The sequence below is a fragment of the Magnolia sinica genome, chromosome 19 (assembly GCF_029962835.1).
Source record: "Magnolia sinica isolate HGM2019 chromosome 19, MsV1, whole genome shotgun sequence".
Classification (NCBI taxonomy): Eukaryota; Viridiplantae; Streptophyta; class Magnoliopsida; order Magnoliales; family Magnoliaceae; genus Magnolia; species Magnolia sinica.
The window spans coordinates 38,515,194-38,587,282 of NC_080591.1; the positions used below are offsets into that span (position 1 = coordinate 38,515,194).

Sequence of the window (72,089 nt, forward strand, 5' to 3'; positions counted from 1 at the left end):
GATAGGTTTAAACTGAATCAGAGTTTACATGACTGGTTCCAGTCACTTGTTAAAGAAGTGGATTACTTGGAAATCCTTTGATGATTCCACAATGAATTAATGTGGACTATTAATTGGGTAGAGAGATGGTTATTTTCCTAAAACCCTCTATCTTGATGTGTGTGGACTATTAATTGGGTAAACTTGATATTTTGACTATAAAAGATAATGAAAATATAGAATGATTGTGGAGTACTGTAAAGAATGATTTTAATGTATGATATTCAACTCCACAAATCAATTGTCATAATTATCCTTTCAAGCCAACTTAGAAGTTAGGACGGTAGGCAATTTAAAATAGTGCTAAGAATATTGATGATCCTAATTATTAGACAAGATTTAATTGTAGTAGGGTGTTATGATTTTCATAGACCATAAAGATTGTAGTTGGTTGGCCTAGATATTAAATGTTTACTTTTCTTAGTATAATCTTTACTTTTCGGCCTGCTCTGTTGTTTGCCCAGATATTACATGTTTTATTGTTGTAGTTGTAATATAAGATAATTAGTTGCCCATTTAAGAATTTTTATGTTACCAGATATAGATTCAGTGTGTTTTAAGTTCTCAAATTGTCCCTTTTTGGATAGGTCAATGTTGAATAAATAATAATGTTTTCATTTATTCAAATTTAAATGCATATGTTTGATTCATTTCGTCTCTCCTAATTCTCTCTGGATATATTTCTTGCATTTATTTCATCATCAAATATCCACACTTTGTGTGGATAATTCACGTGTGAATCAAATACAATATTAATATATTCTTGAGAGATAAGGGAAGATGCTGCCGAAATTTGGCGTGACATTTAAATTGAATAATAAAAGCATTATAATTTATTCAACATTGAATAGGTGACTGATTTAAACACTTAGAAAATTGTTAAAATTTTAGAGGACATTTATACACATATGACACACCACTTAGGAAAATTTTGAAATATTAGAGGAAATTGTTTCATATCTTTATGTTTAATCATTTAGAGATGACTAATGATGATGAAGTCCCAACTACCCCTGGTGTCGGTGCGTTAGCCAAATCTCCTCTTATTGTTGAGGGAGAAGGGTCTTTAGCTGCAAGTAAATGAAAAAAGCGATCAATTGTCTAAGATGATTTTGAAGAAATAGTAATTAATAATGTTGTTGAGATTAGATGTCTGCACCGCAAAACTCTGTACAGCAAAAATACTGAGGGGTCGACTACTCATTTAAATAGACACAGCAAAGTTGTTCAAGGAGACCTAAATTCTACCTTTTGGCCAATAATTGTTATCGTTTATAAACTCTGAAGGATATGCTTCTGAAGGTAAACTTATCACTCATAAGTTTGAAAAAGAGAAGCTAAATGAGTGGTATGTGAGGCTTATGATCGTTGATGAGTAACCATTTAAAATGATAGAGAGTAAAGTGTTCATGGAATACAATAAATTTCTTAATCCTCATGTTGAGAAGGTCTCTCGTATTACTTGAAGAGGGAATGCATAAAGATGTACGCAAGTGAGAAAATGAAGTTGAAAGTAGTTTTAACATCGGTTTCAATGATAAGTTTGACTTTTGATATGTGGACGGTGCAAAATCAAAGAAATGGATATATTTCATTGATTGCATACTATGTTGATAAAAATTAGAAACTTTGTAGGAAAATATTAAACTTTCGCCACCTTCCACCTCCTCATTCTGGTTTAGTTATTTCATATTGTATTTACAACTGTTTACGAGATTGGGGCATTGAAAATAAAGACTCTTCATTAACTTTAGATAATGCTTCAACAAATGACAATGTAATATTGTTCTTATGTAACCAGTTAAAAGCAACTGACAATTTATTTTTTGAGGGAAAAATATTTCAAGTTCGGTGTTGTACATACATAATTTATTTTTTGAGGAAAAAATATTTCAAGTTCGGTGTTGTACATACATTCTGAACTTAATTGAATAAGAATTGTTGAAAATAATTAACCAAACTATAGAGAATGTGAGGGAGAGTGTAAAGTACATAAGAGACTTACCCTCAAGATTAAGTATATGGAATGACATAGCCCAATGTTTGAATATAAAATCTCCAAAAATGTTGAAGCTAAATATATGCACACGTTGGAATTTAACTTTTAAGATATTAGATTCGGTCGTCGAATTGGAATTCGCATTTCCAGAATATGTAGCGCGTGATAGAACATATACTTAGTTGCCTATTGAAGAAGATTGGAGTAAAGCAAAAGAAGTTCACAAGTTTTTAAAAGTTTTTTATGACTGTACGAAGATATTTTCTGGCAATAAGTTTCCTACAGCAAATATGTTTCTTCCAGCCATGTGGAAAATCAAGGAAGACCTAAGGAAATATGTCAGTGAAGGTCCAAATTTTCTACAACTTATAATAGATGGTATGCAAATGAAGTTCAATAAGTATTGGGATTAATGTCATTTGTTAATGTCCTTAGTTGTTATTTTTGATCCTAGGTGCAAGACGAGCTATGTTTAATTCATCTTTATGAAGATTTATTTTGATGAAAATGCAGTAACTGAAGCCTCGAAGATTCATAACGCAATCGAAGCATCGTACAATACGTACACAATCACAGGATATACACTAAGTATTAACAAAGTTAGATCGCATGCTACTACAAGCTTTGACACTATGCTCGATGATGAATACATGTCTTTCTTAGCAAAAGAAAATACAAACACTGAAACGAAAGAATCAGAGTTAGACTTGTATCTCAAAGAGGCAGTCGTAATGCTGCAGGATTCAGATTTCGGCGTTTTGGAGTGGTGAAAAATGAAAGTTAGTGAAGGAAAATAATTTATACTATGGGCAGTGGCACAAGATATATTGTCAATTCTTATTTCAACGGTGGCATCAGAAACTGCTTTTAGCACAGGGAGTAGGGTCGTGAGCAAGACTCAAAGCTCCCTTACACCAGATACAGTGGAAGCATTAATTTGTACACAAGATTGGTTGCGTCCGAGTTGGGGAGGTTCTGATATTGATAAGGAAGGGGAAGAGAATGTGTTTCAAGCCACAGCATATGAAACAACAGCAACATGAATGGAGTTAGGTTAACATTTCTTGTTAATTTATTAGAACTTGAAAATTATGTAATGAGTACTCTTTTATTTTTACTTTTATGTTATGTTAATGGATGTTATACGTGCAATGCATTAATAGCTTCTTTTTTTCCATCCATAAATTATTTTTATTTTATATCATATTTCATTATTGTTAAAATATTAATTTTTTCAACACAATATGTAGATATGTCTTCAAGTGAATCATCGACCGACGTTGGGACTATGGTTCCTTAATCCATTCTCCAAAGTCTGGAAAGTTGAAGATTTTGTGTCATTTGTGTGGGCCGAGTTTGTTAACAAAACTAATCGGCTCATGTTACACTTATCCTATTAGGGTGGAGATGTAAAACCGTGTCCCAAAGCCCAAAAGAAAGTCCAACTTCTTTTCCAAGCACTTATTGATTCAAACAAAAAACCTTCTACTCCTCCATCCAAACTTTCTAATGCAGAGGAGGAAGTAGAATTATTAGCATTAGAAGAAGAACAATTCCAACTCGCCTTAAAGCGCAGTATGAAAGAAGTTTCTACACAATAGCGATATCCTCTAAGACAACATGATGTCGAAGTAAGTTCAAGCTTTACAACTAAAAAGAAGAAGAGAAAGAATTCATCTAAGTTTTTCTCCTGTCTTGGTGGGTTTTATAGGCGTTGGGAATTACATATAAATCTTTTCGCAAAGAAAGTTTGAAAAATCTAATTCAAACTATACAAGAGGACAATAAAAAGTTATCTCTACCTTTTGATTCGGGAGAGGTGAACGAGTACGTATATGAAGATTTAGATAGCAGCTCGAACTCGACAAACGAACCTCCTCTACAGTAGTAATTGGTCTTCAATTGGTATTTAATATTTTATTTTTTTGCTTTATTGTATTATTAAATGTATATGGTAAAATTATAATTTTAACTTGATACTTCCGGCATCATATACTTGATCTCATCTCGAAAACTAAACTCGAACTCAAATTCGAAAACTAAACTAAAAAATTAAACTCGAACTTGAACTCAGCTTGAAAAACAAACTTAAACTCGGCTCGAAAGCTCGAGCTCGAACTGGTCCGATTATTGATCGAGCCGAGTCGAGCTGGAGATGCTGGTTCAGTCACTGAGCTGAGCCAAGTTCGAGCTGGGTGTCCTTGGTGATCAAGCTGAGCCAAGCTGAGGCCAGCTCGACTCAGTTTGACTCGATGTACACCCCCACCGGTAACACCAAATCCGCGTGCCCTGTTTCATTGCAAGGGTTATAGTAAGGCCCACAGCATAGATGGATCAATGTTACCTTGACCATGGGGTCCACTTGGATGTATTTGTTATATATCTATACCATTCATCAGTTTTTTCAGCTCATTTTAACTCATGGTCCTAAAAATGAAGCATATCCAAATATTAAGTGGACCACACTACAAGAAAAAGTGGTCATTGCACGCACACCATTAAAAACCTCATGCAGCCTAAAGTAATGCTTATTTGCCATCCAACTTATTGATTAGGTCAAACAGACATGTACGCAGGGAAAACACAAATATCAGCTTGATCTATAACTTTCGTGGCCTTGAGAAGTTTTCATTGATAAGCATTTAATTTTTATTGTGCGGTCTACTTGAGTTTTTGATCTACTTCATCTTTGGGACCACGTGCGAGCTGAAAAAACTGATGGACAGTATGGATATACAGCATATACAGTAAGGTGGGCTACCTAATCCGCTACCATCGAGGAAGATGTAAATGCCTGCCAGTTTCCGCCTGAGGTTGTGTGCACCAGTCGACCTTCGTGCCCCTCCATGGTATCGTAGTGAACATATGGAAATACTTTGATACTCCGACAGAGTGTGATGGATCATACGCAGCCACTTAGATTTCCACAAATTACGTAAAATTAGTCAAATTAAACCGTCCAAATTAGGTTAACCCATTTAGATTTTATATACATAAAAAAGAAAGCTTTGTTTAGAGTCGGATTGTTTGACATTTATTGGATGGTTAAAATGAAAAAAATCCAACGGTCCTTTTTTGAAAAGGAACTGTCCATGAATCAAAGGTTAGGATTATTCGACCAACATAATCTTGGGTTTTGTGGCTTTACGGCATTGGATTGACTATCTAGTCGTATTATTTGAATTAGTATATGCCACGTGTATAATGTATGAGTGCCTGAGTATCAAGCGTCATGCGAAGCCTGAGTATCATATAACTCATCAGGGACAAAAGCTGCAACTTTTATAATGAAGGCGAAACAAAAAGAAAAAGACTAGTTAGATGATGCTCTGGCAGGGCATGACGCTTGATACTCAGAAAGTCAGAAATTGGATACGTGGATTATATTAATTTAAAGAAAGCCGACTAAATTGCCTAAGTTCACTGTCGTCTAGTTAAAGCCTAATTTCAGTTTAGTTGCACAAATTCTAACCTCTTGATTCGTGGACACTAGTTTGTAGAAATTGGACCATTGGATATTTTCATTTTAACTGTCGAATAAATGTCCTCCACTCTGGTAATTAAATAATCAAATAAGTTTAATTTTTAATTCATTTTCCATCTCTATTTACCAACATAATTTGGACGGTTGAATTTAAGTTATTTTATGCCATGTATGCAATTTTTAAGTAATTTTTAACTGCATGTGTATCATCCATCATCCATCACACTCTTCCAGAGCATCAATGTTTTTTCTTCAATTAAAAATAATAATAATTTTAAAGGAACTTAATAGGTTCTTTTGCTTTTTTCACTTCAAACCTTTTTTTTTTTACAAGTGAGGACCACTTTTCAATGATCCGTACAACTGATATGTTGGGCCCAAGACAGATGCATGCATTCCCCAAAAAACCAATTCAAATTAGATGATCTCATCCATTACATCTGTTGATGTTATTTCGGACCGATGATTGTTTTAAACTCACCGTTCATATGTTGGCCATCCATCCAATGGTTGGAATAGTCTTATCTGGGAGTTTCTTTAAGATGAACGTCCTGGATCTTCCAAATATGGGCACTACATGCACAAACATGTGCATCGGGACAGTATTCCCTTTACGATGAATCAGGTCCGTACAATTCCTGAGGAGTCAAAAAGCCTGCAGAACATCGTTCCAATTTTACGTATCATCATTTCTTCATTAATCGATCCCTTGATTAATAAGAATGGTCAACATGTAGTATTTTTTTTAATGGAGGTGGGTCATCTGTATGCTCTCATGCTATGAGCCCCACCCATACTCTTGTACTCAATCATAGTGAACTTTGCCTATATTTAACAAAATCCAAACCGTCCAAATAAAGGGACCCACTTTTGATAGCCTATGTCAAACTTATATATGAAATTAAAACTTACCAATTTCGGTATGTTTAAGTCTCATTTATTTTTTTAGAATTTCACATGTGCATTAATATACTCAAAAATATTTCTTATGGATTTAAAGACTATTTTTAATAAGAAAATAATCATCATTTCTCTTATATCCACCCACCTCTATGTTATTAGCCTTGTTAAGAGAATCACCTAGCGCATAAAAGTAGTCATATCCACTCATCAAAATATAAGTATAGTCCACCCAACGAGTGGATAAAGATGATTTTCTCACAAGGCAACTCTTGTGATGGGGCCAACCTTGGTAGATTGAATGTGGCACATATATAAAATGGTTGAAACCGACAAAGTAAAATTGCATTATGAGAAGGATTGTGCGGTGTATCAAAGATGGGATTTGATAAATTTTAATTAAAATCTGTACTTGGTTGATTGAGAAATTTTAATTGAAATTCGTTCTTTTTTTTTTTTTAACACATGCATACACACTCACAACGCAGTGGGATTTCACCACCTATGGGTACTCGGAACCCTCAACCAGGTGTTGAAACTCCTGAGAGTCTACCACCGGAGTAAGAGCAAGGACCCAATTGAAATTTGTACTTGGTTGAGATACTATCAATTTAAGTATGATATTACACCCTTCCACGCATTACATTCTTTAGAGAAGGGGTTGAGACAGAAAAACTACTTAAGATATGTACTAGAACATTATGTGTGTAACATAATTGTAGTGTACCACCCCTATGTTATCCTAGATTAATCACAACTTTAATAGGGTCTGCTGGTATGCACAATCATATTATCTAACCTTTAAGAGATCCAGATCATTAATCAATTAAGCCCACCTAATAAAAAGTTCTCAACTGGACAGAAATATTGTCCAACTGGTCACACATGGTAAAAAGAAATTAATATACCTAATATACTAGAGTAATCATTCGGTTGATACGCTGTGAAAATGTCATGGGATTTTCGTAATGGCAGCAATATTTGTTACAATGATAGATAGATCATCATACAAAATTCATATACATTGTACAATTTTAACCTTTTATTAGTGAGCATTTTAGATAAGAAAGAGGCATCATGACCATCCATCCCACAATTTGTTTGTTGAATTCCAACAACTAGCAAGTTAGGAAATCGGATCATTGCAACTTGTAATTTATGATCCATTCCACAATTTGGACAGTTTAACGTAAGGTGCACATATTACACGTGTAATTTCTTAGTGCTTGCGTATCAACCACCATACCCAACTAGAGTAATAAAGTATTCCTCTTCCAAAAAAAATTATAATAATGAGGAGATTGTTGCATTGCATGTAAGGGTGGCAGTTGTATTGCATACTTTCTTTTCTACATGGTCAAAAGTCTATAATCATATTCTCCCATGGACAGAATTACACATCACCACCGTCCAGTCAAAGCACCACAAACCTTTTCTACTCTAGTTGACTTTTTGGGGTGGTGGGTCGTGCAATGGCCTACTTCCCCTATTTTCTCACGCGTTTGTGAGATTACAACGGCTCATCTGTATATAGATATTCTAGACATGTTCCTACTCATGATTACAATGCAAGCTTGCAATTTGCAATATTATTCATATGTAACATTTTATCTCAGGAAAAGGTACTATGAGGTCAAGCTCTGTGGACCCCACCGTGATGTGTGATGGACATTCACTCCATCAGTTAGATGCATCCTTTCGTGGTAGGCTATGGGCCTAAAAATCAGGCTAATCCATGGCTTAGGTAGGCCACATCACAGACAACAATTGAGAGTAGATATTCACCCATTGAAAGTTTCATGATTGTTTATAAGGCCCAAAGAGATGTGGTTCAGACATCCAAACCATCCATTGTGTGTGTGTGTGTCCCACTTGGATGAGGGGTCACACCAAATTCTATCTATATCTAAAATTCAGGTGGGACCCACCAAAATTTTAGACATGGTTTCAGATTGTAGGGCCATTGTGTTTTCGTATACGGCTGATTTTTTTAGTATCTATTAACCTCGAGGGGACCCACCAAATGCCACAGTGGATGTCTGACACAAATCACAGTGGGACCCAAAGAGTCCCACCTCATGGGAAGCTCCCATGAGGTCGACCTCAATAATACCATTTTCCTTTTAACTCATCTCCAAAAGACCCCCATATATTCATATCAAAGTTACATTTACATCAAGGTCATAGCCCAAAACCAGTAAGTACATTTCACCCCATACATACTGATATGGTCTATAAATTTTAAACGGCGGGATCAGCCCAAAATAGCCCAATACAAGGTGATATGGAGCTGCTTTGGTAGTGAACGATGTGCTATCTGTACATCCATTTTAAACCTTAGTTGGGATAGAATATTTTAGACACATCTGTCTAACTAAAACATATAATTATAGACGACTTACATGGATAGATAATGCTAATATATTGACTGTTATTTGTCAAACATCTAAGATAAAAATAGATGGATGAGAATATTGGATCTTAAGGGCCTGTTTGGATGCAAATCAAATTCATGAATTATGTAATCAGTAGTCAAATATTTATCTATTATAATCAATATTGACCATCTATTGACACTTGATGGATGGTTGATCCATTATTAGACCATTTTATGTTACATTTGATTTCAACCATATTAATTTTAGTGATGACTCATTGGATGGTTTGAATGGTCCAATCATGTTTCAAAAGATCTGTAACCTCTCCTAAAATGTAAATTTAATTAACCCAACCAAATGACAAATCTAGAAAATCATGAATAATGAACTTCCAACTTCACAAATATACCAATTAATGAACTTTCAAATTTATGAATTGACTAATTACATGCATCCAAACAGGCCTTTATAAACATTTGCCACATTGACGAATGTAGACATGGCGGTGCGTATGTATTCAATCTATGGCCCCAAAAACCCATTTAATCATTTTTCAGAAAAATGGCTCCACCTATTAGATGCAGATGTGCAACCCAAACAAACATTATATACCATCATCCGTTCAAAATTTTCTGCCTATCCTCCAACTAGTGTAGGAGAACAGCTCAAGTAGGTTCGGTCATGCAATAGTTAATCCAAGACCAAACCAACCTGAAGAGGACCCAACCTCCAAAAACACCAATTTTCTTAATTGTTTTCATATATCCAAGTAGTGCCATGTGATAAAACTAAATTTCAGCCCTTACCACTGAAATACGGTTTTTTTTTTGTGTACGCGAACCCTGGACCTCATGTTGAAACTCCTCAGATTCTACCACCGAAGCAAGGACAAGGACCCAGCTTCCTCCCTTTACACATTTGATCCAGCCCGTCCAACTTGTAGGACCCACATAGTCGAAATGGAACCGAGCGAAAAGTTCTGACTCTGTGGACGACTTGCTCATTCAACTTTTTGTTTTTTTCCTTGGACCGTTTAGTTGGATGGCCTGTTGGCCACCAATGGAGATGGTTAGGATCATCCTATGAGTAGGAGTTTCTGGCCATGACATCCACCACAAGTCGGACAGATGCATGCATGAGTATGAAGTGCAGTAGTAGGGCAGAGTAGAGTGTGATCCCTGGAAAAGAAATAGGCCATCAAGAACACGCGGATGAGAAAAAGGGAGAGGGTGTTTGAGTTATAATAGCAGAGGAAGAGTAGTGGAGAAACAATCATTCTATTCAATTCAAAGCAAATGCAATTTCATTCCCCACTCCTTTCACTTTAATCATCTCTCATAATAATACATGCTTCTTAGGTTTCCTTTTGCTACTACTAAGAACTACCCCAAAATGTAATCCTCAACTCCCCTCATCCACACATCAGCCAATCCACCCATTCATATACTATGCCCCCATTGATCATGGCCCACTATGTAAATGTCAAGGTGGGCCCATGGGTCCGTAACTGAAATTTATTTATTTTTATATTAAGGGGCTTTAAATCCAGCGGACCAACAAATCCACCAGACTGGAAGATCCTAGCCGTTGCCTTTTTTTTTTCTCTTTTCTTATCTAAACCGTCAATTTAGAAGGGACCCTAATATCAATTTGTTTGTATCAACTGAAGGGTGGGGACCCACTTTCCCATATGCTACAGTGGGACCCACACTATCATCCGGTCAGTGGTACCTTTGGCATCTCCCTGTTGGGGCTCAGTAGGAAAACGCTTCTGCATTCCATCTAGGGAGGTACCCAAAAGGATGAACTGATCCGATCACACAAGGTGGGCCCCACATAAAAAGAGTAGTGTCCCACTTGTTATGATTTCTTGGGTAGTCCCTCAGACTATCTCATCTTATAGGAAAGGAGAAGCAATAAAGGAGAAGATAAAGAAGACCTCTCACCCTTATTTCTCTCTCTCTCATTTCAAATACACCCCCAACGTCCCTTCTTCCCGCTTCACCTCCTCTCTACACCTGAAGCCCAAACAAGCATAATGAAGCCAATGCCTCTATTCTTCCCATTCTTCTTCTTCTTCTTCTTCTCATTCATTCTCCTCTTACTCTCCCCTTCTCATTCCCTACAACAACAACTCCTACAACGAAACACTAATGCCGACACCGACAGCCAAGCCCTAACCCTTTTCCGCACCCAGACCGACGCCCATGGCGTCCTCCACTCCAACTGGACCACCTCCACCCATCCCTGCACCGCTCACTGGCGTGGGGTCCTCTGTTCCCCTGACGGCTCTGGGCGCATCATCGCCCTCTATCTCCCATCCCTTGATCTCCGTGGCCCACTTGACGCCCTCGCATCCCTCGATCAGCTCCGCGTCCTCGACCTCCATTCCAATCGCCTCAACGCCTCCCTCCATCCAATCTCCTCCCTTCCCAACCTCAAACTCCTCTACCTCTCCCACAACGATCTCTCTGGCCACATTCCTGACACCTTCTCCCTCCTCCGTCGACTCCTCCGCTTAGACCTCTCTGACAACAATCTCTCTGGACCCGTCCCCGCCGCCCTTTCCAACCTCACTCGCCTCGTCACTCTCCGACTACAGAACAATGCTCTGTCTGGGCAGCTTCCCAATCTCTCCTCTCTCCTGCCTGGCCTCAAAGAATTCAACGTCTCCGACAACGAGCTTTACGGGAAGGTGCCCGACGGGCTGCGGAACAAGTTCGGAGAGGGGAGTTTTGCAGGGAATGCAGGGCTCTGCGGATCGAGCCCGTTCCCTGTCTGCTCGTTCACCAATTCCCTCCCCTCAGTGGGGCCGTCGACTTCGGGCCAGACTAATGTGGTGCCGTCGAACCCAAGCTCGAAGCCTGGCTCCGCAATGTCAGTCCGGCGTGGGGAGGGTGAGAAGAGGAAGGGGTTGAGCACTACCGCAATTGTTGGGATTGTGGTCGGCGATGCTGTGGTGCTCCTCGTGATCACGTCATTTCTCGTGGCCTACTACTGTGGGCGGTACTCGGGCGATGGTGGGAAGACGGAAACAGGCAGCGGTGGTGATGACTATGACGTGAAGAAGAGGAGCAGCAGCTATTCGTCAAGTGAGAAGAAGGAGAGCGACGACACGGGAGCAGCAGAGCACCGGAGCAAGCTGGTGTTCTTCGACAGGAGGAAGCAATTTGAACTGGAGGACCTGCTAAAGGCATCGGCAGAGATGCTTGGGAAAGGGAGCTTGGGGACGGTATACAGAGCGATACTTGAGGATGGATGTATGGTCGCTGTGAAGCGGCTTAAGGACACCAATCCCTGCGCAAGGAAGGAATTCGAGCAGTATATGGATGTCATCGGGAAGCTGCGGCACCCCAACATCGTACGGCTGAGGGCGTATTACTACGCAAAGGAGGAGAAGCTGCTCGTCTACGACTACCTTCCCAATGGCAGCTTGTATTCTCTGCTACATGGTGTGATGAATTAAAAATAAAAATAAAAGTTCCATCTAATGGTTTGGACTATTTGCGGCCCAATTGGGTATTGTTGCAATTGATGATTTCATTTTTCTTCTGTTGATCAGGGAATCGTGGGCCAGGAAGAACCCCTCTGGATTGGACGACGAGGATCAGCTTGGTGTTGGGAGCAGCTCGTGGTCTTGCTCGGATTCATGAAGAATACAGTGCCACTAAGATCCCCCATGGGAATATCAAGTCCTCTAATGTGCTTCTGGACAAGAACGGCATCGCTTGCATTGCTGATTTCGGGCTGGCACTGCTTCTGAATCCAGTGCATTTCACGGCGAGGTTGGGAGGGTACAGAGCACCAGAGCAGGCAGAGAACAAGAGGCTCTCTCAGAAAGCTGATGTCTATGGCTTTGGTGTCCTGCTCTTGGAAGTACTGACTGGGAAGGCTCCATCCCAGTACCCGACTCGTCCACATCAGCAGCATGATGAAGCTGGGATTGATCTCCCAAAATGGGTCCGGTCGACTGTCAGGGAGGAGTGGACAGCTGAGATTTTTGATGCAGAGCTGCTGCGGTACAAGAACATTGAGGAGGAACTGGTGGCAATGCTTCAGGTGGCACTTGCATGTGTGGTCCCACAGGCTGAGGAGAGACCTACCATGTTGCAAGTGGTGAAAATGATTGAGGAGATTCGGGTGGAGCAGTCACCGCTAGGGGAGGACTTGGATGAGTCTCGCAACTCCCTTTCTCCTTCACTCGCAACAACTGAAGATGCTCGCCTCAGCTACTGACCAGCAGCACCAGCCGATCATTGAGCATGTAGCTTGTTTGTGACATCTTTTTCATTGTTCAGCTCTTTTCTTCACATTTCATTGTTGCTTTCAGGTTGATTCCTTATCATTTAATGGTTGTTTATGCTTAAGCCCATTTTCTGAACAATTCATCCTCTTTTTTTCCCACTGCAACTTCCAACACCAGAAATGATTCAACGACACATTCCAAACTCTAATCTGCATACACATGCCAATGTCACACAGAGACCGTCTGATGCTGTCTTTTGGTCATCAAGCACACAAATGATATGCCACAAAAACAGTGGATGCCTACTAAAATGACCAACACCACTTTACCATATGACCAGACACAACTGATGTTGGAGACATGGGCTCACATCAAATCTCCCAACACATGCCACATTGGCCCATATGGGTGGGAGTATTCATCTCTCATTTCTCATCAGGACATGCACGAGTGCAGCCATCCAGACAGTCTCCGAGTAGCTGTGTTTTTTTCTTCTTTATTTTTTTTAATTCAGACTAAAAAAAGGGTGACATGGGTTCTTCATCATCTTAATTTTGGCAACGGTTGATTATTTCAGCTGTGTGTTACACGAATGAATCTCTGTTGTTGGCCTAACCAGGACGAACTTTCTTCTTCGCTGCTGCTCTGTAAAGTATAGCAAATAAAACTGTAATCCCTACTAGGGTTAATTGCCATGAAAATGATAGGGTGCAGCCATTGCAAAATGGAAAATGCAAAGTGCAGTTACGGAATCTGTTGCAACCTCGGCTAATTTCAGCAAAGTCCTACCTATATGATTCACAGGTAAATAAATACACCTGCATTGAATTGCAGTTCTTGTAACTTTTTCTCCGAACGAAAAATCTCTTCATCAACAAGGGTCTGTCACTTAATTTACAGGTTTAAAAATAGGAGGACAGTTGAATAGTAAATAGCTGTAGCAGTCACCAAGCTTCCGAAAAATTATCTGCCCTCCTTGCTGTGCCATAGACCCAGTGATTGCACAAATCTCTGATGATTCTCCACCTCGGTCTAAAATGCCGAGTCAAGTTGTGTATGTGGTGGATTATATGAGCCCATAAACACAGGCAGCCAACAACAAGTTTTGACGACAAGCCTTGAAGAAAAATCATTGCACCAGAGCTTCTAAGCTTTGTGGCCATTCAGCATAATAGCATCGGTAAGAAATGGATGCAGCAACATCAGCTAATCCTCCCCGACTGATCAATCAAGGTACCAACTTGGTCGCCGCACAATGCCCTTGAAATGTTGCCTGGCTCAAGTAAATTAAAGATTACAACTGCAAAAAAAAGGGGGGGAATAAATTTTCAAGGCATAAAGAAGAATTATGCTGTGGCGATAAAATGGCATTGAATCTAAACTGACCAGGAATCCCGTTCTCCTCGCAGCATGATATCGCAGTCATGTCCATGGCTGTAAAGCCTCTCGAAACAAACTCCCTGAACGAGATGTGCTCAAATGTCATGCCATTGCTGTTTCTCGAGTGGCAATCATAAACACCATCTACATTGGTGCCTTTGAGTACCGCGTCAGCATTAACTGCCAGGCAAGGAGATAGACTATCAACTAAGATTCTGCTTTTTATACTGAGGGTGAGACTTGAAGGCAGAGGTGCAAGGCGTTTTACTTTATCAAACATCGATAGGCAAATATATGAGGGTTTTTTCTGAGGGAAGAAACATACTCTCAGATGCTCTGAGAGCAGCAGCTGTATCTGTGGTGAAGAGCGGATTTCCCAATCCAGCACCAATGCCGCCAAAAATAACTACCCTTCCTTTCTCAAGATGCCTAATAGCCCGTTGCCTGTTGTATGGCTCAGCAATCTCTTGCATTGTAAATGTAGTTTGTAAGCGAGTCTGAACACCCATCTTCTCTAAAGATGCCTGAAGCAATATCGAATTCATTACAGTTGCCATCATCCTGATATCATTTACATGTGCAACGATGTTAGCTCAACCAACTAATTATGTCATTCTCTTCATTTGTAGTGGAAAAAGTAGGAGCTACAAGGAAGAACAAAACCTCCAAGAGAGCAGTCAATTACAGCATATTCTACAAAGAACATTTTAGTACTCATTTGTTTCACTATTGTGAATGGCTAATCTAAAGTAGGGCTGTTCACGAGTCGAGTCAGCTCGAAAAACTTGCTCGACTCGGCTCGAGTCAGCTCGGATTGACTCGGCTTGAATGGCCGATTCTGGCCGAGTCAAGCTGATTTTTGGAAGCTCGAGTTGAGTTCGAGCCAAGTTCGACCAGGGGCCATTTCAACTCGACTCAAAGCTTGACTCGCCTCGTTTAATGATTATATTAATAAATATTTTATATATATATATATATATATATATATATATATATATAAATAATATAAATATAACTATATTAGTTTTAAAAAAAAACAAAAAAACAAAACGCCCTAACGCTGCCCGTCACCCTACCCCAACCCTGGCCTCTCTTTCCCCTTTATTCTCTTTCTTCTCTTCGCTCTACCCAACTGCTGCCCGGCGCTCGACTAGCGATCCATCGCCCTAACGCTGCTCGAACGGCCATCCCTCCACCGAACCACCACCACCTATCTCGCAGGTACGAAAGCTGATGCAATGTATTTTCACTACCCACCATGGCTGCAAAACTCATTTATGGTCAATCTCCACATATGAAGTTCTGTATAGATCGACTATTTTTTCCCCCCTCAAAGCATCCGGTGATATTTCTATGCATGATTTTAGATAGACGGCCTATAAAGTAACCATCCAAAATCATTTGCCAGAAGTCCCTCCACAGTGCCAACATGTTGCATGTTGCAATTGCCTTATCCGAAATATTTACGCCTTTTGCACACATGATCTGTTGGGGAATATGATCACGATATGCCCGGGCATTTGGCAATTACCATACTTTTGAGCTGTGGGGCCACCAAGATTAGGGAGTGGCCATCCAACTGTTCATTAGATGTTAGTTAGGTCTAGATCCCAAATTCCAGCTTAGTCCATTGGTTAGGTGGGCCATACCTAAAGGAACAATGGGGGACATGGGGGAGGGGGACAGCTCGCCTAGCGGACTAACAAGTGGAATGCGGGTTCTAAAATTTTAATAACTTAACATATGATGATATGAACAAGCTCGAGCTCGACTCGACAGCTTTGGCAAACAAGCCAAGCTTCAATGTTGAGCTCGAGGCCGAGCTCAAGCTCAAGCTCGAACTCGAGTACACCATGGACAAGCCGAGCCGAGCTTGGCCCACCTCGACTTGACTTGGCTCGATGCCCACCTCTAATCTAAAGCAATAAATCACTTCCTGAGATCTATTTTCTCTAAGGTCTAATCTACAGATAATATATGGTTGATAGGTAACATACAAGAGGCCAGCTTTAGCATGTGTGCAGATCCAGTATGAGCAAGGCGGATTTATTTGGATCGGATTGGTGTATAGAAGGTTCAAAATATCAGAATGTATAGTGGCGGGATGCATTGGGATAAATTTATCTAGTCATGCCATGAAAATGTCGGTATTGCTATACAGGGATGAATCTGAAAGTATCATGTATACCAGTTTGTATCATCAATAAATCAATATAAATGCATAGCATCTGATAAAGACACCTAGCACTGGAGTGTATCATCAACACATTCCAAGGTCAAGACAGACAATCTAAGAGGCAAATGGAGAGGAGAGGGAGTAAACTGGAAGGATCTGTTGCATGTTATCTAGGTTCCACTCTCAGTGGTAGAGCTGGACATGAACCGAGCTAGCTCGGTTAACTCGCTCGACTCAGCTCGGATCAGCTCGGCTCGAAAGCTGGGTTCAGGCTGAGCCGAGCTGTTTAAGAGCTTGAAAAAACTTCAGGCCGAGCTTGACTCGGCTTAACTCGAAGATCGGCCCCAACTCGACTTGGTTCAGCTCAACTTGATTTATATACCTTAGCTAATTATATTTATATTATTATTATTATTATTATATACATTTTTGTTAAAAAAAAATGCCCCGAACTCGGCTCAAGCTCAGCCCAAGCTGCTGACAAAACTGAGCCGAGCTGGCCAGTACAGCTCAAGGACCAACCTGAGCCAAATTCGAGCCGAGGTAAGCTGCTGGCTGAACCAAGTCGAGCTTGGCACAGCTCAGCTCGGATCGGCTCAGTGTCCAGCTCTACCCAATGGGCTCCACAAAGCTTATCGAGGGTGGCAGCTAGGCCTAGCAATGGGTTGGGGCCAGCTTGGATTTTGAACTGGTCAGGCCACGCCTCTGGGCAGGCCCTTTTCAAAAGTTTTGATGTTACTAAGCCCAGGCCCAGCCCATTGCCAGCCTTGGTGGCAGCACCATTGGATATCTGTACCAGGTGGAGATGTTGGACTTGCTCAATTTCAGTAGTCTCAACCAATGGGGAAAGGTACTTAAGAGTACTCTTTTGGCCCAGCTTGGAATTATGATTTGAATGAACCAATGATTCAGGATTTGGGGAAACATGTAAATGAGTTCTAGACTATTTGCACAGGCTACGATGGTGGAAGGGTATTTTATCGATGCCATGAGATGGGCAGGCTAAGACTGACATGTGTCCATGGGAGTTTGCCAACTGGATGGCCATGAAGCAGAACCCTAAACACATTTCTTTCACACTTTCCAAATAGACCATAGAATGGGCAAGGACGAGCTCCTAAAGAATATGAATGTTTGGTATACTAGACTGAACCTCCACCACACACACACACAAACGCGCGCACACACACACACATTTAAAACGGTGGTAGGCCTGTTTGTTTCACCAATTACCATGGAAATGTATAGGACGTGTGCAATGACTACAAATCACTTTACCCATCTCCTGACAATATCGGTATTTGACCACCGATTCTCGTGTTTGGTTTATCGGCCGTAAAATTGTAATGATGACATTTTTACATTAATGTCCAATTGTCACCAAACTACAGAAAACAGTCATTGTATGAGTTATTTTTATCGATTACAAATCACTTTACCCGTCTCCTGACAATATCGGCATTTGACCACCAATTCTCGTGTTTGGTTTATCAGCGGTAAAATTGTAATGATGACATTTTTACATTAATGTCTAATCATCACCAAACTACAGAAAACAATCATTGTATAAGTTATTTTTATCGATTAAATATAAATATTTGCCTTAAATTTGTTAGCAATAAAGAATACAAACACTTATAAGGAACTCTAGCTTCATAACAACTCAGTGTGATTGAAATCTCTTGCCCTCAAGACTCGTGTGCTCTCCTCTTACAAGTAGGCCGACTCATCCCCAAAGGAGTTGTGAGCCAAGCACCGCACAGTCTTTACTTGGGAAAGCACATAGGCCATGGCAAGTAGTGTCATAGCATAGTGGAGGAATCATCACAACACTTGTCGGCCAGAGACATGTGTAGTCTAAGGCGACCAACGAGTAGGCACATGAGAGTGATGGGGTTAATCCAAGCAAGCCTAGGAGGAAGAAGTCCAGGAAGGTGTTGGGAGCAATGGGAAGCACGACTCACACGGTTGGATATTGCCGTGCCAGCATGATCTGTTCGAGTCACAATGGGCAATATCATAGAGGGCCTCAAGGGTGAGATGTTGGGTGCTCTAAACACATTAGCCGACACTCGAAATTCGGATGTCTTACATGCTACGGTGCCGGAACCTGCACCATGCTAAAGGAACAGGTTAAGGTTGAAGGGAGATTAGGCCTTATGGAAAAGGGCTATGGTCAATGAGAGTATAGCCATTGGGGTAGCATCCAAGGTGCGGACATCGGACCCTAAGAACATAGTATTAAAAGGCAGTTACATCATTACATAAAGGAAAGAGTCAACCCCATTACCGGGGGGTGGGGGTAGCTGTCAGCCCATACTGGCCGATATCGGCACCATTACGAGTCCAATATGCTGTTACGTGCTGATACAACCATCAAGGGCCCACTTTGAAAGGTTTTATTACCAAACTTTCTATCATTTTTCCACTTATTTATAATTTCAACCATGAAGTAAGCTTAGAACTATGTTTAAACTAGATGAGGACTAGGACTATTTTGAGGATCAAAACACAAAACTCAAGTAGGATTCAATAAACTGAAGCAAAGTGGACCATTGTGGGAAATATCAAAAGGGGTAAACTATCACTTTTTCTTCACTTTTCATCTTCTTTTTGTTGTACTTATATGTAACGGTCCCCAATCCACCGAATCAAGCTCAACTTGTGTTCAATTAGGGCCTATTTGGTTGAATTTCAGTAGGTCAAGTTGGCACTTCCCAACATACGCCATTCTTGCCAAAAAACAGCCCATTACACCATCAAATATGTGTCCAAAACCAAAACTAATTAACATTTTGGGGTTTAGACCACTAATTTTTTAGATTTCTTCCCAAAGAAATAAGTTCCAACCATTACACGACCATATCGACCAAAATGGGAGCGATGCCAGCCAAAACAGCCCGTATCATATCAGCAATCAATTTGGTCATTACCGTTACATAATACCTTGCCTAAGACCTTCAATGAATCGAAGGGCAGTAGGGAGCGAAACAAATTGCTTTGGCAATTAGAACAATACTTCAAGGTCATCAAGCTGGAAGATGCCAAGGCCAAAGTGCAGAGTACAAAATGTACCTCACAAGCATGAATACTTCAAGGTTGTCTTACCGGAGGATGAGGGCCAAGGTGTAGAGTGCAAAATGTACCTCACCAGCACGGTGGCCCTATGGTAGTGCAAGCGTCATGTGGACTAAGAGCGACGTACATGCATTACTAACACTTGAGATGACTTTATGAGGAAGATTTAAAAAGCAATTCTATCTTAAGAATGTCGCGTGCTTAGCGCAGGGAAATAACAAGTGGTCAAAGCAAACGAGGTTTACTCGTGAGTATGTCAAGGAGTTCTCAAGGCTTATGCTAGAGATTCCTAACATGCCTAACGAAGAAACTCCTCTTCAACTCCATGGATGGACAACAGCTACGAATGGCAATAGGCCGGGTTTCGGTCGGGTAACCCATACCCATACTAGCCATTAGGTATTGCACCTATACCTATGTCAAACCTAAAATGGGCACTCAAACCCCTACCCATTAGGGTGCTGAGTACACCCACTAGGGTGTTGAGTACACATAAATTTTAAAATTTTCAGCAAATATCTCTCCCACGCCTATTAGGGCTTCAAAGGTTTTCACTTTGGAAAGTTATTTGATAAGTTGGCAGAGAATCATGGTTTATATACGAATACTTGGAATTGTATTTTTGGCATGCATTAACACAAATTAAACTATGCATGTTGGGGATCCTCTGCAACTATGTCAACACCAAAAAAATTGAATTGTTTTAACAATCCTAACCTCTGAACTTTTACTTTATGTATTTAGATCATTGGATACTTTTCCTTTCAACCGTCCATTACATGTCCGCCAATCTAATGTTAAGGTGCTTAAACTACTATAATTTTGGTTCATAGTCCATCTGAAATTGTCCCCCACAATTTTGACAATAATTTGCAATATTTGCGTGTCACTTGTACCACCACCATTGTGAACAAGTGATGTGTATCAATCATCAATCCAAATTAACGTTGTGCCCCACATAATGGTTAGATTGGCCTGGAGTTTGAGGTATCCCGATTTCATGATGGGGTGACCCTATTTGATGGGTTGGACTATATATGCATCAAAGATACCACAAAAAGCCCAAATGTGAAAGTGTTGTTGAATAAGCTAACCGATCATGCCCTAACGAACTAGCCTCTTGTTTTAAAGTTGATTATTTTATTGATTAAAACGAGGACAAGGCAATCCTGAAAACAATACAAAATAGCCCGCTAAATACAGCAGCATCCCCAGGAGTGCAATAATGGCCTACAAAACAAAATTACCCCCTAATTACAACAATGCCCAAGATTCATCCAAAAAATAACAATTTTTTATGGCTCGCACATTCGAGACCCACTCCATTACAAACAATTTAGCTGTCTAGAAGACTTTTTGCACCATTGCACTTCCATCATGAAAGCACAAACTATTACTCTTCCCACAATAACCAAAATCTTGCTTGCTAGCACTGATAATCTCGAAAGTAAAATTCCTTTCTTCCCCATACCTCCCCCATGCCATGATCTAAGGAATCTCGCGATTGTCTCTGGCATCACCCATTGTGTGCTAAACAGGCCCAGGCATTGATATCGTAGCTCCCCAGCATAAGGGCAATGAAGGAATAGGTGGTTACCCGACTCCTTTCAAAGACACAACAAACCTGCATTAACAACCACCATTCTCCTCTTTCACAACTTGTCCACCATTTGCACCTTGTTACTACCCACTTACCAAGCAAGAATCATGACTTTAGGCAAAGCCCCATAGGGCCATATGAAAGCCATATGCCCCTTTTCCCCTCTAGGGTAAAACCCTCAATGCATCTTGTAAAATGAGCGGACCATGAATCTCCCAGATTTATCTTTTGACCATGACATTACATCATGAATTGCCAATGAAGAAGATACTCCACTTAGCTTCCTTGACAAGGATAAGAATTCGAATTCTTCCTCTACCTGCAAGTTTACTTGACATATACGGGTCCACACCGCTCTCGAGCCTAACGCCTCGTAACATGCACTAACTCTAACATTTGCATGTGGCTAAGGCTAGCAACCTTGGATATTCCTCCCTTAGGGATCCCCTGCCTTTCCAAGCATACTCCCAAAACTCGATCCTCTTTCCATCTCCTAGGGAGAAGCTAACACCTTGCGTAAATTTCTTCCTCAAATACACGATTGACCTCCACATCAACATAGCCTTGGAATCGTCCAACATCCACCTTCCTTCACGCCATACTTTCTTACAACTAACTCCTTCCATGACACATCCTCCTCAATACCAAATCTCCAAATCCATTTTCCCAAAAGCGCCTCATTCATCGTTATCAACTTTCTAATACATGCTCCCCCTTCCTCATACAACTTGCAAACTTTCTCCCATTTCATCGGATAGAACTTGCTCCTTATCGGCCCCTTGCAATAAAAAGTCCCATATTAGCCAATTTAGTTTCACCATAACGTCACTCGGGCACTTAAATAGGGTCATGAAATAAGCGGGAGATAACACCGATTTCATTATCGTCAACCTTGCACTTGTGGGCACATGACAACATTTCCACGCTTATATTTTCTTTCCATTCTTTCAATCACCCTATTCCACAAATGCTTGGTCGATTTATCGATACATAAAGGTAAGACCAAATAAGAGGGGAATGAGCATGCCTTGCATCCGAGTGTCTCAGCTAATGAGCTAATCTCTTCCTTTGAAGTTCCAATGCCCGACATCTCGCTCTTATAGATATTGACCTTTAGACCCGACACCACCTCAAAACATCTAATTATCTTACTTAGGTTGTCCACCTTTGTCATATATGAATTGTAGAAGACGATCGTATCATCAGCAAATTGACCTCTTTCATTTGGCAATTTTTAAAAAGTGCTAATTACTATTGTAATTAGTTATTAATTACTAATTATACATAAACTGGAGTATTAGGCACGTGCGCGCACACACACATACAAATATGCATATGCAATACAATATGGGTCAGAGCCAAATTCAAGTATGTGCACCAATACAACCAAACTCGCCCAATTATTGATCGGGCTAAAATTAATACCCACACGACCACACCCACACCAAGCCCATTTCAGGCTGGGTTTATGTACCCATTAGGCCAACCCAACCCATTGTCACCCTTAACTACAACATTGGGACCGGTAAGAACAACGTCAGAGTCTCCAAGACCTCATAACAACCATGGCAATAACGGAGTCATCAATGGAGCTAACTCTTCTAAGCAAGATATTCAATGGGAGGTCAAGGTAACAGTGGAGAGAATGGAGGACTCCAATTACAAGGGATCTAGCAAGCCACAAGTGGGTGACATGGTTGCAGTAAAAACAAAAGGTGGCAAGGACAAATGGGACATGTCCAAGAGAACAAAGGCCAAAGTTTTAGATAATAGTCTAAGTCATTGTATCAGCCAAGCCCAAAAATGATACCATATGGGGCGTATAGAACATTACAAGCCTATATTGGCTAAAAAATTTTCTTTGCCCCAAAGGTTTTCAAATTATCAGGAAAATTGGAAATACATAAAACACCAAAATCTATCATTTTTAAATGTTTTTAACACATAATGCAATGGTGTGTCCAACCATTCTTTGATTAGAACGTTATTTGTCATCTTGACCCGCTAAAAGCCAACCAAATAAGCCTAACTGAACACAAACTAAGCATGTTTTTTAGAATACGATAAATTAAGGGGAATTCATTTGAAATTGCAGTTTTCTGTCAATTTGTTGTCTTTCTAATCTTTGTTTTTTTTTTGGATGCTCTCGTTCCCTTTCTATTAATAATATTTCAATGTTAAAAAAAAATTAAAAAAAAAAAAAAACTTATTTGAAATACAACAAAAAAAGAAAAAAAAAAAATTTATAGTTTTCTTGTTCTTCTAATTTTTCCTAAGATTTTTCATTCCACTACAATTCATCAAATATCACTCAATCTTGTGTTTTGATCCCCAAATAAGCCAAGATCTAGCCTAAAATGAGTTATTAAGCTTCATACATGGTTGAAATGAAAACAAGTGAAAAAAAACTAGAGAAAAGATGAAAAAAAAAAAGGAATTTGCCCTTTATGCCATTGCATATTGTGTACACAATGGCGTAACTATATAAGTATGGCTTATGCGATCGCATACTTCTCTATGCGTCCACATAAGCCCCAATGGCACAATAACCACATATGACACCATGGCATATGCAATCCACTGGTCCAAAATGGCATATACGATGGCATGAGCGCTTATGTAATCACCTATTACAACACTGCTTCAAACCCTAAAACACTTTTAAAAAATACAAAAACACTTTAAAAAAGGCAATCTAAAAATAGAAAAACCATAACTTGCTAAAAATAGAAAATTTGGACTTAAAACTCATATTTGACCCCAAAATGTCATATGCAATTGCAAATGCACCTTTCAGAGGATGAGACATATACACCATAGTGGATGTACAGTTTTCGTACCGTTGGGCTTTACGCAGTCACATAGAGAAGTAGGAAACCACATAAGCATGAATGAGAGTTTGACCATTGGGACTTTTCTTTTTCCTTCCATTTCTCTCCTCTCTTTTTTTTTTACTTCCATTTCTCTCCCTTTAACAATTTCAGGAACTAACTTGAAAGATCATCAATGAAAGGTAGCAAGAAGAGCGTCAACACAATAGGCAGTGGAGGATGTTATGGACCAGATATTCATAGAAGAACAAATCAAAGACTGAACCAATTTGTAATCTTATTGTACATTAGAGACTGCATATAGTATGTAGAGAATTCTAGAGAATAGTGGAAGAATGTTTTAGTGTAGAGATCTATGAAATATTACAAAATTCTCTAGTTGAATCTTGTAGAGATAGCATAGAATAATCTAAAAAGTTCCTAGGATAACTGCTACATGCCAACATTCTAACCATTCATGTATGGTAGCTTGAAAGTTCTTAGGTATACATAAGGAGAAGGGTCCTCATTTGTAACCAGCTTCGAAAAGCTGTAAGCTCTTTTCTTACTGCAATACAAGTCTCTTACCTTCAAGACTCATGTTCTCTCTTCTATTCCAAGTAGCTTGGCTACACTTGGGTGGTTGGCTAACTCGTTCACAAAGAGTGAGTTGAGTACCGCACTTTCTACTCTTGGGGGAGCACTTGCAGCTGGCTTGAATAGTGTTTGTGTGGTTTTGCTCCTATTGTCCTTTAGAGATTATATATAGTGTGTAGAGAATTCTAGAGAACGGAAGAAGAAATGTGCAGTGTAGAGATCTTTAGAATGCTATATAATGATCCTGGCCATAGGATGATTGCTACAAGGCAAAACTATAGCCATCCATGTAAAGTATCTAGAAAGTTCCTAGGTATACATAAGAAAATGGGATCCTCATTTGTAACCGACCTTGTAAAGGTGCAAGCTCTTGAGTTCTGAGTGCAATACAAGGGATCCTCATTTGTAAACGGCCTTAGGAAGTTGTAAGCTCTTGAGTTCTTGGTACGGCTGTCAAAGGGTCGGGCTTGGGGTTGGGTTGGGCCCGGATTTTGAACTGATCAGGCCGGCCCTGAAAGGCCCCATTCAAAATTTTGATTTTACTTGGCCTGAGCCCGGGCCCATTGACAGCCCTAGTTCTTAGTGCAATACAAGTCCCGTGAGAGCACTTAGCCTATGACACTAGGCTGGCTTGAGTGGCATTTGCGAGCTTTCTAGGGTGGTTTGTTGTCCTTTCCTATTTTCGTTCATAATAAGTTTGAAGCTATTCATAAAAATTAAAATTAAAAAGTGGCCTAAATTATTATATTCACAAGGAAGCTTTGAATAAGAGTTATATGCTTGAAATATCAACAATGTCTAGAATACTTTAATGGTACTAAAGATGAATTTGAGCAATATCCACATCAGAGAATTACACGAACAGAATAATATATAATATAAGAAGAAAAATGGCATTGAAGGCATGGTAAAATAAATCTAAGAACTCGCACGCAATAGCTTACCAATGGGTTCTCAAGGCACAATTAGAGGCAACTAAAAAACTCACAGGAAATGGATGACACAAGGATCTTGAACTGAAAAGCTGCAATGCCACAAGAAATTCAGCAGTAACCACATTACCCTAGTTGGTATGTCGTAGCTCTATCAATGCCAGTCGTAGCTACCCATGTGTCTCCACAAAAGAAATTACGACCGCCAGCAACAATAGCCACCTAATAAATACACAACAAGAATCCTGAATACCACGTGTAAATCCAATAATCGAAAGCAAAGGCTAGGTTGTACCAAAAAAAAAAAAATTTGACATATATGTTATCCACCAATTGGTATTTGTCTATCATATATTTTAGTTAACCTTAGTGAATCGATACAAAGAAGATCAATCTTAAGAAGATTGACTAGCATACCTCCACACCAAGGCGGTTAGCTGTTGCAATTTCCCTGGCAATCAGCATCATCACCTGACAATATGACTCAGTTCGAATTATGTGCAGTCCATATTAAAGCATATTGGAAAACACATTACCAGGTTAGCAGAGATAATACTGTGACACTTAAAGATGGAACAAAAAGTGAACCTTTGGATCAACATTCTGAGGGCCATTTCCAGCTAATACAGCACCGCTAATTTTGAAAACAACTCTCCGCCACCTTGGATTTGACATCGGCTTTGTCTTCATGTTATTTGTCACCCCAACAGAGGTCGGTGTCACGACCGGATATCTGCCAGTACTGTAACACTTAATCACGATTCTGCTATAGACAAAACTACACTTTTTTACCAGAAAATGGATCATTAAAATGAGAACTGAAAGGAACAACCAAACTCATAACTAAATATAAGCAAGAGATGATAACGATAAACAGAACAATTTGTGCTTTTTAATGACAAAAGCTCTGCCATTAAAAGAAACTGGACGATGATAGGATCAAAAGCCAAAAACTTTAGCAACCATCACCTCCTTCCAAATTCTCAGTCTGCCACAAACTCCTTGAAGATCTTTCTTAACAAAGATCAGCTTATACACTCTTACACATGATTTAACCCGATAAGTGCAAGATGAAGTCTATAAACCTCGGGCATGTTTGTTTTACCAATTACCACAATGATGTAAAGAAAATGTGCAATGATTACAATTTACTGTAGCTCTCCTGACAACATCTACATTTGACCGTCGATTCCCGTGTTTGGTTTATCAACGGTAAAATCATAACGATAGCATTTTTACATTAACGTCAAATCTTTATCAAAACACATTGACGCTATTGTTTGGATTCAATATTTTCACGGCAATGCCATAAAAAAGTATAATGATTACAAAATTCATTTACCTGTCTCCTTAGTACATTTGCATTTGATTGATGATTCCTATGTTTGGTTTGGTGGTGGTAAAATAATAATGATAACAGTTTTACTTTACATCACCAGGGTAATTGGCAAAACAAACGAGTCCTCACTGAAATACATCTTATTACACATCGATGTTCAACATGGGAGACAACGTAAACAATGGGAACATATGAAGGCTTCTAAGGAGAAGTCCTAAAAGCTGGTCTACATGAATATTTAAGAGGGACTATACCAATAGCCCGTTGGTTATTTTCTATAAAAATCCCAACAGATTTCCAATGGTGTCACCCAAATCACAATTAATCCCATGTGGAACACGTTCACCATCCAATTGGATGTTTTCAAAGGTCTCTAGCAAAAGTGTTGGAGTCTTACCATCAAGGTTCTCGGATTGGATGGTTACACCAGATCTTTTTCCCAAGTTCTAGGATGTGCTGAAAGAAGATTTGGTCCTAATATACGAGGAATTCTATGCAAGGTGTCGAATTAATAGGGACGACATGGGTCAAAATTCATTAACCTCATACTCAAAAAGTATAAAGCAGACTTTAGACCAATAAGCCTAGTATGGAATGCCTACCAGATCATTGCAAATTTTCCCACTGACAGGCTTAAGCAGGTGATAGGATTGATGGTGTCCCCTTCTCCATGGGCCTTTGTCCAAGGTCACCAGATTTTGGATCAATCCTTTGACTCCTCGCCGATTAGCGTGTCAACTGTAGGAAAAGATGTGGAGTTGCAATTTTGTAAGGGCAATGCTGAAAAAGGTTATGACCATTTGGAGTGGCCTTTCATTTTGTGTAAGGTGAAATGTTGAGCTTTGGGACCATGTGGATTAAGTGAATCAAGGTTTGTATATCATTTGACTGTTTTAAATCAGTCTTCAAAAGCCTTTTGTTAGACAACAATGGCAAATAGAATTTTTTTTTTTTCCTGAAAAACCTCCAAAAAATAAAGAAAGAGAGAAGAAATATGCCATCCTAAACAATTGTTTCCTATGCTAGGAAGATGAAGGATCCGTCATCTCTTCATCCATTGCAAGACAGCTTAAAAAATCTGGTGTTTCTACTTCAATCTCTTCGAGAGTTTGCTGAGTGATCCTGAAATCTGTCATGAATCTTTTGAAGGTTGGGAGCCGACCCCTTTCGAAATTCAAAGTAGATTTCTTTGGAGAATGCTCGCTCATGCCATCTGATGGTGTATATGGAATGAGCTAAATAAGAAATTTCAAGGACACAGAACAGTGATTGATCGCATAATCAAGAAAAAGTAAAATCCTTCCAGGTAGGGCAACAAACAAACTCAAAGAAATATCGATGACTGAAATAGATAGAAATTAGGATGAGGTCGTTAATGTTGTGAGTATTCCACAACCTGTTCCCGAGTCTGTCCCCTATACAAAGGATGGTGGAAACTGAATGTGGATGGTTCCTCTCTTAGATATCTAGGGTGCCTGGGCATTGGAGGTGTACTCAAAGGCCATCAATAAATCCTCAACTGTCTTTTCTAGGCCATGTGGTTTTGGGGACAATCACAAAGCGTTGGAAACGGTTAAAATACGATTGTCCATGACCAAAGATGTTATTGGTTCCCCTTAGACTCTCTCATTGTAGAAGGAGATCAACAGCTTTATGTCATGAGCAAATGGATCTTCTCTGGTTCCTTGGAAAAGCTTCTTTCCTATAGACGAAATTAGAGAGCTAGTAGCTCCTCTCCCTATTACTTTTGATGTAGTTCCTATAGAGGCTAATGCTATAGCAAATAACGCATTCTGTGCTTGTATCCGATTCTCATCCATTGCCTCCACAAATAGAATCATTTTCCCCCTTTAAAAAAAAATAATCCATTGTTGCCTGTTTAATCTCCCTCTCTAGTTTATCTCTTAAAAAAAAACCAACCACTAAGTACCCCAAGACACCCAAGGCTTTGCATACAAGGAAACTGTTAGAAAAGCTACCAAAAGGAATCCTAATAATAAAACCCCACTTGTAAACCAACACAAGATCTAGCAGATCTGGAATTTTATTAAAAGAAAAACTCAATAATTATTAGGATATGCTCTACCCACTACTCCACCAGCCCGGATCGGCATACATGCATGACACATGTTTGGTGCATACATGTGTAACCAAAGCTCAATCTTCGAAAAAAAAAAAAGTTTGGTGTATAAGGGCCTGTTTGGATGCCTGTAACTTTTCTAAAATGTAACAAAGTTACAAGTGACTTTGTTACAGTTGGTGTTTAGGGGAGGAAAGTTACAGGTAACTTTCTCTCAACCTATAACTTTCTTACAGGAGAAATAGGCAAAAATGATACAGGCACTTGAGTTGTTTTTCAAGTTAAAGATATAGGTAACAGTTGGAAATTTTGAAATGAAAATTTTTGGAAAGAATCGCAGCTTCCCTCTCCAATGTCTCCATCTCCCTCTCTCAGCCTCCGTTTCCCTCTCTCAGCCTCCGTTTCCCTCTCCGATCCAGCTTCAGCAGGGTTAGAAAACCCTTTTCTTTCTTTCCTTTTTTTTTTTTGGTTTTCCTTTTCCTTTCCTTTCCTTTCTTTCTTTCTTTCTTTTATTTTTTCCGTCACGCAGTTTGGCTAGAGGCGTGGGTAATGTCCAACGGTCTGTGGGGTCCGCCATCTTGTATTTTTTTTATCCATGCCGTTCATTCATTATTTTGGATTGTTTTAGGGCTTTGATTCCAAAAATGAGGCATATCTAAATCTCAGGTGGACCACACCACACAAAATAGTAATGATTGAAAGTCCACCGTCAAAAAACTCCTTGGGCCACTATAATGTTTGTTTCACTCCTTGGACTGATGACTTAAAATGATTTAGAATAATGGATAGATGGTGTGGATAAAACAAATACATCATAGTGGGGCCCAAATCTATTTTACATCATAGTGGGACCACACCACGTGAAACAGTGGTGACATAATGTATAGAATTTATATCAATGTCATTCCATTGTTCATTTTGTATAAGTGGGGCTTGTTGGTCAGTGCAACTTATCCCCAAGTAGGTCCCAAATATGTTTGAACATATGGTTTTTTAAACACTCCCAATTTCTATTTGCTTTGAGATTCCTGCACGTCCTCGGGTGTTTTGAAATTGAGTGCCCACTACATTGTTAACATATCCAATTTCAAACAGTCCCGAGTTCCATTTGCATCTGGATTCTTGCCTGTTGTCAAATGGCAAGAAATTGAGGGTACATTGAAGTGTTAAGATATCTGGTTTTAAACAGTCCCTTGATATTGGTCCATTTTAATAATGTCCCACTTTGAGATTTTAACTGCTAATGCAGAATTTGGTAGAAGCAGCTACCTATGCTTGTGATTTCTCTTTAACCTATCCTTGCCAACAAGAGTCACTCCTGTGGGAAATTTTGGCCTGGATATCTTACTTAAAGTTTTTTTTTCCTACATTACAAGCATTTCGAAAACGTGAGCCCACTTTTATGGCCCACCGGTTGATTTGTTTAGCCTAAGAATCAGCCAAACTATTCATTTACATGGGCTTAATAAAACGAAATTATTTTATCCAATCTTTTTTACGTGTTAATCTGATTTTTCAACGATTCCCTATTTCAAGATCTACTTAGCGTGAATATGCAACTTATTACCTGTAATAAAGTTACAAGTTATCCAAACACAAAAAGTAAGTTACCTATAAGTAAGTTACAACTTACATCCAAACAAGATTACCTGTAACTTTCTTTCACCTGTAAGTAAGTTACATGTAACCTTCTTACAACTTTAAAAAGTTACAGGCATCCAAACAGGCCCTAAATCACTGCAATGCAAGGAATGGCAATGAACAGTAACATTGTCTAGCCACAAAATGGGTAGCATGCGAAACTCCCATGAGATTCACCAGATCGTAACAAGAATAGCCAAACAACCAAAACACAAAGCGAAATCAACTTCCAAAAATGAAGGATTCATTTAACTCAGAACTCAGGTCACTTCAATTCAGTTGCCAGAGTTCATGAGCTAATAATCTAATGTAGAAATGTGTGGCATATGAAAAAAGAAGAAGAAAGAATAGAGCTTGACAAAAGGAATGCATACCTCTTGGTCCGAGGCACGAGAGCGGACCCTGTGACTGACTTATCCTCGTCGGAAACAGCAGACTTGGAGGGGACAGAGCTTCCGACGATCTGCTCCATCTTCTTGAACCAGGTCCAGTGACTGACAGACGTGCCACTGCTGTTCATTCTCTGCAGCTCCACCTTGTACCGCTTCTTCAGGTTATCCATCTTGTTCTTACACTGCTCCACGCTCTTCGACATCTTCTGCTTGTCACAGCACATCTTCTGCCTATCAGCCCGCTCACTGACGATAGCAGCCACGTCGACCCAGTCACGGCCCCGCAGGTTGCCGCGATTGAGCTGCACGAACTTGTCCATGTAAGCGTCGAGCAGACACCCGATGGCAGAGTCACTCCACTCCTCACGGTCCTTGCGGTAGTCACTGCAATTAGCAGATGACGATGCGGCCTTGGATTTCTTGAAGCAATAGGCGGAAGAGGTATTGGCGGTGCCGCCATCGCTGAGATCGTCGCGATCCTTGCGCTTGTCACAGCGGGCCCCACGGCCAGCCGACTTGCGGTCGGGATCATCGTCTGCGAAGAGATTGGAAGGGCCGTTGGGGTTGCTGACGTTGACAGGGGCGTCGTTGGCGTTGACAGGGGCATCAACGACGTCGTCTTCATCGTTGTCGCCGAAGCAGTCGTGGGGATGGTAGGAAGGGTTAGGAGGAGGGCATTTGGGGTCGTCGGGCTGAGAGCAGAAGGGGGAATCACCGTAATCGTCTTCTGTAGCGGTGGGGGTGGGCCCCACCTGCTTCTTTGGGGGGCTTGTGGCCGGGATGGCGTGATGGAGGGTGGAGGATGAAGGGGAGGGTTTGGTGGGGACGAACCTGTTGTGGTGGGCCCCGTAGGTTTGATGGTGGTGATGGTGGTGTGGGTGGTGGTGGTGTGGCTGTGTAGTCTCGTCTCCGAGAAGGGCGAAATCGTCGTCGCAGGATGCCATGGCCCCTTTTTCTAGGGTTAGGGTTTTTTTTTTTTTTCTTTTTTGGCGGGGAGTAAACGACGTTAGGGATGGAGATGGAGATCGTTTGCGGGAAGAGCCGGAATCGTATTTAAAACGGTAACGGAGTGCGGAAGGCGTGAGTTATTGCTCGAGGTACCGTTACGGCCGGTCACGGCTCCGTTAATTAATGCCGCGTCTTTATTTACACGCTAGTCGGGCCCGCATGTAAGATTGGGGACGACTGAAATATGGTAGAGCCATCTCCCTACCGTACACTTGGCAGGATTATATGCTAATCGGATCCGTCCACATGTCGGGTCCTAGCATGGATTGTTCATTTGTCAAAAATTACAGCTATGATGAAATCCTATCTATCTGTTCTGTGTCCATTTAAGCAACGGTTGAAGTAAAAAATATTTAGAGGTTTGACAAAATGTTGAAAAAGCAATGGAGTAGATTCTCTCGTGGGTTTTATTTTTAAAACGTAATCCCTCGTCCTGATGCCACTAAATGGGTGGACCCGGTCACCTGCCACGTGCCATGTGGAGAGATGGTGCAACCGCATTCCGGTTCTCACACGCTATATGGCTGGAAAGTTACGATTCTGGTTTTGGTGGGTTTGGTTAGCTGCGGCTACACACGTTGCGCACGTGCCAACCCGGGAGTACAGCTGATGGGTGAAGATGAATGTACGCGGAACTGGATTGGTCCACCCATGTCCGGAAGGAACGAACGGTTGATATGAACATATAAAAAGGTCCGCATACAGAGTCTACAGGCACGTGTGACCAGCTTGATTAGTAGACCGCTGTGATCTTCAGCTGGACCATTTTCCGTTGATAACAGGCTTGCCAAGTTGGCACGTACATCGCGTGCCTTCGTTTTGGTAATGCTTTTGCCATGTTAAAAAGGGTTGGGCTTCGGAACGAGTCGGATCGGATTGGGTCTAATTTGAATTGATCTGAATTCTGCATTACCTAACTCGAACTTGATCCGATTCGGGACTAAGTCCAGTTCACCTAACTCGAACCAATCCGAAATCTGCATGGCCTGATCTGATCTGAGTTCAACTCAGTCAGTAAACTGAGTCAAATTGGATTGGGCATGGTTCGGATCGGTCCAAATTTAAATATATTTTTTTTGAAAAAAAAAAAAACAAAAAAGTACAAATGAACAAGGTGGATTTCCCACGAACATTACGGTTGGCCCCATCTAACTTCTCACAAGAGGGAATCCGCCTCCTTCCATCTAGAATCCATAAATAAATAAATAAAAAACTATAAACTTACCGGATCGACCTTGGAGTGCCAAACGAGCAAGTGGGTGGTTTCGGAGTTCGGATTGGGTGCGATCGGGCTGTTAGAGAAGAGGGTTAGGGTTTAGAGAAGATGGTTAAGGTTCGAAGTTCAACATTACTTACTCCATTCGAGTTGGGCAGGCAGGGACGGCCGGACGAGAAGGATACCGTCAGGCAAGCAACAACTGGTGGGCTTCGGATCGACCTTTGAAGAAGAAGAGTAGAGGATTCTGGGCAAGCAGCAGCGCTCACTGGTTCATTTGTGTGTGAGAGGATAAGTTAAGAAAAGGGTAAAAACAATCGGGTGGGGTAATTTTTTAGGGTAAAAAACTAAAAATTACACACACACACACACACACACACACACACACACACACACACACTACCCGACTCCGGATCGGTCCGGATCCATTCGGATCAGGTTTCGATCAGATCAATTTGGATCCACCACGATCCGAACTCGATCCGAAAATCATTCGGATCTGAATTACCCAACTCAATCCGCACCAATCCAGGGCGTCAGTTCTGTTTGGATCGGGTTAGATCCACCAAATCGGATCAGGCTTGCCCAACTCTAGTTAAAAGCGATGATGGGGCCTGATTTGGAACCACATATCACTTAGCTCGTAGGGGTGGACTCCGATTGGATGCTGCCCCCACCGGACATAGCCAGAGATGGACGATCCTGTCAAGGATATGTGAGGCCTACCATGATGTATATGTTTTATCAACACTTACTATTTATTTTGAAAGATCATTTTATGAAATGAGTTTCAAAAGTAAATAGATTTAAGAATAAATGAATCACAGCATGAGAAGCAGTTGTGATTGAATGTTTACCGTTAAAAACTTCTTTGAAGGTAGATAAGTTTCGGATAAAGCTGATACTTATATTCATCCTTCATACGTGTCCTATGTGGCCTTATGAACAGTTACAATGGCAAATAAATATCTTAGTGGACCTTAGGAAGTTTTTAATGGTAGAGATTTAAACCTCAGTGCTTCCTGTGGTTCACTTGGGCCTACAATCCGCATCAGATTGGGTACTACTTCCACTTATATCAATGCCGCCCATCTATTTTGATATATCATTTTAGGGCATGAGTCCAAAAATTAGGCAAATTTAAGGCCGAAGTAAACTACACCATGGAAGTAGTGGGAATTGAAAGTCTATTGATGAAAACCTCTTAAGGTCCACCTTGATGTTTATTTTTCATTCAATCTGTTCACAAGGTCACGTAGACCTGTATGAAAGGAAAACATAAATATCCGCTTCATCCAAAACTTTTGTACCCTAAATAAGTTTTTAATACTAAGCTTTTAATCCCATTGTTTCTTATGGTGTGGTCCACTTAAGTCTCCAATTTACCTAATTTTTTGTCACATACCCTCAAATAATCTTTCAAAATTGATGAATAATGTGGATAAAACATATATATCCGTTGAGTGTGAAATATAGCATATTTTCCCCTATTTATACATTGGTTTTATAAACATGATAATAGTTAATCGATTTAATGATACATGTTTTCATGTGCGAGGTGATTTTGAAAGTTTAAAGGTAAAATTGATGTCAAAAGGAAGATTTATACTCAAAAGATTACTGAATGAAGATTTGGAGATTTAAAAGTCATTAATAAAGAATTCATATGCCAGAGAACTAAGAAAACCAATTGAGGAATGAAGAGAATCAAATATTTGAAGTGCAAAAAAAGAATCCTAAATTTGTCCTGAAAATAAACATATTCTTGAAATTGTCCTCAAAAAGTATATTCTGAAACTCTGAATCTATTTTCAGAAACTGCGTAGAGTGCGTAAATTTAAGACAGTTTAAACTCCGAGCATATTTTAGGAAACTACATAGAGTGCATAAATTTGAGGCGGTTTCTAGATTTTTTCAACTTTGTACGAAAGTTGGAGTTCCACAACTATAAATAGGACTCCCTATGATGCTCTAAAGCATCTTCTAGAGTTTGGAAATATCTTAAGGAGCATATCACAAGGGTGGAGCAGCCGCCTGTAAACAACCCACCCAGGCTAACATCTTAAAGAGGCAAGGACAATCCGGACCACGATCAATAACCTGAACCCAAGACCCTAATCCAAACCCTAACCTGAACCCAAAGCCCAAATCCGAACCCTTAGGACCTCACAACCCAACCCAAAATTCCAAACCTAAAGCCCATCAGAGCCAAGTCAACATGAGAATACACCCATCTGAGCCGAAAACACGAGAAAAGGACCATCGAATGAACTAGCGTGCCACACGAGGCCCATACGCTCGAGCCCAGCCCGAGCCTTGCTCGGGCGGTAGTTTAACTACCGCCAGTGGTACTCCAATTACTGCCGCTCGCGAGGCGCGTGTGTTCTTCGAGCAACAATTGGCCCAACGTCCAAAAATCAACTTTAACCTCCTATCCGACCTTATTTACTGTTTTACCAACCCCAAGAATCAATGGGAGTGTGCCATGTGGCGTTTCTCTCCCTTCAACCACTCATAACTTGCCACATCAACTTTTACCCCTCCTAAACCTTACAATTACCATAAAACCATTGGAGAAGGCTATAAATAGCCTTTTCCTCTTCTCATTTTCACACAACACCTTCTCATCCAAGAGAGAGAAAGAGGAAGAAAGACGAAGAGAAGAAGAGAGTGAGAGTGAGGGTAAGAGAGGGCTCCCAAGCCTCCAAGATCAGATTTTTCTAGCCATCTCTTAGCCTCCTCCTAACCTTCTCAATCCCAAGTCTAGCCTGGATTGGTCATGGTTCGGTCCATGTTTTAGTCTATTCAAGTTCAAGCCAAAGATCCATTCATCTTATACTTAAGCATTCATCATGACATTTATTCCCTTCTCAACCCCCTTGCTCCTCTAGATTGTTAGTGAGCGTATGCTCTATGACTTACCGTGCATCGAATCCTGTCACATCAGAAACTCCTAGTAGTCTAGTTCACTTTTCTTATCTCTTCGTATAAGCATCATCACATCCGCCTTCTAGACACACCATCGAACGTATGCTCTGTGGCTTGCCGAAATTTCAGATCTTACCACATCAGAAATCTACGCGTATACTTAGTCTCATCTCGACCACAGCATCCATCATCCTTTAAGATTATTTTTCCACACCAAGTAGAGACCCCACTTTGGTAGAGGCAGAAAGGGTGCCTAACAACTTCCCTTTCTATAACGAAGGTCCTTTACCCAGAATCCCAGATCGCAGACCAGGAATCAATCTAAGGTAGGAGAATCTTCAGATTTCTCTAAACCTTACATATTTCGCAGGTTCTAGCCGACTGTGGGATTCTGAGATTAATTGGCTAGTGATGACTCCAACATCCACAAATCAGCCTACCAATTCCCACCTACCACACCCCAAAAACATTTAAATCCGCGTGGGCGCCGATTTCCAGCGTCTACAGAATGGCGACTCCACTGGGGACTTGCTAGAACTCATTAGCCGTGACCCAACTCAAAAACGTGTGGAGTTCTAAGCTCAAGGGACATTCATCACTACATTCACATATAAAAAAAAATTAAAAAAAATCCACCAGTCTTTGGCTTACCCTTGCTTAGGCATAAATTCAAATCATGACCACTTGATCCCAGGCAGCCATGACTTCTCAAGCTACCTATGAAGAAGAGTCGGCGGCTTAGCTAGCTCCTGAAACATCAACACCAGCACCAGCACCGACACCGGTGCTCATACCTCCGACAGTTCTAATAAATCCTCCAGACAATGTAACCTTGAGTGAGATGACCCAAAGTTTCCGAGCACTACAAGAAACATTGCTTCGCCTAGTGCCAAGTGCTTCACCAAACACACAGGCAGCACAACCTAGTGTGTAAAATAGCTCAATCCCTCAAACACCTTTCGCTTTCTCCCTTATTCCTCCAGCAAATCTTGTATTCCCTCTTCTAGAGGAGTCAGCACATCCACAATAGCAACCAACAAACGGGAGCAATCCTCCCACACATCACTACTCAACACATCTCAACAATCAGGTTACAACACAGGTTCCCCCTAATGGGAATCACGGACAAGAACTAGCAGATGCCCATGAAGGGGGTCAGTTTCGAGTCCAGCTCACTCCCCCTAATGGGAGCAACATTCCGAAATTGGCAGATACCCCACGAAGGAACCATTTCCGAACATCACACCCTCCTCCAAAAGGGAGTGGCGTTCAATTCCAGCTACCTCCCGCCACTAGGAGTCCATCCTCTTTTCAGCAACCCCACATTCTCAGAAACCAAAGGGTCGAAGAAGTCGATCCTTATGAGGAAGAAGCAGCGCAAGCCCTACAACAAGGGGCAAGGTATCCGCAACACAGCAAGTCAGAAATCGAGGAGCTACGAGAACAACTACAGATGGTACAAAATAAACTACAAAGATAGCAAGGAGTGGATCATCCATCTACCAAATTTAGGGACCTGTGTCCCTTTCCAGATGCTCGGTTGCCTCCAAACTTTGAGGTACCCAAATTCAAAAGATACAATGGTAGTGGGTGCCCTACAGCACATCTAAAAGCATTTTGTGGGGAACTCAATGTGATAGCAGGGAATGATGGAGCTTTGATATGGCTCTTTCAGAAATCCCTTAAAGGCGATGCTCTAAATTGGTATACATCGCTGGTTAGCCATCAGATTAGGATCTGGGAAAGGCTCTCCCAGCCATTCATTGACCGATTTTCCTACAATCTGAACATGTCTCCAAGAAGGGCAGATCTGACTTCCTTGAGATAAAAAAAGTGACGAATCATTGTCAGCATACGTGGGACGATAATGTGCCATGGTGGCCCAAATGAGAAACTCCATTGACGATGAAGAGTAGATATCCATGATTGTCCATTCAGTACGCCCAAACATTTCAGGATATCTAATTTCATACCCATATGTAAATTTCTCCCAGCTCATTTAAGCTGAAGAATAGGTGGAAGCCGAGATCAGAGCTGGAACCATTTCCCCATGGCCGCATCAGGCCCCCTAAATCAAAAGAAACAAAGTCGAGAGAAAACCTATCGGATAGGGGAATGGAAACAGCACTGCTCCCGCACAACGCACTACAGAGGTCTACAATATCGTCACCAACACTTAAGGCAACTAGTACGCTCCACAACCAGAGCCACAGTAAGATAGGCATACCAGCCACAACTGAATAAGCAGTACCAACCACAGCAAGCCCAACAGGGATATCAGGCACAACTGCCTCAACAATAACAACAACAGCCTAAGGGAAATGCGCAAACTCAATACAGGTAGGCCATATTGGGCAGGAAGTTCACTCTGCTTGCACAAACGTTCACTCTTGACGCCACTCCAGCGCTACTTCTGTCAAATCCCCTGCCACCGGGATAAATGAAAACCAGTATTGCGCATGTAAGACCCGTATCCTAGTCCGTACCGTTCCGTTAGCTTCCGTGGTCCTTCCAGTCGAATTTCAGCAACCTTCACACCGTATCCGACGATTGCGCGTGATCCTAAACCAGGTCCCGCATACCCAAGTCGATTCCAACAGAAACTTATATCATAACGACCGCGCCGTCGCCACGGTTCCAACACCGCGACTCGCGCACCGAACCGATACCCAGGCTAAAAGATGTCGGTCTGCGTTTATTCCGAAGAAATGCCGCGCATTGCGAATTACGAGGGAATCTCTACCGCATGTCCCATCAATCAATCAATCAATCAATCAAGTACACTCTATACCTCAAGTACAAGTCAAGTACATGCAACCTATCTCTCTCTTTTCCATAAGTCAACTCTCTCTCTCCCTACCCATCCCTCTTTTACCAATTTTCAAACCAAACCATACCTCCCATCACCTCTCCTTACATCACCCATCACTCCATCACTTCTTATCATCCATCACTTCTCTTTCTCTCTCATTTCTCAAATCTCCCAATCAACAAAAAATTTCACACGTCCAACCCCTCTCTCCCAACCCACAAGTGTGGTCCACCTTCTCATTTTCCATCTACACCCTCTCATCTTTCATCCACACCATCAATCTCCCATCAACCTCCATCAAAAGGCAAGCTAAGGAGCATTGGAGTCTAAGGGACCAAGAAGAAAGAAGATAAGGTGGGTGATCTACCGTTGTTTTCAATTTTAAGGGTCACTTGTTGTGGGACTCACTTGATGTATGTGTTGTATCAATGGAGGGCCCATAGTGGCGGGGTCCCTCCTCTCTATCACCGTATCTCTCTCTCTCTCTCTCTCTCTCTCTCTCTCTCTCTCTTTCCCCTCCCTAGAATGAAGTGGGCCCTATCAAATCATGTTAAATCCACTCCATTCATCAATGGAGAGGCCCACCACATTTTAGGCAAAAATCACCATCCGGTGGGAATATATATATATATATATATATATATATATATGGTATATTATACTTATATTATGCTAATATATAAATATACATATATATATATATAGTTGTGGGCCACGTCCATGTGGGACCCACCACAATACATGTGTTTATCCATACCATCTAGCGTCACTGGACGCTGGACGGGCCAGGCTAACATGGAGTGTGTACTGATGTGGGTGTGTAGGAACAAAAAAAAAGGAAAAGTTGCTTTTAGGGTGGGCCATTCATGTAGGCCCCACCTTGATGTATATACACAATCTAAGCCGTCCATCCTTCTCCTTAGATCACTTTAGGCGTTGAGCCAAATTTTGGGACCAATCCGATTCTTGAGCGGGCCATACCATAAGAAATAGCGGTAATACCGTTAAAAACCACCTTGAATCTTCTATTCGCCAAGAACGCATTACATATTGGTCTCATTTAGTCAATCAGAGGCCGTAGAATCCAATGGCCAGATTGGATTTTTCAGATGTGGGCCATACCTATGAAAAACCACAGATTCCTATGAAAAACCACAGATTCAAAAAAAAAAAAAAAACAAGCAGCATGCAGCAGGAGCGCTGCTGCTGTCAGAGCGCCGCAGGCGCTGCCTGCACCCGACGATGGGTGGACCGGCTGGGCCTCACGGCTCCAGCTGTGGGCCCCACGTGATGCGTTTCAAACATCAACACCGTGCGTTTGGTGGGCCATCATCCTGGCTACAGTCCACCCAAAAATCAGCCGTATATGGAACTCAGGTGGGCCATACCATCTAAAATCATGTGAGGACATGCCTAAACATATAAAATTACTGGGTGGGGCCTACCTGAAATTTGGATGCGACTGGAACTTGGCCTGAACCCTCAGCCAGGTGGGACACACATAATGGGTGGGTTGGATTTGTGAACCACATCATGGTGGGCCCTAGTCCACGTGACCTCATGAATAGATTGGATGGTAATAAACATTACCATGGGCCCATGGTCCACGTGACCTGTGAATAGTTTGGATGGCAAACAAACATCACTGTGGGCCCTACCCCCCTGGTCCACGTGACCTTATGAACAGTTGGATGGCAAATAAATAGTATAGTGGGCAATAAATAGTACAGTGGGCCCTAGGTTTGAGTGGCCTTATGAATAGTTTGGATGTCAAATAAATAATATCGTGGGCCCCTAGGTTTGAGTGATCTTATCAATGGGTTGGATGAGAAATAAACATTATGGTAAGCCCCACATGGGACCCACTTATGTATGTATTCTAATCCTCACCCTTCGTTAGTGTGGGCTCCACCATGATGCATGTGTTTCATCCAAACCGTCCAACCATTTTGGAGATTATTTAAGGCCGATTGTTGAGGCCCACCTTGGTGTATTAGTGGTCCTTGTTGAGGCCTACTTTGATTTGTATAGGGCCCATATTATGGGCCCCATTGTGATGTATGTAAGGCCCATGTGACTAGGCCCATGTTGATGCATTTGTGGCCTGTCCTTGAGGCACACCTTGATATATATATATGTGTGTGTGTGTGTGTGTGACCCATGTATGAGGCCATTTGATGTATTAGAGGCCCATGGGTTGAGGCCCAATAGGACGTACATAATGTCCCTTGTAGTGTGACTCCACCATAGCATATGTATTAACATTCATAACGGGCCACGCCTTGGGAGCAATGTTGGTTTGACGTCCACATTGAATGGATAATGTTGGTTAAATGTCCGCATTATAACTCTCCCTAAAGCCCACTGATAGGCCCATACTTGTAGTAAGTAGGCCGTCTAGGCCCATCTTCATTATACACAGAGCCCATCTCTTTATACATGTTTAGTATTGATCCATGATTCATGATCATTTGCATCATATGCATGCCTGATGTGAAGAGTGACCAATCATAGCATATGCCTTCGGGCAGACTGTTTATGGGCTCCCTGATAGGCGGAGTTGCCCCATATAAGTGCATGGTACACGCAGGACTGTTGCATGACTGATATTGTGACTCATGCACTTGCATTTGTGTGATTGTAGTTACTGTATGCCCTAGCGACATCAGGGCCATAGCCTCCACAGACACATTGTGGATGGCAGGATTGGATACCGAAAATATTTGGTTCTAGCATACGGGGGCCATAGATGTCCCTGGGTGAAAATCTCTAAACCCGATGGTACCAGAGGATGACTCCAACGTCGAGACCGAGTGGATACACGAGTGCGTGAGGGCAGTATACCAGTAAGCCGTGTCTCCCACTGTGTCGTGGTCGATTGGAAAGGGGTGTGACCTTACCCACCTGAGTGAGGAGGCAATTTCTAGGTTGAGTTTGACTAGCTTGAGGAACCGGTCCGCTATGGATGAACCGGGCCAGATATTGGCAGGTGGATAGTGAGTTCTCTTTCACCCTCCCAGTTGTGCGTCCAGATAGGGGCGGCAAGTTGGCGTAGAGTGTACTTGACCCCGGTGATTATCCATACTGAGAACCTCACTGATTTGATGCTCTAGTGAGGAGCTGCATTAGCATGTGGATGAGGATTGACATGCTTGACTTGCACTCTACATCGCATGGCTTTGATGTGGCCGATCGCATTCATGTTTTGCACCGCATGGCCTTGGTATGGCTGATTGCATACATGTGTCCATCAGCATGATCCCGCATTTCTCTGACCTTGCATCCTTAGCACGCTCATATTGCGCACACACTTACACCACCCTCTAAGCTTTTTATAAGCTTATGCACGATTGATGCATGCAGGTGACACTAGGTCGCAGCCGTAGCATAGCAGCAGTAGGAGTGTGTGGTCTAGCCTTTGGAGTTTTGTTATTCGCATTATCTTGTATTTTCCTTCAGACGCATTGTACTTAAAAGTTTTTTATCATAGTGAATTTTGTGATGGTGTTCTTGTGTTTATTGTTCGTGGGTTATGCTTTTGGTTATGCTCATTACGAATCAAATGATATTAGAAATCCTCCTTGTGGGATCCCAGGATCGAAACCTGGTAAATGGGTACTCGGAGCCGAGAATGGGGTTCTACGGAGGCTGTCGGCGCCGGATTCGGTGATCGAAAATTTTGTGAGACCGGTTTCCGGGTTTGGGGCGTGACAGCGCATATCACCAGGCTCCTAGTCATCTAACAGACCATTGTTTCGCCTTGAAACATGCGGTCCAAGATTTGATCGAGTGCCAGAAGATTGCGATCACCCCACAAGCTGGTAGTACCACTCAAGCCAACATTCTTTAAAATCCCTCACCATCACATCAAGCAGGACCCAACACATCTGACACCTCTACCATTAATATCATTGAAAAAGAACGTCCCGCATACTCCTCCCCGCATCACTCCAAATAGGCAATCATGCCCGATACAACAAATCGGACATGGGGATACTGACAAGCGCCTCCACTTGGGCCATAGGTATTCCTTGAAGCAACACCAACAACACCACCTCTCATCCTTGAAGCAATACCAACAACACCACTCCTCATCCTTAAAGCGGCACCAACAGCACAGCCTCCCATCTTCCAAAGGGCATCAACAACACCCACCAGGTCACAATCTTAGCCTCTCTCTCTCTCTCTCTCCAAGGGGCATGTCCAGCCCCATCCTCAGCATATCCAAATAGGTCAAATTTTGAACCCCTCATTCTTCCGATAGGCCTCCCTGATTTAACCCTTTTAACCTTGCAAAGGGCACCCCCAGTCCAATCCCCAAGTTTCCTAATGCCTCACCAACTGGCACATGCCCAGATTATCCCTCCTTTACAAAGTACACATCAAGATGAGAAGGAAAATCTCACTATCAAATCCCCTCAGGATCCAGTCGTACTACAAGGAAAATCATCAAGTCCACCACAAACGGTTCCGGTAACGAATCTGCAGCCTCAGGATCCGGTGATATACTTGGAAGGAAGGACGATTCCCTCCTATAACACAAAGGCAGTCCCATAACACTATCCAGAGTGCGCTGAAGTGGGCAACAATGGTAGGTATTTTAGGAGAGATAATCAGAACCTAAAGGAAACCCGCGGAACCTTGTCAGGAACAACCCACAAAGCTGACGATGCTTACGACATAGCGGTTCAGCTCAAATCCATTCCCGCACAAATTTTCATTTGGGAACTCTTGTGCACGTCAAGATCGCATCGAGAAATCTTTATGAAAACCCTGAACGATGCACACATCTCTCCTGACGTACCTCCTGAAATGGTGACAAGCATTATCAGATAACTCCTCGCACCACAAGCCATTATTTTCTCTGATGATGAGTTGCCACCTGAAGGTCGCAAACATGGGTGCTCACTAAACATAGCTGTCCGTTACAAAAATTTCAAAATCCCACTTATACTCATTGACAATGGATCAAGCCTTAATGTTTACCCTTTGAGGACTGCTGAACGTTTGGGAATAGAACTGTCTTCTTTCAGGCCTAGTACCATGAGTGTTAGAGCCTTCGATAACGCCCGAAGGCAATTAGAGGCGGAAATAGACATTGAGTTACAAATCGGGCCAGACATGACTCTTGTCACATTTCAAATCATTGACATTTCTGCCTCATTTAACCTTTTGTTAGGATGACCATGGCTCCATGCTGTTGGAGCCATCGCATCCACTCTCCATCAAAGGGTTAAATTCCCTTCGAGAAATCGAATAATTTCAGTGCTAGCTGAACCAGAAATCGTCCTACCAGTGGCAGTCAATACCCTAGAAACTGACATTCCAGTGATTGACATCCAGCACACGGGAAGCGACATATCATATTATAATTTTGAATTCAAAATTGTGAACTCTATCGCCAATCCTTACCTGTTCACATTCTAATATGTCATCCCTCCTGCTAAACGGCTAATCTTGAACTACCGTACCAAGTTCCATGAGAAAGGTATGGTAGTAAAACCAACGCGTGCCAATGTGTAAAGATAGGGACTGGGATATCAACTGACATCGGAGGATCAGGCTGCAAGGTCGAAAAAGAGGCAACCGTTCAAGTACACACCCATCGAGTTTGTTAAAGCTGGAACAATCTGTGGTGACATGATGGTCTCTCTTGAGGATCACCTCCAGCGGCTCAAACTAATAGAACATTCCAGTCAGGAATCCATTTGGCCACCAATACGATGAGATAAGATCCTTTGGGCATCAAAAGCACACCTAATGCCAAGGGCAGAACCCCCGGACCCATCACAAGAAGTTAGAGGCACGGAGGCAGGGCCACCCATAGAGGACCTAGGACTAGTAGAGCTCGTTGCAAGTCACTTAGGCAAAAGCGGGGAGGCATCCATCCCCACCAACGGTCAAGGGGAAAAACCCCCACGAACAACCCAACAACATAAGGGGCAAAGCAGCCCATTCATTGGATTGAGAAAGGGAAATGGCCTTCCCTTGATTGGACAGACGTTAGGGTCCCACCGCAAGAGAAGCCCAAGGAGCTCCAACTTTTGAGTGAAGAGATCGAATCAGACTTCGACTCTGAGCCTAGCCTAGCAGACATCATGGTCATCAGGGCGGATGACCCACAGATACAAACAGAGTAAAACAGCAAGATTGAAAGGGGGAAAGAACCAAGTTAGACAGTCATCCCCCAGATGATCGAGCCGGCCGGTAAGCCACTCACGGATGACAATCTAAAAAAAAAGCCAATGTGAATAGCAGTTTGTACCCCGAATCAGGACAAGATCAATCATGGTTTGCAACACCGTCCTGTTCGGGATCCCTTGACAACATAAAAAATCAGAAAACATTCAAAACAAAAAAACAATAGATATTTCAAAAAACGCGAAAACATCAAATATTTTCCAAAATCATAAAACATTAGAAAATCTTCAAAAATCCAAAACAATAGAAAAACTTGTAAAAATCACCGTGCCAAACACTCCGCACACAGCTCCAGAGTTTGAGGTCAACTTATACAATTTCGATTTAGAGTTGGACTTCGAGCTCATGGGCTTGGATGAAACCAAGGATGACGGAAATGATGATATAGCTCTTGAACTCAAGGATTCCCTCGAAAGGTTAGAAACAAAGGCCAACGTTATAGCAAACGATTTCGAAGTTGTGAACTTGGGATCACGATCACAGGAACTCCCCAGAGAGGTGCACATTAGTAGATCGCTATCTCCGGAATACAAGCAGAGGATGATGGAATTCTTGAGACCGAGGTTGTCCAACTTTGCTTTCTCTTACGAAGATATGTCAGGGCTTGACGAAGATTTGGTGGTACACCACTTACCAATAAAGCCAGACATAAAGCCTGTCAGGCAAAAGCTATGAAGAATGAAGCCAGAATGGGCCCTGAAGGTCCGTGATGAAGTCATCAAGCAATACAACGCAGGATTCCTTGTAGTCTCTAACTATCCGGAATGGCTCGCAAACATCGTACCAGTTCTAAAGAAGGATAGTAAAGTCAGGATGTGTATCGACTTTAGGGACCTCAACAAAGAAAGTCCTAAAGACGATTTCCCTCTGCCTCACATCGACACACTGGTAGATAATACTGCTGGACACATGATCTTCTCCTTCATTGACGGTTTCTCTGGCTACAATCAAATCAAGATGGGCGTCGAAGATTGTGAGAAGATTTATTTCATCACACCATGGGAAACTTTCTGCTATCAGGTTATGCCCTTCGAGCTGAAGAATGGGGGAGCTACATATCAACGAGCCATGACTGCCTTATTCCATGACATGATAAACAAGGAAATGGAAGTCTATGTGGATGATATGATCGTCAAGTCTCGCACAATCGAAGGACATTTCGAAGACCTCAAGAAGCTCTTTGACAGGCTAGAAAAGTTCAAGCTCTGCCTCAACCCTCAAAAATGTGTCTTCGGCGTAACTAGAGGCAAACTGTTAGGCTTCATCGTCAGTGAAGATGGCATTCGAGTGAACGAAACCAAAACCAAAGTAATCATCGAGATGTCGCCGCCCAGTACCGAAAAAGAGATTCGGGGTTTCCTCGGAAGGATCCAGTATATCAATCGATTCATCGCACAACTCACACCTATCTGTGAGCCCATATTTAAGCTTTTAAGGAAGAACTCATCAAAGGAATGGAATGACGATTGTCAAGTAGCCTTCGACAAGATCAAGAAACACCTACTAAATCCCCTAGTGCTCATGTCGCCTTCTCCAGGTAGGTCACTACTGCTGTACATCTCCATCGCAACAGAAGTAATCGAATGCGTCCTCGGCCAACACGACGATACAGGGAGAAAGGAGCAAGCGATTTACTATCTAAGACAACGATTCACAAGTTATGAAGCCAAATACTCCAACTTAAAGAAAATGTGCCTCGCCTTAGTCTGGGCAACGCAACGATTACAATAATACATGATCACTCACCCAATCCTTCTGCTCGCTCGCATGGACCCGTTAAAATACTTGTTCAAGAAATCGGCACTAACGGGCAGGATCGTAAAATAGTAACTGTTGCTCTCTGAGTTCGACATCACCTATGTCACTCAGAAAGCAATCAAGGTGCAAGCACTGGTCGACCATTTAGCAGCACACTCTCTGTCAGATTACCAACCACTGAAGACCTTCCCTGACGAGGACATCCTCTTAGTTGAGGAAAAAGAAAAAAGACAGGCAGGAGAGTGGACACTCTTCTTCGACGGAGCTGTAAATTCAAAAGGGAGTGGGGTAGGAGCCGTACTTTACTCTCCGGATGATGACCCAATTCCCATCTCCAGGCGATTGGTGTTCCAATGCACCAGCAACGTGGCTGAGTATAAAGCATGTATCGCTGGTCTAAGAGAAGCCATAATCCTCAACGTGAAGAAGTTACGAGTCTTCGGAGACTCACAACTCATCATCAATCAAACGAATGATGACTAGAAGACTAAGGATGAAAAGCTGATCCCATATCACGCTTATCTGGAGAATCTGACCGAGGAATTTGAAGAGATCACATTTTCTTACATGCCCCGAGCCAAGAACCAATTTGCGGACGCTCTGGCTACCCTCGCCGGGATGTTGGAAATCCCAAAAGGAGTTGCTGAATGGGAACTCACCGTCGAACTTTAGGAAGAGCCCGCATTCTGCTTACAGATTGACGAAGCTGAAACCTCTCCGAACGGTCAGCCATGGTACGCAGATATTAAGGAATATCTCGAGCATCAAAAGTACCCAGAAGGAGCGACGTCAACCGATCGTCGCACTATCCAACGACTAGCATCGCAGTTCATGATTATCGGGGGCATCCTCTACAAGCGATCCTTTAATCAAGTCCTCTGTTGCGTGAACGAAACAGAAGCAGCACAGATCATGTCAGAAATCCACGAAGGACTATGCGACCCACATATGAACGGACATATGATGGCAAAGAAGATCTTACGGCTTGGTTACTATTGGCTAACGATGGATATAGATTGCTGCAAACAGGACTGAAAATGCTTCAAGTGTCAGGAGCACACGAATCAGATCCATGTGCCTGCTTCTGAACTCTACAACCTGACGACACCATGACCCTTCTCTATATGAGGACTCGACATCATCGGTAAAGTTAATCACAAAGCTTCAAATGGTCATGAGTACATTCTGGTGGCGGTAGATTACTTCACCAAATGGATAGAGGCAGCATCCTACACCACCATCGCAGCATCACACGTGGTCAAGTTCATGAAGAACAACATCATCAGCCAGTACGGGGTTCCCCATGCCATTATTACAGATAACAGGACTCCGCTCATCAATAAGAGGATGGATGATTTCCTCGACAAATTCAAGATTCAATGTCATTGGTCAAGTCCCTACCGTCCTCAAATGAATGGTGGGGTCGAAGCTGTAAACAAGACTACATCCGTATATTAGAGAAAATGGTTAAAACGTATTGCGACTGGTCGGGAATGCTCTCATATTCACTCTGGGCTTATCGGATGTCTGTACGGTCTGCTACATGTGCAACTCCATATGAACTCGCATACGGAATGCAAGCATTGCTGCCAGTCAAAATCAAAATCTCATCACTCTGGATATTGTTAGAAAGCGAAGTCGAGGAATACGAGTGGCAACAAGGTACGATCAACTGCATCTGGCAGATGAAAAGTGCATGCGTGCGCTAACTCACTTGTAATGCTACCAAAGAAGGATCGCCAGGGCCTACAACAAGAGGGTCCGAAAGAGAAGTTTCAAAGTCGGTGACATGGTTATGAAGCGTATCCTACTGCCGCACTTGTCAAATTCCGAAGGAAAGTTCAAACCCTCGTAGGATGGACCACTGATCATTCGGGAGATACTTCCAGGAGGTACTCTTCGGCTCACCAGTCTGAGAGGAGAAGATCTTCCCGAGCTCATTAACGCCGACAACATGATGATCTATCACGGTAACTATACCTAACCTTATCAATGATTACAATCACAAAGCTGTACCCATTACTTCTCCCAGATCAACAATATATATATATATATATGTTTGTCATTTCCCCCAAAAAAAACACAAAAAGAAGAAGAAATAAAGAAAGAGAAAAAAGAGGAAAATCCTAAAAAGAAGACAAAAAGGGAGAAGAAAATAAGATCATCAAATAACTTACGATTGTGATCCAAGACAAGGATCGGAGGGTAACCATTCAGCCGGCTATGAAGGAAACCTCTTCGTCTCTTCCGACACTTCAAATAAAAACAAAAAAAAGAAAAGAAACATGTCTAAGCAAAAGGGCGAGTTGAAAACTTGAAAGGGCGGCTCGAGTAAAAATAGCGGGCATGTATCGAATTAGGTGAAAACCTTAAAAGGCGCCAAGGGTAAAAACAACACAGTTACCAAGGGGCAGGTAAGATCAAAAACCCGAGACGTAGTGAAAATCCAAAAGAACACTACGGGCAAAAATGACGGAAAAAGTCAGTCGGAGTGGAAACCCGAAAGGGCGATGCGGGCAAAAATGGTTAACAAATAAAAATATAAAAATATAAAAGTGCAGGTACAGAAGAAGCCGAGGTAACAAGTGCAACAACGAGATATAAGGAAAGGACCAACTTCGGATCAATATTCTATCAGACTTTGCTCAAATCCAAATGACATGATCTTGGACACACTCTCAGGGGACTAAGATCTCTAGCACACAACCCAGACTACTAAATGCAACATGGGTTGAGCTTAATATTCTGATCCCAATCATCCAAAAGCACAAATCCAAACCTGAGCTAGCAGAAGTTTTGACACACAAAAATATTCTTTCCTGTCAAAAGTCTTTTACATCATTTGTCTTTTTACTGGCAAAAAAATACAAAAAATATATCCATCCATACAGGACAAGCAGCTGGTCAAAATCAGAGACCCCAGGTAAGCTCCTATCCCTCATACATCGACAATCTCTACCTGAGTCGCTCTACCTCCATACGCAGGTAGAAGACCTCATCCCTATCCAGGCGATGCGTAGCAAGCATGCCCTCATCATACCGCCTCCCCACTGCCAATCGGCGGGCCATATCCTCATAGGAATGGCGAAGAATGACAATCTCATATATGAGATGGCCACGTGTCGCGATGAGAAACTACGGATCAATGAAGGGCCGCTCCTCGAATGCCTCCAACGAATCATCAACACATGAGGAGGATGAAGCATTGTCGCTAACCATGTCTCGATCATCAGCCTTGTCCCTCAAGTGCCAACTAGGGACCCGATGATAAAGCGATTGCTTCGCCACCCATCGCTGGTATGACACTGTCGCTAAAGGAGGAGCCCAACACTCGAACTCTAAAGCCGCCGCATCCAAAGAACCCTTCCAAAAAATCTAGACTCATCGATACAGAACGATCAAGCCGGAAGGAAGAGGAGCACGTCCAAATCTAGAAAAAGGCAAAGTCAGGAACATCTTGCCAAAAGCCAAACTACTGGAGAAAATGAGTAGGGTGATAAGAGCAGTATCCTCGGAGGCCCAGTAACAGCAGAGGAGTGCGAGCAGCACTACAGATCAAAGGAGTACGACAGAGCCATGGAGCCTCCCAGCTAATCTCCCATCCTCGGAACTGAGAAAGCATACGATAGTAAAGTGACTCAGTGACCTCTGCACCAAGGGGAAGGCCATCAAGTGATAAGGACAGCACGTCGTCACGACGGGAATCAGGCCACAAAAGCAGAGGGGCCATATAAATGTGCTCCCATAACCATACTTGGAAAAAGGCACAAGTGGGGCTCAAGTCGCAAGCAGATAACAAAAGCAGAGGAAAGGAAAAAGGACCGAAGTGAGAAGTACCTGAAGGAACGAACAACAGCCTCAGAGGATATGAGTGTGACCAAGAGAGCACTCGGTCAAGCCCAGAAAGAGCTCCGCCAGCACCACAAAAACAATACTTCTATGGCCTAGAACGCAGCGGAACACATCCAGAAGAACTGCCAATGAGGACTGCCGCCAGCCTGAGAAGAGCAGCTCAGCTAGGACATAAAATATTAGTGCGTTCAAATGCTGAAGCTGGAGATCAGATCCAAGGCCTCCTCGAGCGGTAGAATAGTGATCATACAGAAGCTCGAGCGAAAGCTCATCGAGTCTACCCTCTACAGTGGGGAATGCGGTCGAAAATCCAAACCATGGGATAAGATCGGCAGGACGAACCGACTTAGATGAAGGGACGTAATGCTCCCGGGCGAGTGGAAGACCAGAAAAGTACGCGAACTCCTCTAAAGATAGACCCAGCTCCAAGTCATTGAAGGAAAATAGGTTCAAAGCTGGAACCCAATCATATGATACCGCGCTCAACAGTCGCCAGTCTACGCAAACTCTGTGGAAATGAAGAACCTCTCGGAAGCCTAATGAGCCCAACTCAAAGACCTCGGACTCAGTCAGACTCTCAATCCAGATATGCAACTGCTCAGAACAGGTGTCACGTGGCTACAGCCGACAAGTCCGAACGGGCACACCCTCTACAATCTGGAACCCTGGATCCACATGCGAATCGTCGAAAATGGGCATGCCCTCGTCCAGTAGGTCTATCTTGTGCTGCATCCAAACCGTCCAGCCACTTTGAAAGCTCCTTTTATAGCATGGGCTAAAGAATGAGTCAAATCCATAGTTCAAGTGGACCCCACCATTTAAAGTAGTGGACAATGACATCCACCGTTCAAAATTTCTAAGGGGCCATAGTAGTTTCCTAATAAGTTAATATTTGCTTCCACTTCATCTATCACTATGTTAGTTTATGAACAGGTTGGATGGGAAACATATGTTTTGGTGGGCCTTAGGAATTTTAATGGTGGAGGTCATTATCACTACTTTATTTGGGTGTGGCCCATTTGATGTACATATGGGGCCCGTTGGTGTGGCCCATTTGATGTACATAAGGCCCATGTGATTATGCCCATCTTGATGTATTTGTGGCCCATTGTTCATAGAAGTTTCGGATCATATGAAATTTGTTTTTCCTCTTCACTCCAGGTCCATATGACCTTATCAACAGATTGGATGGCCAATAAACGTTGTGGTGGGCCCCATGTGGAACCCACCAGTGATGTTTGTGTCTTATTGACGGTGAGACCCACTAGGAGGGGTGTGTTTTAGTCACACCGTCCCCAACAGTGGACGTGGAACCCACCATGGGGCATGTGTTTTATACATGTCGTCCACCCATTTTACAGGGACAGTGAGTCCCACTACTGTTGACCTCAGTAGGGTCTATGGGACCCAGGTGCTGCTATTGCACAACCAGAGGACGCGCAGCAGCGTCCTGCTACGCTATGCGTGATGGGTGAGAGGGGCAGGGATGTGGGTCCTAGCCGTGGGGCCCACCATGATGTGTGTTGATCATCAACACCGTGCATTTGTTGGGTCCCCTCTAACCAGTGCCCCCCCCCCCCCCCCCCACCCACCCAAAAAAATTAGCCCTATGTGGAACTTAGGTGGCCCACACGGCAGGAAACAGTGGGATTAAACGTCTACCATTGAAACCTTTTTGGGTTGTCACAGAAGTTTTGGATTGATATGAAATTTGTTTTTCCTCTTCATCCAGGTCTGCTTCACCTTATTAACAGATTAGATGGCAGATTAACGTTAAGGTGGGCCCCATGTGGAACCCACTATGACATATGTGTTTTATCTATGTCGTCCAGCCATTTTAGCTGGGCTGCTGGACGGCCAGGGGACCCACCTTGAGGTATATGCTTTATCTATGTCGTCTATCCCTATGGTACATAAAGACTTATTTGATTTTGGGTTTCAAACTCAATGGACTCTAATTAAAACCTTACACATTTTGGATGAGCCCCATTGATAGCGCCTTCTTAAGATTCTCAATCAATCTTGATGTGGCTTCCCTTTTACTCTTCCAATCTTTGATGCAAATCTTCTTCAACTCCAACAATCAACTACCTTACAATTATCTTCTTATGGGGATACCAAGGTAATGGGATGGTAATGAAATTTCTTACAACTAATGGGATAGTTGATTCCAATTGGGAATTCATCTAGATGGGCATTCTAGAGGATGTCCAAAAAAAGCCTGACTTGCCCAGCGCATCCCGAAGCGTATCGTGAAAAGCTGCAACAGGCGGGCCCGAGCCTCCAACGACGGCCACGTCAGGAGCAGTCTAAAAAGTACTTGCCCAAAGAGTTGCAACGCCTGAAGTACCCCAGTAGCTGACTGGACCGGTACCCTAATCCCCGAAAACAACAGCCTATCCCATCATGCCTCGAAATCTGCACCAAATATTTGGCCTAAGCCAGCCGCAAGAGGTCCATCATCCACCAAATCCAAACCATCAAAATGTGACCCACCATCCATTTGAGCCGGATCCATCACATCCACAACATCCGCCATCACCACCCCATCATCCACACCATCCAATGGTCTAACCATCCCAACATCCATAATACCTGATGGCCCACCAGGCATAGAGCCATCAAATCCATCCAAGCCACCAAACCCACCAAATGCATCAAACCCATCAAATCCATCAAACCTATCCAATCCACCCAATCCCACCTCATGGCTACCATTAATGGTGGTAGGAGCTATGTCATAAATGGCATTAACCTCTCCAAAAGAGCCCATCACACCACCACCAACCCCCATCAACCCACCCATAAATGAGCTCTCACCATCCATAAATGAGCTCCCACCACCTACCCCTCCATCATTTATGTTGGACCCACCAACATTCTCATCATGGCTAGACATAATAAGGAGAAGGGGAGAAAAGGACAAGGGAAAGAAGAGACAAAGGAGGAGGACAAAAAGGAAGAAGGAAGGAGACAAAAGAGAATGATCAGAGGTCTGGACGGAGAAAGAATAACTAGAAAGGGACTGGAGAAACGGACAGAGAAGAAGGGCTTTTGCTGGAAGAAAAGATGGATGGGGGCGGTAATCGGATTACCGCGAGCGGTAGTCCAAGTACTGCCGCAGGTTCTGACATCTCTGCATCGTTACCGCATCTGATAGGACAGAACGGGCGAAAAAAGGTCAATGGGTGGTAGTCCGACTACCGCCCTGACCCACAATCTCATGAGATCAAAGGTGGGACTCACATCTGGTACCCTGGAACATTGGCCACCCCCAAAAGTGACATCAGGCAACTAAAAGCCTCATATATATATATATATATATAAGATTATACAGCTAGAGATACATGGTCACATGATATAACAGAGTTAATTATCATCAGGTACATATTCATCTGTATCCTTCTGACGAACATGCGACCCCAGAAGTCCCCCTCCACTACCTGGAGCGTAAGCAGATTGCAAAATAGGGCCGATACCGTACTACTCACACCATGAGTTGTACTCTCGCGCTAGATCAACAAACGCACTGGCATCAAAACCTTCCTGTGTAGCAGTCAACTCCCACTCGGGAACTGACCTCCAATCAGATGGACCAGATGGTGGACTAAGTGGAACTAATGGGTGGCCAGTCAACTGCCTCCGAGATACCACTTCATTACATGAGGATCTTCTAAGATGCGGCGTCATCGCGAAGCTTGAAAAGCCTCTTGAGCCGCAGGAATAAGTGCCGCGTTTGACCGAAAATACGATCTAGTATGGAACTGCAAAGAACAAAGAAATCAGGGACAAAAGATAAGCAAGAAGTAGATAACACAAGGCAACACAAGGCAATTACTCACATCATCAAGGACGAGGGCATTGACATTCGACCTCCACGCGAGATCAGAAAACATGCGCGTATGACTGCGGTTGTCCTTATACCACAACATTATGCGTGGAAAAGGAGGTGAATGATCAATCAAAGTGGGCACCAGGTGGGGAAAATGGTTAAAAAAGAAAACCTGCATGAGGCTGGAATCAGAAATTGTAATCAATTATCCCAACGGGAAGAATGCAAGATTTGAAGGATACCTCAACGACCGGATAGAAAGCAGTCAAAGACCTGTTGATATAGCGACTGACATTCTCTAGCCCTTCATACAAGTGGGCAAGAAGGGCCGCATTCCAATTAAATGGTGTGGGGAAAGTAATGTCTACCACAAGCGTCAATAGACGGGAACTCACCAGCTCGTTCCCGTGACAGAAAATCATCGCCCCCATAGTATACAATATTAAGGTGCGAGCCTTCACAATGGCTGTAGCCTTGGTCTTAGGAATACGCTGGGCAAAGTTCGAGGACAACCAAAGCAGCCTGAACCGATGGCCGGAAAAGTCCAAAGGATCAGGCATCATCCCGAACAGACTCATCCAATCGTCATTAGAAAGCACCGAAAGATCCTCCTCAAATGGAATAGATCCCCCGTCATATCTAAGGCCTAGCTGCATATAGATGTCATATGGGGTGATCCCCCACTCCCTAAAGGGCAAATGGAAAGTATGAGTCTCGGCGTGCCATTGCTTTGTCAAAGCAGATAAAAGAGACATGTTCGTCTTGCTCAGATGAACTCGGAACAGGCTAACAAAGGGAGTACGCTCCAATACATTAAAGAAAAGAGGCTGAGGATCATGAAACCAATCTGGCTAGTGGATCTTAACTCCAAGCCCCCTCAAGATCGCAGGAGCACTACCTTCCCGAGCCACATCAAACAAGTGTTGGCCCTCTCGGGGTACGTAACAGGGATCGACAAATTGACGAGAAGGACCGGCTTCATTCCGACCACGATGAGGCATGCTGCACAAGCAAGGTTCACAAGTATCCTTCTCACCACAAAGACAAAAGGCCCAAGTCAAAGCCCACCACGGCCCAAGTGTTCAAGGCCCATCAAGGCCCAAGTCAAAGCCCAGAGCCAAAAGTCAAAGCCCATCAAGGCCCAAGTCCAAGCCTAAAGCTCAAGTCAATGGTCAAAGTCAAAAGCCTAAAGCTCAAGTCAATGGTCAAAGTCAAAAGTCAAAAGTCCAAGTCAATGGTCAAGTCCAAGGACAAAAGACCCAAGTCAAAGCCCACCAAGGCCCAAATGTTTAGAGCTCATCCAGGCCCATTTTCAAAAAATCCACATCTTTAAAGCCCAAACCCACTTTCAAGAACCTACTTTCAAGAGCCCACTATTCCAAAAGCCTCGGCCCATTTGCCCAAGGTCAGGCCCACTTCCATAAGTCCATATTCTCACAAGCCCATCTCCTAGGCCCACACACCCCAAATCAAGGGTCAGTCTACAATCAGGACCATGATTTGAGGCCCACTTGAGAAGCTTCATCCATACATGGAATAAAAAAATAAGCTAAAATGGGCGACCCACTCCACAAGTGGTCCATCAAGATCCATACCATCAAAGTGCTCAAGTGGGCCCTAAATCATTCGTCCTATGGTCTAGATCATCACAAAAAAATAAACAAAAAACAAAGAAAAGACAAAAACTAAATAAAAGAGTGGGGCTCCCTTTCTTATCACACCCCACTCTAACAAAGAATATAATAAACAAACAAGAATAGAAAAATCCACCCGACTCTTTGGCCCAAAATAAAAAAATCCAACAAGATCCAATGGTTAAGATTTGGCCAAAATGATCAACAATCCCAATCATGGTTCTCCTGGGCCCAAAAGAAAGATCCAGAGCCACAAATGGTCCCTCCATACACCTTATACAAATGATCTAGGAAAGGTCTAGCAAACACAATAGAAAAACACCCATCAAGACACCTGAGGAAAGGAAGGAAGCAATTAAGCAAGTGGGGACCACAGGGGAGGCAAGATCACAGCTCAAACTCTCCAGGGAGCTACAATGGCATCCCTGGAACAAATGGAGAAGAGGATGATATAAAAAGAAGGACCCCACGATCGGACTAGTATTTGCCCCGGACCGCTGGACAACATGGGCGACCGGCGGTAAACGGACTACCGCCGGCAGCAGTTGGACTGCTGTCCCAGTCCGGATTCTCTTGGGACAACACACCTGTCCACCTTGCAAGGAAAGGATGACCGGCCCCCCATTATATCCGTTGGAAAAAGTAAAAAAAGGAAGAAAAAAGAAGATTCCTCATGAAAAGTACTTTCTCATCTCAAAATCTCGAGAAAAATTCAAAATCTCGCGAGAAATTGGGAATCTTGATCAAATGAAAAGATATATTGCTAGAAAATCTAAAGAAAAAAGGGAAAAAGAAGAAAATCCAATAAATGATGATTGGATGCCCTATTATTTTATTAGTGGAGGCCATCTGACTATTTGATTTGAACTGTACAAATAAAAACCGGACGATCACCCGTGAGATCGGATGGATCTTTCAAAAATCCAAAAATATTTCAGACCATTAGCCCCATTGGCTAATCAATGGAGGCAATGCAATTTTCACAAATAAAAATCGAACAAGGACGCCCACCCGCGAGATCGAACGGATATTTTCCAAAAAAATAAAAAAAATATTTCCAAATAAAATTCCCAAGGAGTCTAGTTCCAAAGGGAATAGCCTTCAAACAAGGTTTTCAAAAAACGCACGCGGCGCGTAGTACACTGAGGAATCTTTCATATTCTCCAGTTGCGGTCAGTGCAAACAACTAAATTAGATTCAAGCTCTTCCAGTTTCCACGGAGGGTGATCAAATCCGTACATGATATGTGTACGATTGACCCGATCTCTATATCTGGACAGTCATACGAATGCTAGTAGAAATGAGTGGATCTATCTCTGGGAAGAATAATCAAACTCAAAGTGATAACAATCCATTCTAACCAAAGTATCTGAATAAAAAGACTGCATGGCAAAGGATTACCTGCGCATACCTAGTCCGGCATGTTCATAAAATTTAATCGAGCCCAAGTTAGCGTAGTGAGTTTCCCGTAAGGCCGCACCAATGCGCAGGGCAACTAACCACTTTGACAATCAAATAGATCGAATACTCCTATGGTGATTATGTAGCAAAGGAACGTCCTATCAAGGAGTTATTGAACAACATGAATTAAAAAATCATGAATCGAAACTTCACCGTACTTCATGATGAAACAACTACTATGCGAGATAGTGGTCGACCCACCCTCCTTAGAGAAGAGAGTGAACTCAAGGACCCTAAACCCTTAGGTAGTTCAAAATATTGATCAACCCAGTTAGGTAAGGCTTGGATAAATCGATTGAGCAACTGGTCAATTGTTGGGTTGAATGTATTATTCATGTATAAGTCTTATGATGTTATCACGGCTGAAAGTGATCTATAGTTGTGTGAGATGTTGTATTCGTGCCACTTGATTTTAGACCACCGAGGATATATGAGTAGGAGGTTTCCCCCTTGGGTATTCAACTTTATGGTAGTAATTTTATAGCATTGATGGCACATGTAGCTACCCTCTGAGCTGATCGGTGCCTATGTGGAATTACCCCCTAGGCATATAGACTTTATAGGGGTCTACAAACTCCCACTACTTATTTTAACCCTTTTTCCTTAGCACCACTAGAGGTGTATAGGACGACCATGGGGTTTGGCTCAGCTAATCCTCGTGGGCGTTTAGTCGACCATTCTACTTTTAATTCCACCAGAGAAATGTTAGCAGGTTGAAGGTTCATTGATGTTGACAGTCTCTAGAAGAAACATTTGATTATTCTGGCGAGGCTCATTGTACGGCTCTATTCCCATCTACGATCTGCTGTAAATCTCCTTGCATATTGAGAATGTGATTCTTAACTTCTTCTAGGGCAACATTCAGTAGAGAAGAGGATCCTACGTCCATGTTGATGGGCTCCACTTGTTGTTCCTCGTCAATGACTCTCTCAAAACCTCAAGGAGACTACTAGCTGCCCATGTTTTCACTTCACCAACTATCTTTCTTTATTGAGAAATACCAAAATAGCACACTATGTCCTACCAAGCATGCCAAAAAATATTATTATTGTTTAATCTAGACGCGTGGCAACATGTGTTACGAACGACCCAAATTTGGTCAAACATGTGCAATTAAAAATAATGTTAAATTAATTGAACGCTTATGTCCCTAGGCACCAAAATAGCTAGATTAATACTAGACTTGTGAAGGTTGATTTGTCTGTTCAGCTACCAATGTTATCGTGATCATACGATTTTAGAAGGGGAGGATTAGTCCTTTAAAATGGGATATTTTTGCCTTACGTTAAGGATATTTCTTTCAATGATAATAGCATTTTGGGTTTCTCAGTAATATAATCATGGATTAATAAGATCTAAAATTAAGGTTGAATCCTCGATTTCATTAGTTAAAGAAGATGAATAGTATAATCAATGAAGGAAAATTAAATTAAGTAGAGAAAGACAAATAATTACATACGATTGCACGTGTGAATAAACATACTGAGGTGTATAGTTTGCAAGACGTGATTGGTTTGATCAACCAAGGACTTGGTGATTGGTGGGATCCTATAACACCCCGAACTTTTCAATACCCGAGTATTGAAAGTTTTCGAGTGTTACCATGAAATTTAACTTATTAAGTATATGTGTACGATACCAATCTAGCTATCCTAACCTTACATCCATTCTCTAACACGAATCTGACCGTTGGGAATAATCTCCATTCATAGATTAAGCCATCTGACTGTTGATTTGAGATAGGATCATCATATACCCAATTATTCTCACTTGTCCATCATAGCCAACCATTTAATCAACTATTCACCGCTAAGTAAAGATATCTGAGTTTGGACCACCTGATCATAGTAAAATAGTTTCTTAATCTCAGCATCCACTCGTACACATCAGATTGAGATTATGATTCGTTCATCTTGTTCACCACCTAGGAATATGCTTAACCCACCGTCAAAACTATAATATGAGAAACTTATACATGTGAACAAGTCATTTAAATCTAACGGTATATATCTTCTACCTCTTGATCACTCCAAAAACTTATTTGTGATCATCCGTTTACAAAATTGACCATACACCAACTTACATATATGATTAGAGTACTAACTATCAAGTTTTTTTTTTTAACATGTCATCTGACCATCCATTATGTTGGTTGATATATGTACATTCCCTTAATTAGTTTGGTGAATAATTCTTTATTCATAATGATTTAGATATAAGTACTTTTGTAAGAATTACATAGAAACGTGCCTACAACCATGTGGAACCATTAGATTTTCTAAAATTCTCATATCTGCAATAATTATGAAAATGCCATTAACCTAAACTCCTGAATTCTAGATCACATGGTTCCCACGATCCTTTTGATGTGAAATTTTATACCATGCCTATGCATCATAAATTAACCATACATGTTAAATTTTGGCCCTTAAATCATTGTAAAAGTGATCCAATTGACAAATCAGCTCCTTAATCATTGATTTTGGTGTCCATCGAGTGAAGAAACCTCGTGGGTAGTCATGGTAGAATATTTTTCTTCATATGAAAGACTTGGATTGCCCATCATATAGTCCAAGTGTGAAATATGAAGGCTTTACTTTGGTAGGCTTTTTCTTAGGCGTGAAGTTATCCTATCAAGGCTTACCAACTCCTTATAAATCTAGATCTTCCGATTGAACCACTTCCTTCCATACATGACAAATTAAATTTGGACAACACTCTGGTCTCATATGACTACGAGGTATATAAAATTTAGGCCCCGATCTATGATCCTACACCGTTGAAGTTTGAAGCTAGTTCCTTCCTTTTGTGCAAAAGGTGAAATTTTAGATTTATGCCTTTTCCACCATCAATCAACCACAAAATTTTTTTTGATTGTTTGCCTATCCTGATTACACTTTTTTTCAAAATTGAACCCTGATCATTAAGTGTGGACCCTTAATTGAAATGAAGTTCGTTTTAGCACCCGTTAGGAGAATTTTCAAGATAGGCCAATCTAAATTTCGGATCACCAAGAAAATCATATACTTTGGCTCTATTCGACGACCTTGACACAATGGACAAATTAAATTTAAGGAAAGATGATCAGAAAATGAAAAATTAGAGAAACCTAATCTAAGTGGGATGTGAAGCACACCCGTCTCACACGCCCACCCCTTTTTAAAAGGGTGTACGTTGCCCTCTCCTCTCACACGTACAGTCTCCCAATGCATAAGGGGAGAGAGAGAGAGAGAGAGAGAGAGAGAGAGAGAGAGAGAGAGAGAGAGAGAGAGAAATAAAGAGAAAGAGAAGGAGAAGCCTAGGCACCCTCTTCCTTCTTCATATGTATGGTGTCTCCCTCTTGCTCAAGAAATGCCATGATTCATGTGGAAGCTTTTCATGTATAAGCTTTTCTACATGGATATCTACCTAGGGTTTAAATCTAAGGCTAAGTTAAGGGATTCCTTTAAGCTTACATTAATTTGAGTTGAAATGATTTTTCTTACCTTTTACATGCTTTCATGTTATTGTGAACTCTCCCTGCAATTGTTTGATTTACCACCAATTATTTATCCTTTGAAAAATTATGGAATGATGTTAATTATGCGTGATCTTTATTAATTTATGTGGGGTGATTGTGTAACACCCCGTACTTTTCAATACTCAGGTGTTACCATGAGAACCTGACTTAGTATAAATGCAATCTCGATTTATGTGAACACTCACCCACTCTAGCCTAAATCTAACCATTAATGGTGATCTTCATCTGTAGACCAACTTATCCATCTATTAAATTTTCAAGATGAGTCATCACGTCATTCTAAAACTAAACCACATGCCACAAATCTAATATCTTAAGTCACACCATCCACCGTTCGGTGCATCCTTAATAACCTAGAGGATGAATCACACTTAAAACATACAAGCTGACTAATCAACACTTAAACCACCATTAAGTTCCCTATAGAATTAACTAGGAATCCATGTGGAACTTTAATATCAAATCTAGAGACGATCTGATTGTTAGATCAATAAAAATCCATCCATCATCAGCCTTAGAAATGAGCATGGATGACACATGACTAGACTTTAAGGATTTGGTCTCAAATCGAGTCCTAAATCATTAAGTGGGTAGTCCTTGGACCCTTAGAACCCTTTGGATAAGTGTTGATCATGTCTATAAGAAATCTAACCATCAGATTGATGAAAACCTATAATTAAGGATGCCAAACCACAAAGCATGGCCCATCTAAACCTTGGATCTGTCTCACCATTGGCCAAATGCCTTAATAGGGCCAACTGAACTTGATGGATGGAGTGGATCTCTCAAGATCATCTCTGTTGGCCCCACCTTTGATGTGTGTGTACGTGGAGTGCGTGCACTCACTGTGCATGGGACTGGGGAGCTCGGTCAAACTGGGTTTAACCCGACGAAAGAGAGAATGTAGGAGGGAGATTTCTCCCGCTAGCGTGCAGCGATCGGACAATCCGTTTCTGTCCGACTGTGGCCCACCATCAAAGATCACCTTAATGATTTGAAATGTCCATCTATGCAAGGCAATTTTTCAATCAGAACCTCATCCTTCTCGCGATCTTGCGTGCACATGTGAGCTCGAAATCACGGCCATAAACTGAGTGCGTGCGACCTTTTTTTGTCCAAAAATGGAAAACCTTCGATTCTCCAGGCGTTGTTGGCAATCCACGACAGCTTATCTCATTCTATCCCAGTCCACCACCTCAGCAAATCTCAGCCCTTCAATGTAGGGCTTCCTCAGCTATTGTTTGAGGTCTTCTACTGCCGCCGCAACTCAAAACCTAAATCTATTAAGAAAACATGTTGATCACCATTCCTTTTGTGGGTCCCACAGTGATCATGGGACCTATCCACACCATCCAAGTGCCTCAGATCGAGGGATGGACCACCTGATCAAAACTCGTCATGATTATGGCCATCATCTTCCTCGTCTGTTTGAAAAACCCACCACCTGTACGTGGGTCCCACTTGCTAATCTAGACCATCCTTTCGGTAGGTCAGGGCCCCAGAGATCCACCCATGGTGTCTGATAAGGGCCATGCAAACAGGATCTTGTGCACCATTCGAGATCTCTAGCAACTTAAAGCTGTCAAACCGCAACTAATCTGGGGAATCGGTTGCATCCGAAAATGATTAAAGAGGGCTATAAATAGCCTCTTATTAGGGGCAACCCATTTAAAAAAAAAGGAAAAGAAAAGTAAAGAAAGAGAATGAAAGAGAGAGGGAGGCGCAATTGTGGTGCTGCTGAGCTCGAGTCGAGCCAACAAGGGTTAGGTTGGACCTGCTTCAGATCAAGTTGGAGTTGTAGTAAGAAGAAAAGGGAGGTGAGGAAGAAAGAAGAGAGAGCAGGGAAGTGGAAGATAGGGAAGAGAGAGAGAGAGAGAGAGAGAGAGCGGGTCGTTGGCTGTTGCACCAACCCAACCCAGTAAGTCCAGCGTGACTAAGCGCTGGTCTGGTCTAGGGGTTGCTGGACAGTGTAAGAAAAAGAGTAACATGCTATCTTTAATTGTGCATTTGTGAATTAATTGTATGTTGCCACTTGCGCTTAAGTGATGGAATGAATGGGACTTAACATCTTGCGGTCCATATTTGACTTACGCGGCTTGGATGACACATCTGCCTTACATGGCTTGGATCGCATATTTGTCATTCGTAGCTTTGATGGAACATTGGTGCCCTTTTTGTGGCTTGTTGGCTATATTCGTATATCTTGTTAATTTTCGGGTCATTATGCGGAGTTTGTTATAATTTCTGAGTGGAGCTGAAGTTTGCTTGTCAATTTTCTAGCCATCTTATGGAGTTCATACAGCTTCTGAATGACACCGAAATTCCCATGTTGATTCTCTCTTCATTTTGTGGAGTTCTGTCGTACCATGATTTTTGGATGGAGCTGAAGTTTGCTTATCAATTTTTTAGCCATCCTGCGGAGTTCACGTATGTTGATGGTCAAATATTATATATTATCCCCCATTTATATCTTGGTTTTATGAACATGATAATGCTTAATGTTCTATTTTACTCATGTTTGTGTTGTAAGGTGAATTTAAGAGCTTGGATTGAAAATGGTGTTAAAAGCATGGATTTGATGCTTAAGAATCACCAGGGTAAGGGATGGATCTTATGAGACCAAGATTAAAGAATTTGCGTGCCAAAGATCCAAGAAAACTAAGGAATGAAGAGAATTAAAGATTTAAAGTAAAGAAAATGAATCCTGAAATCGTCTTGAAAAAGCATATTCTGAAACTCTGGGTCATTTTGTGAAATTACACAGAGTGAAGTCTATTTTAGTAAACTGTGTAAATTTGAGGTAGTTTTTAGAGTTTTTTAACTAGGTGCAAAAGTTAGAGTTCCACAACTATAAATAGGACTCCCTAAGATGTTCCTAGGCATCTTTTAGAGTTTAAGGAGTGGAGCAAAAGGGTGCAGAAGCCATCACCAAAAGTTTTTTTTCTTCTTCCTTAGTTGTTTTCATGTTTTTTCTTAAAAGACTTTAGTTTAATCATGTCAATGGTTGGCTAAACCTCTTAGCTAGGGCTAAGAGGTGAAGCTTGTAGCGAGATGGGATGTTTCTCTTACTTTAATTCGTGTTTATGTTGAACCTTCTTTGATTTTAATTTGATTTTAAAGGAATACTTTCAGTTTTTAATGATTTATTATGACTTAAATTATAGTAGATCTACAATAGCTTTGAGTAGCTTCTTTTTCTTACTTTGAGATTATGGGATTGGTAAATCCTGTTGTCGGCCATCGTCCCATGGGCATGGTTTGGTGATGGAATCCCTTCCAAGTATCACAATTCTCCTCCTTTAAGAATTAGATCAATGAAAGTTCAGATTTGGTTTTATTGATATATCTTCTAATTGGATAGGATAGGACTCCAATTCCAATTATGTTATTTAAATCAAGTAAGAGGGCTCCCTGATCACTACAAGTGGATCCTTGGCACCTTAGTTCCCACCTTTAAATTCTTAATTTTAATTTCTTAATTCACAATTACTCTCTTAAATACTTCAGAATTAGTTTCACATCTTCTTCTAGTTCTACTTCTAGTTAATTTCAGAAACGTACAAGTTTCAGTCCCTGTGGATTCGACATCGGTCTTACCGAGATTATTACTACATCACGACCCTACACTTGGGTTATGAACAATGTACGATATGATTTTCGGGTGAAGTAGAGGTTTGTATGTTAGTTTCTTAGCCATATTGCAATGTTCAGTCGTACCATGATTTCTGAGTGGAGCTGAAGTTCACCTATCAATTTTCTAGCCATTTTACGGAGTTCACATACGATATGATTTTCGGGTGGTCTAGAGTTTGTGTATTGACTGTCTCATCATCTCGCAGAGTTCAATTGTACAATGATTTTCAGGTGGAGCTGAAGTTTGCTTATCAATTTTCTAGCCATCTTATGGAGTTCACGTACGATATAATTTATGGGTGAAGTATATGTTTATATATTGATTTCCATTATGCGAAGTTCGTTATGATTTTCGGGTGGAGTTGAAGTTCGCTTATCGATTTTCTAACTATCTTGCGAAGTTCATACGATTTTCGGATAATGTCAGAATGCCTTTGTTGATTCCCTCTTCATCTTGTGGAGTTCACATACGATATGATTTTCGAATGGAGTGAGAGTTCACTTATCGATTTTCTTGCCATCTTGCGGTGTTCATGTACAATATGATTTTCGGGTGAAGTAGATGTTTGTATGTTGTTCTCTCTTCATCTTGCGGTGTTCAGTCGTACCATGATTTTCGGGTGGAGTGGGAGTTCGCTTATCAATTTTCTAGCCATCTTGCAGAGTTCACGTATGATATGATTTCAGGGTTAAGTAGAGATTTAAAGGTTGATTTCCTATTTACCTTTCAGAGTTCATTTGTATTGTAATTTTCGGGTGGAGCGGGAGTTCGCTTATCGATTTTCTAGCTATCTTGCGGAGTTTATGTATAATGTGATTTTTGAGTGTAATAGAAAGTCATATAATTGTTTATTTGACTATCTAGACCCATTCACTTGAATTGAGATTGCTATTATATTTTACTAATGATGAGATTATGCTGATTGATTTAATTTTCAAGTATATGATCATAATTATGAACTACATTGTTTAATATGTTTATTCTCATGACTTGCTTTCTATCTTGGATTATGAATGATGGGTGCGTAATCTTAAAGGGTACTCCTCACTGCGATAGCCATTAATGCTATCAAACCATATCAGTTGATGCAAGTGTAAAGTAAGTCGTTGCTGCTCACTAGATTGCTAGAGCAGATCGGGTAGCTGAGGAGCTAAACGAGGTCCCTACAACCCATATTGAGCTCCACCGTTAGATGATAGATTCATGTTTTTGTTTAATAAACTTTTGTTATTTGGGTTGTATAAGTCCTGTATGAGCCGTACATTTGGATTTTTATGGTGATTGGTATGTTTTTATACAATACATAGTTTACTCCGCCTATGTTTATTGCCAACTTTGATTAATGAAAAAGCGGTTTAAATTTACACTGAATTTTAAAGGCTAACACTCGTTTTTTTGGAAAACGAGTTGTATACTCGGGTTTCAAAAACTGGGGCATTACGGATTGATACAAGATCTGCTCTTTCCTTTACCAATTTTGTTGAGTTAGCCCTTACTTCTCTCCTCTTTTGTTGAGTTAGCCCTTACTACTCCTTTTTTGTTGAGTTAGCTTATTGCTACTCTTCTCTTTTATTATGTTAGCCGTGTGCTACCTCCCTTTATGGCTTGGTGTTCAAACTCAAATATTGTATATTTTCCCCATTTATATCTTGATTTTATGAATATGATAATGCTTAATGGTATATTTTATACATTTTTGTGTTGCAGGGTGAGTTTAAGAACTTAAATTGAAAAGAATGTTAAACGTATGGATTTAATGCTTAAGAATCACCAAAGCAAAGAATAGACCTTTGCAGACCAAGAACGGAGAACTCTCATGCCAAAGATCCAAGGAAACTAAGTGAGGAATGAAAAGAATCCAAGATTTGAAGTGTTGGTCGGCTAGCCCGAGTGTTGGTTCTACAAGCCCAAGAATTCGGCCAGCCCGAGAAAGTTCGGCTGAAAATCCAACAACATGTTCTTCTAGAATTTGCGGGAGTTCGGCTAGCCTGAGAGTTGGTCGGCTAGTCGAAGCTCTTCTTAGACCAGCCTAAGGTTACGCAAATTCTGCACGGATTTGAGGCGGTTTTGCGATTTTACGAACACTAACCTACAAATAGTGGTTTCCTACAGACTTTAGAGATATCTAGGTTTTTTTTATAAAGTAGATCTAAGTTTTTTTTTAGAGAGCTCTCAAGTTTCATAGTTTTATAAATTGGGTTTTGATTTTGATTTTTATAGTTGATATAATTACTTTTAGGTTTGAAAGATTGAAAAGTTTTAACATTTTTAGAAACCTTTTGATTAATTCTTTTCCCTTTTGAGTTAGAGGTTTCTCTTTTCACAAACTTAGGAGGAGAATTCTTCTGTTTAGAAGGTATATTCTTATCATAGCCCAAACCGGATCTGTTGCCAATTTTCTAGATCTGGATAGAACTTTTTTAAATTTTGGATCTCCTTGGGCATACCTCCATGTATCCTTTAAACTCAAAAGTGAAGAGTTTTCAAGCTTAAGTTTATCATTTTCAGATTTAAGTTTTTCAATTAGGGAAGTTTTGAACTCTAAATCACATTTTGATTTTTCAAAACAATCTGAAATTTGAGATTTTTCTAAAACAAGTGATTTAAAATTTTCTTTAAATTTTAAAAACTTTTCTTTTTGAAGTTTTAGTTTTACAGCAATTTTACAACTTTCCTTGTATAGGACATTGTAAGCATCTTGAAGATCTTCTTCATTTTCATGATCACTATTCAGATTTTCTTCACTAGTAGAATCATCATGATCTGAAAAAGTGAACTTGGCTAGAGTGATAAGGGCTTTGACTTCATTGCCCGACTCGGTTTCAGAATCTTCTGATTCAGAAGAGGCTTCAGAATCAGAGAATTCATCCCAAGTAGCCAACATACTCTTCTTGTTGGGTTTGTCCTTTTTCGGACACTTGTTTGCTAAATGCCCATATTCTTGGCAATTGTAACATTGACTATCTTTTAATGATTTTCAAGTTCTGGTTTTAGATCTTTTCTTATCATTTAATTTTTGAAAATCAACCCTCTTTTTACTTTTGAAAATCTTGTAAAACTTTTTCGCTAAAAGAGCCATATCGTCTTCAGAATTTTCTAAATCAGAATTTTCTTGAGAAATACATTTAGAAGATTTAAGAGCGATAGATTTACCTTTAGGAGCTTTAAAGTTTAACTCTTAGGTTTGTAAAGAACCAACTAGTTCTTCTACTCTCATATTGTCCGTATCACGAAGTTCCTGGATCGCGGTTACCTTAGAATTGAACCGTTTAGGAAGTGAGCGTAGTATCTTTGCACACACTTTACTTTCTGGGATTTTATAGCCAAGACCCCATATAGAGTTTATAATGTCATTTAATCTTGTATAAAAGTCCATAAACATTTTATTTTCTTCCATTTGAATTTCCTCAAATTTGGTTGTGAGGAATTGGACTTTAGATTTCTTAGCAATTGAAGTACATTCGTGTGTCATTTCTAAAATATCCCAAGCTTGCTTTGTAGTATCATAGGATATAATTCTTTTGAACTCATCCGGTGATAGTGCACAAGTGATTGCATTTAGTACTTTTGCATTGACACTACTTTCACTTTTCTGAACTGTGGACCAAGTGAAATATGGTGAAACTTTTATTGATTTTGAACCATCGATACCAGTCACTTCAGTGGTAGGGGGTTCCATTCAGTCACTATGGTTTGCCACATAATCTCATCCACAGATTTAAGGAAAATCCTCATCCTGGCTTTTCGATAGGCATAATTGGAGCCATCAAATGGTGGAGGCCTAGTGACTGAGAGGCTATCAAAATTTGACATCTTATCAATAGCTTAAATCGATTAGCTAAGGAAATAAATCCAAATATAAAGAATTAGAACGAGCTATTAGGATTTGATACCACTTGAAAAGGCCAAGCTATATGTCCTTTGGGGGGGGGGGGGGGTGAATAGGACAATGCCAAATTTAAAATAATAACAGCGGAATTAAATAATGAGATAGCTAAATAAAGGAAATCAATTCACAATGCTGAAATAAAAGACAACCTCAATAAACAAGTATTGAGAGGTTGATACAAATTCTGTTCAAAGGACAACCTTACACCATAAAAACCAAGGGTTTATGGCAGGACAACCTTATTTCTAGAACGTTCTTCGTATAAAAAACTCAAACCGAAGAGGAATAAATAAATAGAAAGGATTGAAATAAATTGCAAGAATTTAAATCTAAATTATTACAATATTCCCCACAGTGCTTGAAATGTAAATATTACAACATTTACATCCACACATACATTCCACAAACTTGAATGATAAAAGATAGGAAATATAAATCACACATCCATAAAACACAAAGAGTTATAGCAGTTTGCCTATGTGTACATCAACTGTTAAACAATAGCCACACAACTTGCTACTCCACTCCTAATATCCTCACACAGGGATATTAGCGTTCACTATGAAAATAGGATTCATAGGTTCACCTAAAACCTTCACAATTGTGTCTTTCAATGGGCTTACACAATTCAAAAACCCCACTTCTGAGTTTTCCTGGCTCTCCTTAGATAACCACTAGATTGAGATTTTTCTGACTTAATTTCAAATAAAAAACCAAAATGAAGAAAATTTACAATATAGTAGAAGTTCGAATGTGGAAGTTCAATGTCCAATACTCACTTTGAAATGGTTCTAGGTTCTAATTAATTTTAAATTAAACTAGTTGGGCTAGCTATATTTGATTTTGATTTCAAGAAGAAGGAATACAAAAATTCCTCTTTTCAATTCAGATTGGAATATAGAAACAAAATCAAATTAATAAAGCTAACAAAAGAGAATTTAAATATGCACAATGTAGCTTAAAAATGAACAAAAACTTATCTAAGAGTGATGCCTTGATTTTACTTGAAATTCAATACTAAACTCTGAAATTCGTGTTCTATTTATAGTTGCAGAAATCTCATCTACGACTGGTCCTGAGGACACTAAGATGGTTGTTAACTGAACAGATTTTTGAAATTTTAAGCGTGATCAGATAAAACCGTTTCACGACTGGTCGTAGGGTATCCACGACCGGTCTTAGACATCCACGACCGGTCGTAGTAGACCCGGGACTGGTTGTAGGAAACCAGGATTAGTTGTTGTAGTTCGAGTCATAGAACCACGACTGGTCATAGGACAAGTCGTACATTGTTCACACGACCGGTCGAACAGAGTCCAGGACTGGTCGTAGCTCAACCAAAAAATTCTAAAAATTTGTAACAACTTAGGACTGGTCTTGGAATTTCTTGGACTGGTCGAGCCAGAGCTAGGACTAGTCGAACAGAGTTCAGGACTAGTCTTAGAACAGTCTAAATACATGTAAAGTAATTCAATTTGAATTATGTATACAAAATGACCTACCCTCAGGTCAATCTAAGGTTAATCATACCTTGAAAGTGAGGTATGAACATCGAGACTTCATTTCTTCAGATGATAGTTGACCTTTGAAGATTGTGAAGCTTGAGATCTCTCTCCTTAATGTAATATTGAGCTTGAGATCTTCTAGAGCTTGAATTATACTTAATCTTGAGTTGTACTTCTTGTAGCTTAAATTACATTTGACTTGGGTCTTGAACAAGATCACTTCTTTCGTTGTAGCTTGTATTTGCATTTCTTGAAATGGTTTGAAGCAGTTCTTCGTTCTTGACTTGAAGCAAAGTATTTAGAGAGGTGATATAATGTCTTAATTATATAAACCAATAAGCTACACAAGACATAGATTGATGTTTTGGCACCACAAAATTTGACAACCAAAGGAGCACTTACATTCCTCTCTAGGAAATCACTGGGGTCTAGTACACTCCAAACTAGATTGCTGCCCCATCGTGTACAACAAGGTGAGTGGAAGAGACTTCACTATCCGCTTACCAATATTGGGCCTGGCTCATCGATAGCGGACCCATTCCTCAAGCTGGTCAAACTCAGCCTAGCTTTGCCCCCTTCTCTTGGGCAGGTAAGGTCGCACCCCCTTCCAACCGACCATGACACAATGGGAGACGCGGCCTAACGGTATACGACCCTCATGCGCTCATGCATCCACTCGGTGTAGACATTGGAGCAACCTCTGGAACCAAGAGGGTTCTGGGACTTTCACCTAAGGATATCTATAATACCCCATGTAGAACAGATTTCTAGTGTCCCATCTGGCCATCCATAATATGCCTGTGGAGGCTATGGCCCTGATGTCGTTAGGGCATATGGTAATCATAATCACACAATACGAGATGCATGAGTCACACCGTCCAATCATACATCAATCCTGCGCTCATGTGGGGCAACAACGCCTATCAGGGAGTCTCATGAACAACCTGCCATAGGCAATGGCCAACCATATCTTATAATTAAACATGTAGATGATGCATATGGGCATGTATCATGATGTTATGTTGTCGCATACTCATAAACGACATCGATAAACGGCATCGATAATCGACCTCAACAATTGGCCTCGATAATCGGAATCGGCCTCGACAATCGGAATCGGCCTCGACAATCGGAATCGGTGAGAATGGGCCTAACAAGGCCTAATAGAAGGTCACAATGTGGACATTTAATCATCATCGCTCATCAATATGGACATTTAACCAACATTGCTCCCAAGGAGTGGCCCTTATAGGGCCAGACATATAGTGGGCCCATGACCTCACACAAGGACCTATATACATCACTATGGGCCTCACTCAAGGGCCACATATGCATCATGTTGGGCCTCACTCATGGACCGCATATACATCACAATGGGCCTTGGCACATGAGCCATAAATACATCACATCGGGCCAGAAATACATCACTATGGGCTGCATCACATGGGCCGAAAATACATCTCAATGGGCCTCATCATATGGGTCATAAACACATCACATCAGGCCTTGCCCATGGGCCTTAAATACATCACAATGGGCCACAACCCATGGGCTTCAAATACACAATAGGTGGGCCCTACACATGAGCCTAATATACATCACAGGTGGGCCCTGCACATGGGCCTCATACACATCAAGTGGGTGCATCAATGGGCCGCACTAATATATCAAGGTGGGCCTCAGGGATGAGCCACAAATATATCGAGGTGGGCCATAAAAACATCATATTGGGCCTCGACAAAGGCCATAAATACATATTAGGTAGGCC

At 41.5% G+C, this 72,089-nt stretch overlaps 2 protein-coding genes and 1 long non-coding RNA gene across 5 annotated transcripts; 2 read left to right on the forward strand and 1 right to left on the reverse strand.

Moving 5' to 3' along the window:
* The first annotated feature begins 10,756 nt into the window (after positions 1–10,756).
* Positions 10,757–13,165, forward strand: LOC131234773 (leucine-rich repeat receptor-like protein kinase PXC1). Its single transcript, XM_058231724.1, has 2 exons — positions 10,757–12,252; positions 12,363–13,165. Exons 1-2 carry the CDS (start codon positions 10,839–10,841, stop codon positions 13,034–13,036), a joined length of 2,088 nt encoding a protein of 695 aa, XP_058087707.1. The 5' UTR covers positions 10,757–10,838; the 3' UTR covers positions 13,037–13,165.
* Positions 13,166–13,800: 635 nt separating this feature from the next.
* On the reverse strand, positions 13,801–32,140 carry LOC131234774 (uncharacterized). 3 transcript variants are annotated; one of them, XM_058231726.1, is made up of 7 exons: positions 31,054–32,126; positions 26,208–26,361; positions 26,037–26,090; positions 25,750–25,841; positions 14,752–14,987; positions 14,433–14,606; positions 13,801–14,346 (listed from the first exon to the last, which is right to left on the reverse strand). In XM_058231726.1, the coding sequence occupies exons 1-7, from the start codon at positions 32,013–32,015 to the stop codon at positions 14,249–14,251; spliced, it is 1,770 nt and encodes a 589-aa protein (XP_058087709.1). In that variant the 5' UTR covers positions 32,016–32,126; the 3' UTR covers positions 13,801–14,248. The 3 variants fall into 3 exon arrangements, with proteins under 3 accessions (XP_058087709.1, XP_058087710.1, XP_058087711.1); XM_058231727.1 differs by having other exon boundaries at positions 26,208–26,352; positions 31,054–32,125; XM_058231728.1 differs by lacking the exon at positions 14,433–14,606 and having other exon boundaries at positions 31,054–32,140.
* On the forward strand, positions 15,503–15,956 carry LOC131234775 (uncharacterized). The gene is made up of 2 exons (XR_009165774.1): positions 15,503–15,725; positions 15,835–15,956. It is a non-coding gene; the product is annotated as an uncharacterized LOC131234775 (long non-coding RNA).
* Positions 32,141–72,089: the final 39,949 nt, after the last annotated feature.

What these genes read in the sequence shown, in the direction of transcription:
- LOC131234773 (XM_058231724.1), top strand. Translation starts at nt 10,839, where the DNA reads ATGAAGCCAATGCCTCTATTCTTCCCATTCTTCTTCTTCTTCTTCTTC. An exon ending in CTTGTATTCTCTGCTACATG is followed by an intron (nt 12,253 to 12,362) that starts GTGTGATGAATT and finishes TCTGTTGATCAG; the next exon opens with GGAATCGTGGGCCAGGAAGA.
- LOC131234774 (XM_058231726.1), bottom strand. Translation starts at nt 32,015, where the DNA reads ATGGCATCCTGCGACGACGATTTCGCCCTTCTCGGAGACGAGACTACA. An exon ending in CTCAGAATGTTGATCCAAAG is followed by an intron (nt 26,091 to 26,207) that starts GTTCACTTTTTG and finishes TCATATTGTCAG; the next exon opens with GTGATGATGCTGATTGCCAG. An exon ending in CTAACCGCCTTGGTGTGGAG is followed by an intron (nt 25,842 to 26,036) that starts GTATGCTAGTCA and finishes TGTATTTATTAG; the next exon opens with GTGGCTATTGTTGCTGGCGG.